General features: G+C 38.7%; 4 protein-coding genes across 5 annotated transcripts; 1 reads left to right on the plus strand and 3 right to left on the minus strand.

Moving 5' to 3' along the window:
• Window positions 1–350: 350 nt before the first annotated feature.
• Window positions 351–2,991, minus strand: LOC104611310 (two-component response regulator ARR9-like). The gene is made up of 5 exons (XM_010278312.3): window positions 2,459–2,991; window positions 2,202–2,302; window positions 2,039–2,116; window positions 1,838–1,908; window positions 351–1,653 (listed from the first exon to the last, which is right to left on the minus strand). Exons 1-5 carry the CDS (start codon window positions 2,559–2,561, stop codon window positions 1,380–1,382), a joined length of 627 nt encoding a protein of 208 aa, XP_010276614.1. The 5' UTR covers window positions 2,562–2,991; the 3' UTR covers window positions 351–1,379.
• A 28,079-nt stretch (window positions 2,992–31,070) lies between these two features.
• Window positions 31,071–32,955, plus strand: LOC104611311 (non-functional pseudokinase ZRK2-like). The gene has a single exon (XM_088890915.1). It carries the CDS (start codon window positions 31,582–31,584, stop codon window positions 32,410–32,412), a length of 831 nt encoding a protein of 276 aa, XP_088747041.1. The 5' UTR covers window positions 31,071–31,581; the 3' UTR covers window positions 32,413–32,955.
• A 640-nt stretch (window positions 32,956–33,595) lies between these two features.
• LOC104611312 (protein NRT1/ PTR FAMILY 5.4-like) lies at window positions 33,596–39,286 on the minus strand. 2 transcript variants are annotated; one of them, XM_088892195.1, is made up of 4 exons: window positions 38,875–39,286; window positions 38,565–38,782; window positions 37,918–38,456; window positions 33,596–34,590 (listed from the first exon to the last, which is right to left on the minus strand). In XM_088892195.1, exons 1-4 carry the CDS (start codon window positions 38,960–38,962, stop codon window positions 33,768–33,770), a joined length of 1,668 nt encoding a protein of 555 aa, XP_088748321.1. In that variant the 5' UTR covers window positions 38,963–39,286; the 3' UTR covers window positions 33,596–33,767. The 2 variants fall into 2 exon arrangements, with proteins under 2 accessions (XP_088748321.1, XP_010276617.1); XM_010278315.3 differs by having other exon boundaries at window positions 33,596–34,587; window positions 38,875–39,283.
• A 21,873-nt stretch (window positions 39,287–61,159) lies between these two features.
• LOC104611313 (protein NRT1/ PTR FAMILY 5.4-like) lies at window positions 61,160–64,308 on the minus strand. The gene is made up of 4 exons (XM_010278316.3): window positions 63,894–64,308; window positions 63,556–63,773; window positions 62,912–63,441; window positions 61,160–62,074 (listed from the first exon to the last, which is right to left on the minus strand). Exons 1-4 carry the CDS (start codon window positions 63,955–63,957, stop codon window positions 61,237–61,239), a joined length of 1,650 nt encoding a protein of 549 aa, XP_010276618.1. The 5' UTR covers window positions 63,958–64,308; the 3' UTR covers window positions 61,160–61,236.
• Between the last annotated feature and the right edge of the window lie 5,117 nt (window positions 64,309–69,425).

The following is a 69,425-nucleotide window of genomic DNA, read 5'->3' on the forward strand; positions in this document are numbered from 1 at the left end:
ACGTTTGTACTTTATTTGTTTGTAAAACCAAAAAAAATACTAATTACAACTGTTTATGACAATTAAACGCTATTAGGTTCCACATCAGCATAACAGTGACAAAAAGCCTAACAGTTTAAAAATTGACTTCCCCAAATGATAAACATGCACAAAAACTGAAATCCACTTTTACCATTCTCAATACATAAAAAAGAATAAATAACACCTATGTGGCATCGTTAATAATAAATGATTTGAATGGGCTAACTACCTCGTATAATAAAACAGCTTCTCTAATTCGATCTCTAAGTTGTTACCAAAAAATAAAAAAAAAGGATCTCTAAGACTGTTTTGTTGGGAAGAAAATAATAAGAGAAACAGAGAAAAAGATAAAACTTATTAAAGAATTTCACAAAATTTGTTGAGAACTTGAATTTCAATTCTCTCTTCTCTCTCTATCAAACCAAGCTTGAAACATATTATCTTTAAAAGGGACTGATACCTTGGCATCAATCAAGCCAAAATTTGTAAATTTTTATGAGGTAGGTCAACCTAACTGACCCAGAATGAGAAAACCATTTGAGTGAAATTCCGGTTTATCATCCAACCCGATTGATGGTGACCAAACAAACAGATATTACGGCAATTACCAGTTCCCCCGGGCAGAGCACGGTCCAACACAAACTCAAAAACCCAGTTCCAACTCAATGGGTCAACCCAAACCAATAAAAACCGGTTCATTCAAAGCCGACTTGCTGGCTTGACCCAATTCATGGTGTCTACTGTCTACGTCAGTTCTCTCGATTGAATCATTGATCTCCAACTTACTTCCCTGTTTCAGGCTTTCAGCTCGCTGGTTCGACGACAGCCGGTGATGGGTAATAGCGATGCTCCTCTTTTCATCCATGGTTGATGGTTCATGGCCTGTTTGAGACCTTTTCCTTCTTCCTCGTAGGCTTCGACTGAAGACTGAAGCTTGCATAGATCGGGGATATGCTGTTCAGATTTTTCCTCGGAGGTGGAAGAAAGGAAACGTTTTAAATTGTAACTAAAAGCAGACAAAGGGAAAAAGGTTGATCGAAACTCCAAAGGATCATTGACGAATGACGATATGGCTGCTGCTTTTTTATTTTCTTTCTTTGTTTCCCTCAACAGAACAAAATTTGAATGAGTTCTTTCTTTATATAAAAATGTATACAAGCGCCCCACAAATGATGATGGAACATCTCTCTCCTCATTCATCCCTCTCCCTCTCTCCCTCTCTCCTCTGAAGTTTGATCTACATGTTCCCATTATGCCTGTGTTCTCAATCATCAAGCAGTACTGGGAAACAGAAAAAGGAGGGGAAGAAGGTTATGGAATCAACTTGAGCTGATTAAAAAATATAGAACTACTATTGATCAGACCATTGCCAAGCCACTGTATCTTGGCCTTCTTCTTTCAGGTGACAGGCCTTCTTCAATGGCTTTTCTCTTGTTGCTCGGTGGCTGTGGTTGTAATTGTTGTTGTTGAACTGCTGGAGGTGGTGGTGGCGGTAAAGGCAGCAGTTGCTCTATTTGTAACTGCTCTTGCTGCTCCTTCAATTTCCCTTTCAACAAATGGGGTCGAAGTCTGTTTACATCAGATAGTTGCACTGGTTTCAGAAAGAATTCCTCTGCTCCTTCTTCTAAGCATCTGGCAAATACCCATATCAAACCATTTAAGGTTTCCAAGTTCCATCCTAAAAAATTCAAGAGTCATTTTTTTCTTTTTCTGTCCTGTTTTTTTTTTTTTTCTATTTTCAGGGAGGTGGGGGGAATTTATAAATTTGAATCAGATTAGAAGGGGTAAAAAGGAAATATGGGTCTTTATTTCTTACCTGCTAATCCTTGAAGGTACATTCTCAGAGGACATGATTACAACTGGTATGTCTTTCAGAGATGAAGATTCCTGTAAGTTTGCAGAATATCGTGGAAAATCTAGTGAGCTTCTTTCTGAGGTGGGAATGAATCCCAAAAAAAGAGAAACAAAAGCACAAGGAGAAAAGAGACAAAAGGATACACAAAGTTACAAACTATACCTTGATCTTTTTGAGCAGGTCATAGCCTGTCATTCCAGGCATACAGTAGTCTGTAATTATAAGATTCACTTCCATTTCCTGTAAAGCAAGAAACCAAAGATCAACCAACAAAACCCAGAAAAGAAAAGATTCAGACTTTCAGAAATCCAGGACAAAATCATACATGATGGTTTGAAGAAACAGAAGGTGGGTTTGGGTCTGTTTGGTCATCCTCACGCAAACCCAAAAACTCCAGGGCTTTGCTTCCAGAATCCACTGTAGTAACTGCTACGAGCAACAACAGAAAACCCCAAGCCAATAACAATTAAAACTCAATACATTCAAATCTGCAGACAATTCATGATAGAATGATCTTCTCATCTGTTTTTTTTTTCCTGCTTGTTTCCAAATCACAAAACTCAGATAGGATCATCAACATACCTTGGTAGGAAGAAGTCTTAAGGAGCCTCTCAATCAGTTTTCTGTCTATGAGGCTATCATCAACTGCCAAAACATGAAATTGGGCCTCTGCAGCCATACCCATTTCTCTGCTTGAATCTCCAATACCAAAGAGGAAGAATAGAGTGGGAAAAGAAGAAAACAGACAAAGAACCCAAAACGTATAGAGTAATTGTTGCCAACTCGCAGCTGCTGTGCTGGTGCTGGTGCTGCTGGTGATGGTGCACTGCTGCTGACGGTGAAGGGAGGAAGAAGAGGATTTCTAAGAAAGAAGAGACGAACCAGTTTGTGTTGAAATACTACCCACCAAAATCCCACAGCCTAGAAAGCAAGATCCGACCAGATTTCATACCGAATCTCCCGAATTTTCCAACTTGATTTTTGAATTAGAGAACAAGCAATGGACCCTCCTTTCTGCATATTTTTTTCCTCAATGAAAACAGAAAATACAATAACAAATCTTTGGGTCGCGATTCTCTTATACTTTTATTTAACAAAACCCCTTCAAATCTACAAGGATGTGAAGGTTTTGTTGGGCTTTTATTTGCAAAAAAGAAATCGAAATGTTTTGGACTGAAAGCAAAAGCTGAGGTGGGGGGTGATGTGGGTCCCACCAAAATCCCCCCAAGAGATACTGTGACGTCACCCCTGCTTCTTTTCCTTGGTGTGAAATCATGTGCCCTTACCATATCTTGAGCAGGTGGGGTGGTGCAAAGAGGGGGCAATTTTATTTGATTCCCCAAGATTTGCTTCCCATGGCCATTTAATGACAGCAATGTGTGCCTTTTGCAATGTACATCCACATCTACTACATAGTCTACATTCACCCCCCATCTCCACAGCGGCATTTTCTCAAACACCTATAAAACCAAACCAAGCAAAACAAAACAACCCCTCTTTATCAACTCACCTGTTATGTCCCCACTATCGTTCCTTCACCCTCTTTGTGTAAAATCAAAAGATTCAATATCCACTAATATCTTTTGATTATCTTTCTTAAGATAATCCATCCATTCTGATTCTCGGTTGCACATCCTTCATATCAGCTCACCCCAGAAAAGGAGAAGAGAAGATGAGAATCTCTAGGCTAACCAACTAAAGCTGACTATATATTACTTGAATTTTTTGTAGGACCCATCTTACAAAAATATCCCATTTTGATTGGCTGAGTGGTAGACTTTTTTTTGGATGCTTTTGATGATTCAACTTGAGTTAATTTTCTTTTGGGTTGGAAGATCTTGGAGCCAGTGGAAATGTTGTTACTGCCCTCTGGATTTGTGCACAACATGTGGTAGATCCAGTGTCAGAGATTCCAAACCAGAGGTTGACTTGGTCAAAAGTGATTTTTTGGTTGGACCGATTTGGTTTGATGTACATAGTAAACTCGGGTCAACCTGGGCCATTGAAGGCGACTGATGCAAGCAAAATCTGTTTTTTTCCTTCAATAGTTCAATCCTTTGACTTGGTTAATAAAATTAAAATGAAAAAATAGTTTCATATCCATGGGCAGCTCTTCATGGATCTTCTTCTTGTAGTTTTCTTGCAAACCAATTCGTCCTAAAAAAACAATTATAATTACTTTGGTTTTTGTTTGGAAAAATTCTTGCTTTTGAGCTTTGGGCTTTGGATATTGATATAAAAAGTGTCATTCATGAAATTGTTAAGCCAAACATCTACAAGCCCCCCAAAGTAGAAAGCTTAAGATTGGGATTTTGTGCTTTTGGACTTCAAAAGTAAAGATCCTGACGTTTATCCAAACGCAACCTTAATCATCATCAAATTGGATTGCATGTAGATTGGCCGCTTCATGGTTGAACCGGTTGAGGGTCCATGCATGGGTCAACAATCAGTTAAATTGATTGCTCTAAATTCTAACCCATCAGACGGATTGTTACATCCTTCTGATATCTGTGGGGTCCCCATGATTCAAATCTACTTTTCTAGAGATTTGCATTTATGGTCTTAGAATTTGAAAAGAGTGATGACTTGAAAAAGAGCGATGACCCATGACCCTCTAGAAGTCACATAACGTCTAGTTACGTGAATAAATCAGAACCCTTCAATCCATTTCTGAAAAACCTAATCAGAACCATGATGTGTGATCAAGATGGTGCTCCTCAAAACACCCTAGAGTATCTCTATAACCACGTTTAACTCTCAACGTTGAATGATTAGTGCACAAAAGGTGCTTTCCATCCCACTTTTTAATTTTAATTAATACTAAACTTCAAAATCCCATCAAACTAGTAGTGGGCCATGAAGAAAATGAACCGTCCAGATTGAGTATCACCACTAGTGAAAAAAATCAGAACCCTTCAATCTATTGTGAGAAAAGAAAAATAATCTAAACAATGATGTATTCAAAGCACTCCAGAGCATCTCTATGCCCATGTATAGCTCTCAAGGTTGGATGATTAGTTCACTAAAGGTGCTTTTCACCCCACTTTTCAACTTAATTAATTAAAACCCCCAAATTCCATCAAACTAGTAGTGGGCCATGCACAAAATAAACGGCCCAGATTGGATATCACAAATCTACATACAGCCCAACTAACCCTTTAACTGTTTAAAACTACCCTAGACAGACCTAGGAAAAATAAAAAATAAATCTTATTAAAGCAAGCCTTAATTTGATAAGGATGGGTAGTACATCAAAATCCCATCTAAAAGATTTTGATGATCCATCAAAGCCAAAGAGTTATTAATTAGTGAAATGAAATGCCATCTACAGAGCTTTGAACAGGTGAAGCAGCAGACACTATTGAAATTGTAATCTATTGCTTTGTACTGCGTTTTCTAGCAAAGATTCCCCGACACACTTTACTTTATTGTACTCCCGTGTCCACATAATCCGCACCGATGAGACCTTGGGAGCAGTAATTATTATGGCTTCATAACCTTTATTAACCGTAATCAAGGATTCCCTGCTTCTCACCCCCACCAAAAAGACCCAAAACGCTGACGATTTAGATGGTCCTTGCTCATTGATGAAATGATCAATTTGAGAGGGCCCGCAAAGGACTACTAATGACTCTCAAACCTCAAAAGCCGTGACCCTGACCCACATTCATCTTGGATTTGGTAATCCTTGTTATGGGCTTTTTGTGGAGTTGACCCCAGGATTTGTCAGCTTGATCTTTTGATCAGTGCAGATTATAGCCGTCCGATGGATTTCATCATATGACCATCCAAAAGAAGGAAAATCTTATATTCTTATATATCTACTAAAACAGGGTATACAGATCAAGCGGTTAAAAGAGTAAAATCAGCTTCAGGGATTGATTAGGGTTAAAGGGTGGAAACCCGGTAGACAAATGGGCAGCCACGCGGGTCAATAGTCGACCGTCCAGAGAGTGGGGGCCACCCAGACAGGTCACCCTTCCATGAACGGTCGTCGAGCCAAAAGTTTACAAAACTTTGGACGGCGAATCGACCAACAAATTAATCTCGGCGATCCTGTCTCCCCATAATTATCAACCCAAATCAGGCGTTGTTCCTTTGGACCAGGGATCCACGTCCAGTGACCTAGACCCGCTGCGGCAACCGCAGGATTGGAATCTTCCAGTTTAGGGTAGATTGAATTAGCCCCTAATCAAATAATTTATCTTTTAATCTCAAGGAACAAAATGAAGCTTAAAGCCTGGCTCTGGATGCAGGGTCAAATCCATGCATCGCTTCATGAGGCTGAGGTTTCAATTTGTCAAGTCTTGATTTCACATGGTTGGTAGTACATGATTTGATCAATGGAGGAAACTTCCAATGATCTTGGGCTTCAACGTCTGGTTATTCTCTGTTTTTTTCATCTAGGTTTTTTTTTAATTGCATAAAATTCAGCAATTTTTGGATATATATATATATATATATATATATATATAATTTTTTGAAATTCAATAGGTAATTCTCCTATTCGAATTTATTGAAGACATAGGTTATAATATAAATATTTAATTATATTTATTTTAAACACATATTTTTTTGTTTGTAAAATTTTCATTATTGCTATTTTTTAGAAAATTTCATATTTTGACTGAATTCTTTTTTATAAAATAAAACAAATTATTTCAGCTAAATTTGAAATTTTGGTTTGTTGCTCGGGCGATTTTGAACCTTTTGGATCGGACGGTTCACGTTACGTGCGGTTCGATATTTTCATAGGGAGATTAATGAAAAAATAAGTTCAGGGTCAGCTTAGTAATGGTGGTCCTTAGGGTGGGATTTATGATCTTCCAAGGCTGTAAGCAGGGAGAATGGTGGTCCTTGGGACCACAGTTAGGGAGGGTTTGCCTGGTAGTAACAGGTACAAAAATGATGCCACACAGAGACTAAGAAACGTGTTTCTTGGATTGTTTCATGAAAAAGATAAGGAGATATCTTTTCTCCATCACATGGCATGTCACGTATAATTTCACACATAAACTACTGTTTTAGGGACTCGTAGGGTCCCCTTTGTGTTTTCACGAGGAAGGTTCGGCCCACCTCATTTCTCTCCTCTTACAATTGGTTCATGGTCCCCCCAGCCCCAACCCTCTCTCTCTCTCTCAAAACAAAGAAAAGATTTCCTTTAGATTTTGTCAAATTCAAAAGAGGTTGCTCCATCTTCAATTGCTACTGTTGATCAACAAACAAGGGTCATCTCAATATCTCATTTGGCTTTGTTTTTGTCATCATCAATTTGAGTCTCAAAGCTCATCCTTCCGTTAGTGAGGCTTGACTTTGGTTCAAATGGTTGACATGCTACAATGCAATCCTTGGATCTTTCGGGAGAAGCAAAAGAATGGATAAGGATGTTCTAACTCAATGGATCAGAAGATAATTTAGCTCTTGACATTTGATATTGCACCTAATGGCCTTATAAAATGGCTCAATTCTCTATCAAAATTTTGATTAATTCTTGAATAAAAATTTGATTTGTTCAGTTCTATCAAAATATAGAAATGGGAGTTTTTTTTTTTTCTGTGGGGAGGGGCACAAGCATCCATTGATAGCTAAATCTGTACTGTCTGACCTACCAAAAGATTATAACTAAGTATTGTAATTTGTAATTAATTGCTTATTGGCTATCAGAGAATCATTAGTAGGTCAACCTCTAGGAATGACAAAGCAGATGTGTTTGCAATTTTTTTTTCAAAACACATGACAAAAATCTGGTGGGCCTGCAAATTTTCATGGCCATGGAACTTGTACCAACACCCTGATTTGGATAAACTAGCGGTTGTCTCAATCTTTTATCAAATAATTCAGGTAAGATTTCATCATCCAACTGATAATTACTTAACTAAATGCAAAGAACCTAACCCCAAACCTCAAATTTCTAACTGATCAACATCCACCATCATATACAATTCGAAAACTCAATTCAGCTCAACAAAGCCTTCTATCCCAACTATATATATATTTCAAAAATTATTAGGCTCAGTTTGGAAAGAGTACAAATACAAGTATATAGAGTATAAAACCTTGTATTTTATGCTATTTTGTATATATTTGTATTTGTACTCTTTTCAAATTGAGCCTTAGGCTGTGCTGGTTGCAGTGCAATTTTATTTGTATTAATACAAATGCATGGGAGTGCAAATGAAAAAAAAATGTACATTCTTATTTAATTTTGTTTTGGGTTTTACTTTGTTCTGCTTCATGTCTTAATTTATTATATTTGTAAAATAAGCTAAAATTTGAAACGGAAATAAGTCAGAATTACATACAGATCATTTGCACGGCCATGGTTTTGCATCAATGCAAATTTATTTGCTTTGAAACCAAACACAGTTTTAGTTTCAAATTTCTCAATTAAACCCTTACAATTAGATTATTTGATTGCAAATTTGAAATAACCCATTTGATATTTTAGCCATTAGATTGAAAGTCCACCAAATTTGTGTACTATAAAAAAAAGAAAAAAAAACTAATGCCCAAATTTTCTCAAATCATTACAGGTTTGAAATTCCATCTAAACTTTATTTATTTATTTATTTTTATCTTTAGCAAGATCCCATTTCATATTTTGGCAATTAGATAGAAAGTTCTTCAGCATATTTGTGTAGTCATAGAAAAAAATCAATGCCCAAATATCTCAAATCATTACAAGCTTGAAATTCCATCTATTTTTCCCTTTATCTTTGTTTGTGGGGTGTTGAGGGATGTGGGAGGATTTCAGGCAACCGAAGATATTCTTGAGATTTCAAAACTGAGCTGTTGAACAAATTCTTCTGCTGTGTTGGTACTTTATGCCCCCTAGTTTCTAAAACCTAGTAGTCTAGTGTGGAAGTTTGTCTACTTTGTTACATCAGAATCAACTCTGAGAGTAATCTTTCTGTGTCTCTGTGTCTGTGTGTGTGCAGAAAGTGTTTGATATGTATAATTTATGCCAAAGGAGTTGAAGATAAAAAAATAAGATAAGGACACAAAACCCAACAAATCAAGAGAGAAGGGGTGACATATTATGTGAGAATATGTTATTCCTCTTCAATTTCTTAATAGCTTTTTTCCTTTTAAATAACAAGTGGCCGGTGCAACCATCACATTCCATATTTATATGCTTTGGAACAGATACAAAGCACTCTCTACCAAAGATATCAGTTTTAAGAGATACACTTTGTACCGAAAATCTTGCTATATAATATTAAATTCAAGTGAGAATGTATTAGCTATTCCTTGGCCAGCCAAAACCAGTTGATATACATAATGGACAAATTATAGAACCAAAGAAGTGAATAAAATATTTCTGCATGAACCCTAATCCTAACCCTAACCCTCCCCCCTTTTCCCAAATTAGTAATTAACCAAAAAGATTCCCAAAAGTGACAATTGTTGGATTAGGGATCACCCTCAGGGAGATTATTTTATTGCAGTTAAAAAAATAATCTACACTTAAATCAAAGTTTCTCAAATCTTATAAATAAAGAAAAGGATTGAGTGTTCAACACTCACAAGGAACAGTATCACCATTTCCACACTTTTTTTTTATCCTATGGACCAAAAGTATGCATCAGAGAATATTTACATACAAAATTACCCAGAAAATGGGTCATATCGGGTTTTTTGAACCGAACCGGATCCTAATCAAACCTTAAAGGTTCAGCTTGATCAGTTTTGGGTTTGGCTGATGAAAACTGACTGATCAGTAGGTAGATGCATTATCCGAGGCCCAATTAGAAATGGGTCCAATCTGACCCACTCACATAGTTGACCCAGATGTGGGTTTAGCTGCATTAGATGGTTTCTTCCCACCTGAAAATAGTTTTATAGTCCAAAGAAGTCAAGAAACATAGACTAGTAATCTTACCCCACCAAATTGCAGTAATGACACAGTCAATTGGGAGGACCTCCAAAGCTCCAATCCCTACTTTGGGAAAGGGATTTTGGTCCTGCATTTGGAGCTTTCATATCTTGATTCTTGCCGGGTATTGTGGGTCATGGCCTTTGCTTTACCCTAAAGAACATGGGAGACTTTGTGGGGAGACCTTTTAAGCTGTCTGTGTCTTGTTGTATCAACAGAACCCCATCATATACACACCGGGAAAGGAATGGCTTAATGACTTATCTCTGCCCCTTGTATTGACTTGAACCTTTCCCTACCTTATTTAGGGAACCCATTAATTTCTGGATGAAATCTAAGCCATCCAAACAATACATGTGACTTCTGCTCAATGTGGGCACCACAAAACAATCAGGATCTTGTCTGATGGAGAGGATTGGCATCATTCATTAGTGGGCCTACACAGTACACACTATTCTCCCCCCCCCCCCCCCCCCCAAAAAAAAAGAAAAAAATCTTGTGGTTAGAAATAGCTCCATGGCCCACCTTTGAAAATTCTGTTAGCTTAGGGTTTCCACTTTCCAGGTAAGTGAACAACAGTTTTGGATTGTGAGAGTTTGTGACATCTCAGTTGATGTGCATTTTTAGGTATTGGATTTTATTCTGTTTTTTTAATATTTTAGTACATTTATTTAAATCAATAATTAATAACTCTGTTTCTTTGGTATTTCTTTCAGTACTTAGGCTGTAAATTCATGCCAATACAATATCATGTGTGCATGTCTCCATGAATACGTACGGGAACACTGTAGGGGTGTCTAAGTCCTCTCATGCTTAATAATCACCACCATGGAATATCTTTTTATTTTATTATTATTTTTTAAATAAATAGAAATTTTATATATGGGTTGAGTAACCAAACCCTTTAGGCTCTCTATTTTCCGCATACCAGAACAACCGCCCCACATGCAGATGGTGACTCCTAGGGTTGACAACATCTGACCCGACTCATCAACCCATCCGGGTTAACGGGTCTGGTTGGCGAATCTCTCCCGGTTTGAAAACATGGTTTGCTCTCGATTTAGCAACTCTTCAATTGAACCGATTTTTTTTCCATCTTTAATACAATCAAGCCATTTTTTCGGCTGACGATGGATCAAACCCGGTTCAAGTCCTTGCCGGGCTATACTTGGACCTTCCCCTAACCCGATTTAGATATGATGCTAACCAACCGACCCATGAGGCCATGACTATACTTCAAAATAAAATAAAAAGGAAAATCTTACAAGGAATCCTTGACCTTCCCTAAACCAACTAGGATATGATGCTAACCAAACCCATTCATGGCCAACTATAGTTTAAAATGGAATAACTTAAAGGCAAGATCTTACAGGGGATCCGTGTCCAATAATGGAAGATGAGGCTTCACCCTTTTGCAAGCCAATTGCGTAAGGCTTCAAGCAATGGATCTGAGCTTTTCATTCCATCTAGGCAAATGCAGCTATTGCATAGCTAGGTTGTGAATAATAAAATTTCATCAGTTCAAATGACTCTATTGTTCCTTGCATTGCTTCCATAGCTTCCTATTCTAAGCAAAAAAATTCTACAAAACCCAAGAATCTTTCTAGGGCAACTGAAGTAGCTGCCGAAAGGCCTCCCCCATGTGTTTCTAACTTGAACCTCTTATTGGCTCTTGCCAGGTGGAAAGAAAAAAAAATATATATATGTATATATATATATATATATATAGGGAAAGGGCCCAAGGCTTGGTGGACTGGAGTAAGTGAAATGGATGGGAGGGAGAGAATTCTGAATTGAATACATAGTCCAGACCAAAGGGCCCTGTCTTGTCTTTGATTCATCATCATCTCTATTGGCCATATTTTCATTGAATAGAGCTGAAATATTAGAGATTCCCTGGAGAAGTAAGTGACCCATCTTGAAGATCTTCTCCATATGAAAGCCAGACTCAACCCAGCTCTTACTTAACACAATGACCCATGTAACCCACCGGGCTTAACCCCTGGTTAGGGCCATCCAGCTGTTTCCAGTCCAGTCCAAATCCAAGTTGGGTTTGGTTTGGTAGTTTTCCGACCAAGATAAGCCCATCCCTACTCCAATGTTGGGGACCTGGGGTGGCACCATTTGACAATTAGGACAGACATGAGTGATTCATTAACACATGTATAGTTGGCTTTGAGCCATTTTCTATACATCAAATCAATCGAGAACTAATCTCTCCGACCAAGGATTAGCTGGAGGGATTGGAGTGGTATCAATGAACAGACATTGGAATTCGGTGGAATTAATTCTTTCTGTTTGTTTGTAGTGTAAATCTATACCAAATACAAATTAATTTTTCACTTGGTTTAATTTTGCATCTATTCACTCATAACTATGATTGCACTCATACAAAATTTGAATATTTTGTTTAATTTGTACTTATTAGTAGTGCAAATTTTGCATTATAAAAACTGATGCAAAATTTGTACCACCGTCCAACATCAATTCTCTCTCGTATAATGTAGATACAACATCAAATCCCTTTCATATGAAGTGGAGGCCATATTATTTGACTTTTCACAAACAAGTAAGACAAAATCAAATATGAATCGGAAGCAAACCACAATTTACATTAATCTATTTGCACCCTCATGCATTTAATTTACACTGCAAACAAACTGAGTCTAAGCTAAAAATCACAGTCACAGCAGAAAAGCATTGGGTTTTATGAAAAAACTGTTTATTGCCACAAAAAGCAACATGTATTGTCATTTCAATATCCTTATTCAATGTAGTTTTGATGAAAGAAAAGATTCTACTAAAGATTCAAATAATGTACTAATAATGTGGTTAAAAGTCATCTAGTAATGTTGATTTTCTTTTCCTGTAGAGTTCTCTTAGATTGCAACCATCCATGGTTTTGGATCCCCAGTTTTGGCACGTAGAACACGTGAAAGTTAAGAAGGAGCACCTCAGAGCTCTACCATGAAAGCAGCTTACTTGCAGTTGCAGGTCATCTGAATCTATCTGGGCCACCTTACTGGCTTCAATCAAGGAATTTGGCCGTTAGGAGACCAGGTTTGGAACAACTTAGCTTGTTTCCGAGCTTGGACCCCAACCTCTAAGCAATAGCCTAAGTCCTGGCTGTAAATGGGCCTAAATAGTTATGGTCTGCCAATCAAACTCTGTCCACCCAAACTTGGTCCAAGGGCTCAATTGTACAAGTTTGCAAAATGTGCAAGAATGTAGAGCCCCTGGAACCAACCATTGAACGGTGGTCCCCGGAATGCAGAATGTCTCACATGGATGTTCACGGATTCATTGGCAGAGGTACTCAATCTAGGGGTGCAAATTAGGTATCCGATTTTAAGATTTTATACCGTCACGACTCGAGCTTTTGGGTCGGGACCATTCAAATTTTGACAAATGTTCAACCCGAGAATACCTAAGATACACCCCTATCCCTACTCAATTCGCCTCTGGCACATCATAGTAATCAGGATGGGCGATATATAACTCAATAAGCCTATTAGGCTGCATTTGGCTCCAAGAAAATTATTAAAATTGGGAAAGTTGTGGGAAAGTATTTTAAGGCATTTTATGACATTTTTTTTTTCACTCCCATACGGTTATAAATGGATAGAATTTAGAACAATCTTCGTTTTGCCCCACCTTATAAATTTTTACTACTTGTTTTTTGGTTTTATTTTCCAAAACTACCACCTATGATATAATACCCCTTGCATTGCAATAGATTTTCCCGTTTGCCATTGTGTCTAACTATACAAACAATAAAAATTTATGAGGTGGGAGAATCTGAAAAATTGTCTAAGATTTAGTCTAATTTGAATTTATTTGTTTAAGTGAGACCTGAATATTCTTTTAGCAAATTAAATATAGAGAGGTTCATGTTAGTTATATATGAATTTACTGGTGTTTAAATCAAATTGGATTCAAATCAATATACAGACATGAAGAATCATATTTGAATCCATATTTACATCGTCAAATTTGTATCTCTTGGATTCTTATTGGATCAAATTTGGATATAGCCCTAGCTGAATTGGATCAAATTTGGATATTGCCATACAGTTTTAGGTGGCATTTGATAAATATGAAATCTGAAAAGTTAAAAAGATATTATTAGTGTCTGAAATCTGAAAAGATGCATGAATGGTTTTCTACTTTTTAGAGGCTCTAGATAGATAAAGTTATTTGTATTGGATCAACTTTTCAACACCTAAGAATCCACAAATTACTATTTTACCCCTAAAATAGACTATGTGATGATTTTGAGTTCAATTTTTATTATTTCATATAAATAATTTATTAAATTCAAAATAATATTAAGAATATGAGTAAATTATAAAAAATACAAATAAAATTGAAAAATACATATAAATTTATACTAAAAACAAATTATTATGAGTTAAAATAATAATGAAAATAGTAATAAAGTCCATGAAACAATGAAAAAATATTTAATAATTATCAAATTATTAAATTAAAACTACTAAAATATTTATAAAAAATTAAAATAATTAATAATTAATACAAAATAAAAACATTAATATTTAATAAATTTATAAGTTATAATTCAGCTTCTCTCTACCACTCTCGAAACCATCCCTCTCATGAACTCCACAGACACAACCATCGAACTAGACTCAGAACCCGAGCCATTCAAATCTCCGTCAATTCCCTAGTGTTATCTGACTCTCTGCCGGAAAAGAGCATAGGAGCTGTCATTGTTGGAGCTGGGTTTCAGATCTTCATTACTGCCTGGATCGAAGGTTTCCTTCAAACAGACGTTGTCGACGGATTTATCCTAGATCGAGGGTTTCAGATCTTCATTACTGCCTACCTCGAACAACACCACCGCTGGCCGACTCAGAACAACGATAGTGGCGGCCGACAGGAAGACGAGGGGAGAGAGAGAGGGAGGGAGGGAAATCGAACAGGACCACTGCCAACTGACTGAAAACAGAGACAATGGCGATTGGCGGGAGGGCAGGGAAGAGAGAACGTGAGAAAGAGGGAGGGAGGGAGGGAGAGGGAAATCAAACAGGACTGCTAACTGAGAACGCCACTGCTAAGAAATTGAACAGGACCGCTGCCGGCTGACTAAGAAGAACAGCAGTGGCGGATGGCGAATATAGTGCTTCTTCGAGTTCTCTGTCGCCGTCTCCCTTTGAGCCTTGTCCCCGAGTCACTGATGGTTAAGAGTCGAATGAAAAAAAAAAATTGGTTTAAAAAGGGATGTCCATTTCAATATTATGAGGGGTATTTAAGACTTTAAAATACATCTGAAACTAGTCTGAGCGCGTTCAGTGATGGCCCATTATCTAAACATTTCATATCTAAAAGTGAATTTCAGATCAATTTTAAGATGCATACCCAAAGACTTTTGAAGTCTGAAAAGTAATGTTTTCAGACTTCAGACCTCTTAAAATCGTTATCAAACGTGGCCTTAGTGTTCAATCAACAAACTATTGACAAACAATGCTTTTTCTATTATAGAATAGAAGCTATACTACTGTTGGCATTTCACATTAAAACACTACTATCAGTCTAGAGCTGCCACTCAGACATTTATTTGACAAACATGCCAATACAACCTTTGCATTTTAGGTTTCTATTTCTTCCCTTCTCTTGGAGGAAGTCCACTAGAATCCATACTTTGATAATCTTGAAAAGGCCACAAGCTTTTAACTTTAAAGGACTATTGAAAGAAATATTTTATGGTCAATAAGCAGGAACTTCTAAAGCCTCGTTCTCTTAAAAAAATCTGACTTCCAATTTGACAAAGGTAATTAAAGTCTATTTAGAGACCTCATTTAACAGCATGAGCTTTTAGGTTGAACAATTCTTTGATATGGTATTAGTGGTATTAGTGTCTGTGTGACCAAGTGTTCTGGTGTTTGACACTCATACCTGATTATAATTAATTGAGTTTCAGCCCAATGGGTCTTTGTGTAAGGGGTTATTTTAAAGAATAGAGACCTAATCTCACCGCTTAAGCTTTTAGGGTTAACGGTTATAACGCAAAGAACAATTTGAAATTTAAAGTTTAAGTTTCGAAACGACTCTGTTGCTTTGTGATTCTTGGAGCAAGTGGATTAGTCATTGCAAAAGAATTATCAATTCAATGGGATTATGTGCTTTGCATGATCCATAAAGCCATGCGGATACACTTTTGTGGGCCTCTAAATTCTATTTTACTTCTTACTTAAATAAATATTTTCAATTAATTAGTTTTTCAATTTTCAAATAAAAAATTCATATATGGTTTGAATAAGTAAACCCTTAAAGCTGCCTATTTTCCGCGTACAAGAATAATTTAGATGGTGACAGGCTGAGAGCTAGGGTTGCTAATTCTTGCCCTGGCCCACCAAAATTTTACAAAGTTTATTGAGAGTGAATAAATTTGAAATTAAGGCTCAGTTTGGAAGGAGTACAGATCATGAAAATCACAATATTTATATTGGCACTACATTTTTGTATTTACACACTTCCCCAAATAGAGCCTAAATTAGTGAACTTGGGGCTAAAAAAGTTATGCAGAAAGCTTCACAAATTTAATAAAATAAATCAATATATATATGAATAATTGGGTGAGCATTTTGGTTCATTGAATAATGCATTCTAAAATTTTAATGAATAAAATATCCAAAATTTTCATTTTTGTTCAACTGCAACGAAAAACCAAAATGCATTATTCTGAAGCGTAGGACTCACATGGAGTAAAGAATTTAATACATGGCCAATTCAAACGCTACCACTTACACTCAGCCTATTTGCATTCCTATGCATTTAAATTTGTATCAGTACAAATTTCAATTGCACTGCATTTGACTTTATAAAACACTGATTATTGTCAAAAAAATGTATTGTCATTTCATCAGTCCTTTTTATTGTGATGAAAGAAAAGATTCCACTAAAGCTCCAAAATAAGGTAATAATAATGTGGTTAAAACTCGTTTAATAATGTTGATTTCTTTCTTTCTTTTCTTTTTTTTTCTTTTTTTTTTCTTTCTTTAGGACCTCTCCTCATATTTCAACCCTAATTTGGTGGGTCCCCATCCTTGGCACGTGGAACACCTGAAGGTTAAGAAGAGCACCTCAGAGTCCCAGACTGGAGCTGTAACCATGAGAGCATCCTCCCTGCAGCAGTGCAGCTCATCTGAAGCTATCTGGGCCACCTTACTAGGCTTCAATCAAGGTGTTTGGCTGTGTTACTAGACCGGGTTTGGAACAACTTAGTTTCTATCTGAGCTTGGACCCCAACCTCTAAGACATAAACAAAGTCCTGGCTGTAAATGGGCCTAAATGGTGATGGTCTGCCAAGAGAATCTGTCTCCACCCAAACATGGTCCTAGGGCTCACTTGTATAAGTTTGCAAAATGTGCAGGATGTGGAGCCTTTTGAACCAACCACTGAACAGTGGTCCCCTGATTAAAGAATGTCTCACATGGATGTTCATAGATTCATGGCATCATGTACTCAATCCTTAGGATTGAGTGCAAGTTGGAGTTTCTAATAATGCCTCATTCTCTTAAAAAATCTGGCTTCCAGGTCAACGAAGAACATTATGAAATTTAATTTTATAAACATTTTTAGGTATTTTATTCTATTTCAATAAATTAATAATAATAACAATAATAATAATAAAGAAAAAGAAGAAGAAGAAAACTATATTATTTAAACAAACGATTCTATTGCTTTGTGATTCGTGGGTCTCTAAATTCTATTATGCTTCATATTCTATGGCCTGAACATATATATTTTTTCAGCAATTGAATTAATTTTTAGATTTTTGAATAGAAAATTTGTGTATGGTTTGAACAAGTAAACTCTAATCAGAGCTGTCCATTTTCCGCGTACGAGAACAGTCTCCACATTTAGATGGTGACGCCTGACAGCTAGGGTTGCCAATTCTTGCCCTGGCCCACCAACCCATCGGGTTCGTGGTTCGGGTTGGTAAATATAAGAACTTAGCCTGCTTAAAATTCAGTTGGGGATCCATTTTTTTAATCCAATGGGGAATTAATCCATTTTTCTTTCTTAGAAATTTCACAAAATTTTGCAAAGTTTTTTTTGGGAGAGAACAAATTTGAAATTAAATTAGTGAACTTGGGGCTAAAATGTTATGGGAAAATAGTGTTTTTAAACCATCATTGACCCAGACGATCAGACCATTTGGCCCAGGAATTGTTGAGGCAATCGGTTCTGGTTCATCCTTAATCCGTTCCTTGGCCCAAAACCATTAACTTGGTAAGTGATCCATTCACCTAGGCAGTTGAACTGTTGACTTATTTGATCCAGGCATTGGTTTTTGACCATTTGCTATTTTAATTTTTTTAATTTTTTATCTTTTAAATTAGAACGAGACATCCATTCGAACTGGACAATCAAACCACTGGCCTGGAAATTAAAACCGGTGGCCAAAGCAGTTCTGGTTCTTGATCGGTGTTTAAAACATTGGAAAAACTAGGAACCGGTCACCTGATCAGTTCCATTTCACCTAGAACCATCTTTTGGCCAAAAACCGTTGTTCTGGACAGTGAACCGCTGACCTAAGCGGTCAAACCGTCGACCTGGACACTAGTTATTGACCATTTTTTATTTTTTTGTCAGAATGGGCTTTCCATTCGGTTCAAATCGTCGGACCATTCGACCCAGGAACCAAACCCCTGAGTGGTTCATCATCCAGTCCGGTTTTAAAAACCTTAAAAAAAACTTCAAAAATTCAAGAAACCCATTTGAAAAATCCTCAAGATGTGGCTTTTTTTGATAGATTTTCTTCAAAATGTTGCTTAAGCAGGTCTTTGAAGAAGAAATTTGAGAAACCCATTTGGAAAATCTACTCCATTTAAACTAATCGAACTTTTTTTTCTGCTGCGTTTTTACTTGTAGATATTTCTTGTCTCTCCAGATAAAAGCCAGATCCACCCTCCAAAGAATTACTAATTGAAGAATGAGTTTTGGGCCAAAAATTATTTTTTCCTAAAGTTAAATCTTTGCCTCAAAAGCAAAAATTCTTAGGTTGTCTAAAAACATGCCAAACGCAGCTTTAGGAATCAACTGCTTCCACTTCAATCAAAAATAAATATTGTTGGGTTTGCTTAGGTAGTCTTCCGACCAAACAAGACCCATGTCTACTCCTTTATTGGGTGGCGTTATTGGACAACTGCTCGAGTACAGAAGCAGGATTTAATGCTGTGTCCACCAGGGATTAGTTGGAAAGATTATATTGGAGAGAAGCACTTTCAGCGAAAAAAATGAATATCTCTGTATAGCATTAGAATGTGGATTCAGCTAAAAATCACGGATGATCCTACATCGGTATACGTCAAATCTACAATTTTACAGACAAAAATGCAAAGTCACAATCAATAGATGGCTAGAAGAGCTTCTAGCCTTGATAGAGAAGCAATAACAACAATGGTCACGGATTATCAAATTGTTTAGAAATAATGGAGGAATCAGTACCGGAGAATGGAGATGATTCAGCAACTGTTTGTCAATTGAGACAGGATCATGAACACACAAGAACAGTTGCTGCGACTCTAATGAAAAATGAACACGTCAGCGGTGGAAATAAATTCAAAACATCACATAAATTGCTTTTTTTTTATATATATTTCCATCACATCACTGATGTGTGCATGTTTACATGGTTCAAAGTATTTCGGCCTTTCATATGAATTAAAACATTTTTTCCACTCATATTTCCGTAGGAGGCATTTTAATCGAGGTTTGTAAAACTGGACCGGACAGGAACTGTTCTGGGTCCGGTTCCCGGGTTGAATAGTCTCATCGTTTAGTTCAAACAGATGGCCCATTTTGATAAAAAATAAAAAAAAAATAAAACAGAAAAACAAAAAACAGTAAAAAATCGTTGTTTGAGTTGACGGTTCGATCACTCGAGTCAGCGATTTACTGACCAAAGCAACGATTTTTTTTTGCCAAAAAGCAATTTTAGAGTAAAACATAACCGGTCAAGTGACTAGATTCTGGTTTTTATGGTCCAATCTGGTTTTGAAAACACTGATTTTAATATTATTTAACATTAAAAAAGAGTTTAAAAAAGCCTTAGAATAGGCGTACCATGCAGCTGCCGGGCGATACAATATGGGATTGAAATTTTGAACCTTTGAGTGCTTCAATGGGGTTGCAATGGAGTGCAGCAGCAGATGTGTTCTATGCAGCCATGCTTGACCAAGGAGAACTCTTAATGAGGGTGTTCATACCGACCGATAGGGGTATAAATGGTATCCAAAAATCTGATTTTGAATTCAAGATTTTGAAGTTAATTAAATACACCTTCTGAAATATAAACCATTTAAAAGTAGGTCATGTAACATCTTTAATGTGGTTGATGAAAATTTTGATTTAATATATAATAAATAATAATGAATGCATTATGGTTGGAATTCACAAATATACATTTTGCCAATACCAGCCTGTGACATATGATTCCAGATCTCTCCATGGGAATTCTGCCCACCTTTACCTATAATATACTACTCCCGTGAATTGAGAATATCTCCCCCTGCAAAAATATTATGCAGAAAATGAGATGTTCTCCATATATGACTATGATAAACGTTGGCAAAATTTGTTTGGGCTGAAGATCCGAACTCTTGACATATAACTAGTCTTAACAAAGAGGATTCAGTCAGATTCAGTCCCAACCCTGGTTGAATACATAGGCCAGTCCAAATGTACTATTGGTGATGGATCATCTAAATGGGCCACATTCTTATTGAATAAAGCTGAAATATTAGAGATTCCCTAAATAAATGAGTGACCCATCTTGATCTTCTAGTCAAGCTGTTTCTAGCTATCATTCCATGTGCTACTTTCCTTACAAAAGCCAGACTTAACCCCAGCTCTTCACATAACGACCCATCTGACCCACCCGGCTTATCTCTAGCTCGGGGCCGTCCAATTGTCTCTAGTCCAGTCCAGTCCAAATCCAAGTTGTGTTTGGTTTGGCTGTTTTCCGACCAAACAGAACCTATTCCCACTATAAGGATTGGGGTGGCGCCATTTGACAATAGGACATGCATGGGCAATTCATTATTCATTAAACATATATTTAGGTGTGTGTGTGAGAGAGAGAGAACGATCAAGGATTAGTTGGAGATATTGGCATGTCCAGAAGCAAATTCAATGCACAGACAATGAAATTCAATGGGATTTACATGTGGGTCTTCTTGCATGGATGACCAATGAACTTGGTCCAAGGGCTCACTTGGACAAGATTTTCAAAATCTGCAAGATGTGGAGCCTTTGGAACCAATGAACTTGCCAAGTTCAATGAATTTGTACTAATGCAAAATCATGACAGTGCAATTGATTTGAGTATAAATTCTGACCTTTTTTGTTTCAATTTTTTTGCTTATTTTATTTGATTGCAGTACAAATGAAATAAAATAAATTAAGACATTAGTCAGAATAAAGTAAAACCCAAAATAAAATTAAACGAGAATGTGTATTTTTTTTATTTGCACTTCCATAAATTTGTAATAGTGCAAATAAAATTGCATTACAACCAAACACAGCCTAAATAAACCCTCCTCCTCCTCCTCCTCCTCCTCCTCCTCCTCCTCTTCTTCTTCTTCTTCTTCTTCTTCTTATTTTTTAAAATACATTAATATTTTGAATAGAAGATGTAATAATGTTGAAATTCCATCAATTAATTTGTTTTTCCTCAAGGTCCTATTACTAGCCAAGAATTGCCACACAATTATTTGTTTGACAAAAATGTCAATACAAACACAGCCTTTGTATGTTCGACTGTGTTTGGAAACGATGCAAATGAAGTATAAATCCTGGTCCAGGGTAAATTTGTATTATGATTCACTTTTGCCTGTGTTTGCCAACATTACATTTATGCATTGACAAATGACAGACCAATGCATATTTATATTGACAACAAGATATAAAAGTATATCAATAAAAAAGAAGTAAATTTGCATTCAAGTGAACTTTTAATAAAAAAAAAAGCATATGCTTTACTGGAATTCGTATTTGCATCCATTACATCTAAAAGTCTATTTGGTAAGAAAATGAAATTGTCAATGCAAAACTAATCCAACTTTACAATTTATATAGACTGTTTTACACTATAGATTTTGCATTCACACTTATTTGCATCATTTCTAAACACAGCCTTATAGCTTCTCTTTTCTTTTTTCTCCCATCTTTTTTGTTATAAAAGTCCAGAAAAGAAAGGTTCAAAGTATAAATACACATCATAAAAATGATAAATACTGAGAATTAGGAAATTCAAATGTTAATGCCCATCCTAACATACCTATAAAAAAAAAAAGGAAAAGTCATCACTTGTTGAAAACTCACAATACAAGAATATTGCTATTTTGAAATTTGCACTAGAGTCTAACAATTTGGTAACCTTGCAATGTCCACAAGTTTTTTAGAAACAGACAGAAATCCTTGTATGGATTGTATGAGAGAGAAGACTTTGATTGGGGTCTAAATTGGTGTCCACAGGGACTCCTCAGTCCTGAAGGAAGATTCTATGGCCAGTAAGCAGGAATTTATTAAACCCTCATCCCCTAAAAAAAATCTGGTTTACAGGTCAACGTAGAAGATTTTGAAATTACTATAGTTTGTAGACATTTTTAGGTATTAGATTTTATTTCAATAAATTAATTGTATATTATATTATATTGAAATAACAACAATGAGAAAGCTGTCTTTTTTGTTTAAACAAACGACTTTGTTGCTTTGTGATTCTTGGAGCAAAGTGGATTGCAAGAGAATACCAATTTTTCAATTGGATCATGTCCTTTGGATGATCCATGAAGACATGTGCCCATGTCTCTAAGTTATACTGTAGAGACATTTTTTTGTGGGTCTTTAACTTCATTTTGCTTTATATTCTATGGTCTGGAATATAATTTTTTATTGATTTCAGGATTTTCAAATAGAGAGCTTGTATATGGTGTAAGTAGACCATTAGGGCTGTCTGTTTGCCGCGTACGAGAATAGTCTCCACATTTAAGTGGTTTGGGGTTGACAATTCTTGTACTGACCCACCAGCCCAGCGGGTTTGTGGGTTTGGGTTGATTTACACAACCGGGTTGAACACAAATGGGGATCCATTTCTTACCATCCAAGTAGTATAACCACCCATTAATTGTTTTATTTGAAGATGATATCCTTTTTTAATCAAGTGGAATGAAAACGCCAAAAGCTAATGTAGCTAAGGCCACATTTGGGAGTCACTAACTGACTATTAGCTTAAATGGGCTTTTGAAAAAGCAACTTTTCCGAAATGGGATTTTTGAAAAAAAAAACACTTTTTTAGTGTTTGGCTGGTAAAAAATTGATGGTTTTTTTTTTCTTTTTTCCTGCCTTTTCGGACGGAATAAGGCTACTGAAAAACACTCCCAAACGCAGCCTAAGAGGTTAATCTAAGAAGAAGAGCTTCTCATAATGTACGTGCATTAACTTAAGGAGGATATAACTAATGAATGAGCATCACTTCAATGATTCTAATGTTCTCATTCTATTATCTAAAGGGAAAAAATGATTATTTCCATTCTAGCAAAGGATCTAGACAGGCTAAAATGGCAAAACATCTCCAGATGGTGCAAGTTTTAATTGGACAATTCTTGCCATGTGGCAAGACAACCATTTTTGGGCTTCATACCAACTAAAATGTAAACTTTTTCAAATGATAGTATTACTTGGAAATGGCTGAAATGAATTCATGGCCACTCCAAAGTGTCCAGCTTCTGATGGGTTTTTGAATTGATCACGTTTTCCTTGAAATTGAAGTAGAAATTCAAAGTCTCTAATGAAGAAATTTAGACTGCATTTTGTATACTTCCAGATAATTAATTCCGATTAACTTTGTGGTTCTAATTCTAAGAATTGGCGTTAAATCTGGATGTATGAAAATTGGTGGAACTAAAGCGTTTTTTTAAGCGTCGCACTCATTCTAAGAACTGATTTCTTAAGCCATAAGAAAAAAGAATTGATTTCTTCTAGTTAAAAAAAATAGCTTTAAAAAGAATCAATTTTGCTCAAAACTCACACTTCAAATAGTGATCCTTTGGAACAGAATAAACTAAACATGAACTTAGGCTCAGTTTGGAAGGAATATAAATACAAATATGTATAGTACAAAAAGCTCTATTTGGAAGTGATGATGTGCAATCCGGCCACACCTATCTGGAAGTGATTGAGCTCTTAACTGGCGACGGGCAAGAGATACCTGCGTGAAGAGAGATGAAGGAGCCTGGGGTTGCTCACCCGGCGGGAGCACTCCGATGCTTAAGTTAGTACTCGATTGCGAGCTGGAAGAGAATGAATTTGCAAGAAGATGAGAAAGCTCGAGAGTGGTGAATATGCAATACCTTGGCCCCTAGGGGGTTGAAGTCTTTATATACTGGCATCCTGACAGGTTTGGTGGGATTGATCCCGAATCTCTACTGCGGCGATCTGTTGTCAGGTAACGTTTCGGAGTGACCGGTTGTTATCGTCAGGACTGGGAGCAGGTGGGCTAATGTGACCATTGTAGGGTACGGTCCCGCCAGGCAGGAGACAACCTCCGGGGTTGGCAGGCACGACGCCACCAGGCAAGAGACATGAGTGCAATCCTCAGAGTTGGCTGATACTGCGCTGCCAGACAAGGGACGCGGGTGCAGTCTTCAGGATTGGCAGGTATGGTCCTGTCAGGCAGGAAGCTTCTCGCGAGACGTCGGGCTACCTGACAACGAGCAACCCTGTAGCGAGCTACTTTGTGGCAAGCTACCCGTGACGAGCTGCTGGTGGCGTGCGAAGGTGATTCTGCCCGAGTCAAGTCGTCTTCGAGGTGGCCCACTTGCTTGAGTTCGGACTGCTGAGAACTTGGTGTTGTTGTTTTAGTTCACGAACTGGGATGGACTCAACCCGAAGTATCTTCAGCTCGGGACATTAGTGTCCACGAGCTCGTTCTGTAGCGAGCTGATGCTTGCTGAGTTGTCACCTGCGTTGAGCCAAGTCCACGTGCCAATCTGCTCATGTCGAGTTGTCGTTTATGTCGAGTCACGTACACGTGTCACCCAATTATGAGGTCGGGCCAAATCACCCCTTATCAGAAACAAATACAAATACAAATATGTATAGAGCAAAATTTTGTATTTTATATTATTTTATATGTATTTGTACTATACTTATTTGTATTTATACTTAAGAAAATCCTCTCCATTTACACTAACTGAATTTTTTTTTCTCTATTGTGTTAAACTTGTAAATGTTTCTTATCCCTCCAGATAAAAGCCAGTTCTACCCCAGTTCGTTAGATACAGACATGAGCGGAGACAAGTATTTTGGTGGGGTGGGGGTCCTGCCTTTCGTCCCCCAACCTTTTATTAAAACCATTATTATATATGCAATTAAAAAAAATTATAATAGACCCAACTCAGGCCATTTTCCCTCAAACCCTACTTCCTGGCCCCGCCTCTGGATATAGAGCTGGCTGACTTGATTATTCCACCAAGTCCGCCAGTTTGGTGCCAACTGTTCTCAGTTCAATCCAAATGCATGTTGGGTTTGGTTTGGCAGTTCTCCGACCAAATAAAACCCATTCCAACTGTTCTCAGTTCAATCCAAATGCATGTTGGGTTTGGGTTGGGGTGGCATTATCAGACAGTTTTAGACCACCCATGAAGGGTTTAATGCTCATATGTCTAACCCTTTGAGATCTGACAGCCTAAAAATGAAATGGACTGAGATACAAAACCAACCAAATAATAGCTAGAAGCATTGCTTTGTCCATTAACGTTAAAAAGCTAACACTTACCATGGATAAATAACGAATATATGTAAATCCGCATTGACATGACCCCATCGGGTTAAGATCATTTCGCCTTGATTGGAGTTCGGTTGAGGTAGGTATAGCCTAGGTTGAGCATAGGAGTACAACTTTTGAGGCAGCTTGGATCAAGTTTGATATGACGGTATTTCATTTCATTTATTGGGCTATGATTAATGCATCCTTGGGCGGGTTGGTTTGGATCGGGCCAAGTCCAGTTCATTCATTGGTCGTCATCATTATCAAAGTTTTATCCCAACCACATGGGATCGGTTATATAAATCATGTTTCACCATTTTTTTTATTTAATGTCATATTCATTGTTAAATTATTAGCACTTGAATCATTTCTTCTTATTTTGACCTATGTTTATTTTGGTCTATTCCTATCCCTTATAGCCCTTTCAATTTGCAACTGATTATCTTCTTGCTAGTGTTGTCAAATAGTCTTTCATGTTGATTAAATCATCTTAGTCTATTTTCTCTCATTTGATATTAAATCCAATCTATTGACATCCCTAAATGCCTATAAGCAACGTTGCTTTATTTTTTACTTTTAATTTGTTTTAATGAGTTGGGGAGCTGGGGTTGGGGCCATAGTAGTCGTAAATCATGGCTGTGTTAATTGAGCTAAAAATCGAGGATGAACTTGCAACAGTGAAGTCAAATCTGCAATTCTGCAGACAAGAATACATAGTCACAATCAATTGAGGGCTGGATAAGTATTGGATTTCATTAGCCTTTAATAGAAAAACAATAAACTAAGATCACGGATTATCCAATTGTGTTTTAAAAAATGGAGAAGTCAGTGGAGAATGGAGATGATTCAGTAGGTGCATTTAGACTACACTAGTAGGGTCGCAGTAGGCGTATAAGACTATAAGAGGATTAGGTTTAGTTCCTGAAATTGAGTTATAATATATTGAGGAAAGATAGAATAATGGGTTTCAGTCGTGACTCCATTAATTGCAGAAATGACAAAACTTAGATAGTGGCTTATACCAATAATTAGGGTTCAGGGGTATTAACACTTTGAGTAGGTGTCGTCTGTCAAATCTTTTTTACAAAGATCTTTCAACAGTCAAAAAATGTATTAAGATTTTGGGGTCTTGTATTTAAAGGTCAAGACTGTTTAGTAAGGGGTTCGCTCTATCAGACTTTCAAAAATATATTTAAAGGTTATTTATCACACAAAATGACAGAGAAATTTCATTTGTAGCTTATCAAAATTTACTGACTTCAGTCTTCAGGCCTTTTTGGACATGTGTTTTCTGGTTTTCCCAGCATTCTGTTACTAAATGAGAAAACCAATTTTCGGTTTTTCAAGCTTGCCGAACCCCAGATAACTGCACAGAAAGACTTGCCAAAACAAATGATATAAGTTTTGGCCTTACTGTGCTTGTTGGTGTTCTTTTCCCCTTGCTCAGATTTTTTTATTCTTTCCTCTACTTTTTTTTTCTTGTGATTCAATTCCGGCCATAACCAAATCTGGGCTCAAAATAGGACAACCAAGCCCACAGCAGCCCATTTACATACATATATTAGGCCCAGGTATAGCCTTCTGGCGGTCCAACTCATCTTGAGTTGGGCACATGCCTGGCTCCAACAACAAGCTAGTCCAAGTGTTCATTTAGCAGTTGATTTGGAAAAGTCTGAAAAATGTCAAGCTTATGGGTTCAACCCATTTGATGTAAAGATTGCATAAGCTGCTTATTAGGCAAGGTAGTACAAACAGAACAACTTCAGTTCAAGATGGGCTTTTACCTAGACTGGGCCAGTATTCACCTCTTATTATAAGCCAAGTTCTTTGTGATCCATTACAATTGTCCGTTTGATAAGATGGGCTTAGAGGAAATGAAAAGTGTGATACAATGGGTTATTAAACAACCAAACAAGTAACATTTGGGGCCTTAATTGAAAGTCCAACTATAAAGTAGTGCCTTGTGATTAAGGGTGTCAATGGACCGGTTTTGGATTGGACCTCGTCCCAGCCAAAATCAATTTGGATGAATTAGGGAATATATCGACACACCTATGGTTGCCAGGGCTTTCCTGGCAGACCAAGGTATATGTCATCGCACCTGGGGTTGCCAGGACCTTCCTGGCAGATGAGGGTATATGTCATTGCTCCTGGGGTTGACTTGTGATGAGCATAAAACACCTCTTGGGACCCACAGTGAACAATGGGCGTTGACTCGTAATAACATCGCTAGTCAGATCTTGTCCTTTAACACGTTGTCTCTAGGAAACTCGTAAGGGAATGTACCATGCACGTGCCATGTGAGAATACTTAAGAGAAATGAATATTTGCCTTTGGAGGTTCTCACTAGACACATAGCAAAACCCCCCATTGTACTCCCTTAATAAATGACATAAAGATCTTCTTTCCTAATAGGAAATGTCTCATTTTAAATCCTTCTCCTTATAGCCTTGGTTCCTCTTTATATAAAGGGGAATAACTCTCTCCACAAAAAACAAAATATATACCCTTGACCTAAGGCTTCTTAGAAGGGGACTCTCCCTTCTCTCCTTTCTTCCCCATGTTCTCTCTATTTCCCATCACCTTCTCCGAACCTTCAAAGATTTGACCAACCTCCATAACCTTACCATCGCACTAACAATAAATATAGGCATGTTTGTGATTTGTCTACGATCCACTTGGCCAATACTTCCACAACCATCTCAAATCCATATTTGGAACAGAACTCAGTTGCTTCATTTCTTGTTTGTTGAACTAATTAAGTGCATCAGTTGTCATTCCAGTGGCCATTAATCCAAGATACTTGGTAATGGAAAAAAGGTCTAATCCAAAAGCTTAAGCTTGTCCGGGACTTTCTTTTGTGTGGCAATGCATACTAAATCCTTTTCTCGAACACCAATCGGGGTAAACCCGAAAGCCTTTACAGCCTTAAAAGCATACTTGAACAACACGACCTTCAAGGGAGAAGATCATTATATGACAGTCATAACCTGCTCCTACGGCTCATGGTTGAGTTCCTTGATTTGTTGTTAGACTTAGGGCTTTGCGCTTTTCTCTGATAGAAATTAGTAGGGGAGTGGAATAAAAAAAAAAACTTTCTATGCAAGAACGAAAAATAGAGAAACTTTCAAAAATTAAAGTTGATTTCTTACATCTCTGTTAATGAAAACAGAGAAAGAATATGTAAGTAGAAGATAATGAACAATATTCTCTTTTGAAGGATAGCTTTGACATTTTCAAATATTTTAAGTTACACATGTCATCATGTGATCAGATAATTGATATTGAAACATTTGAAAGTTTGGGTATTGCACTGACATGTTTAAAAATTCGGATGCTGCAATGACACGTTTAAAAGTTCAAGTACTAACTTAACACTACCCCCAAAGTTCAGGATAGTGTTAGTTGACCTAGATGGTTTTCTTGTTTTATAGGCTCCATTTGGAAAGTGTACAAATACAAATATCATGTAGAGTTCAAAACCTTATATTTTGTATTACGTTGTATGTATTTATACTGTACATATTTGTGTGTATTTGTACTCCTTCCAAACTGAGCCATAGGGCAACACAACTCCAAACCCATAATCCCTCCAACCCCTATGACAAAGGGATTTGATCTCAATTGTTTAAAAGTTGTAAGGTAGCAAACAGTCGTAGATGGAAATTAATTTTCAAAATTTTCATCCTTGGAAGAAATGCAGAAACCAGTTTTCACCTTTTGGAGAGATTCTCTCTCCTTCAGACCAAAATTGGTACTTGAACCGATTGGTCTTAGATCCAACAAAATAAAATTAAACAAGGGTTACCTGGTTTGCAAATCCAACCACTAGTGGAGTTAGTCACTATGGGGTTCACGCCTCCAACTACCACGTCTCTCTTGTTCTTGACAAGCTGTTGCGAGTCTCGCGTCGATGGATGTCCTCAATCAATTGACAGACAAAGATCAACTAATGTAGAGATCAAACCGGAAAGGATGGTGATTTCACAAATTCCAATAGTTCAATCAACTAAGCTGAAAACAATGGAGACTAATTCCCCCTTCTAAAATAATGGAACATAAATTTTAAAAAAATATTTTCCTTTATATTATTTCTCTGCAATATTAGACCCTAGGCTTAAACAAAGTGGTCTAGAAATTTTATTTGATTCTTACCATGAAAATATGGAAATTTATGTTGGATAAAAAAAGAAAGAAATTAATTCTTTATTATTATAAGTGTATAGTTTATATGAGTCACAATCACAAAATTTAAAAAAAAAAAAACTTATATATTACCATCATTTGAAACTACTAGTAGTAGTACATCAAATAAAATTTGATTATTATTAATTAAAATTAGGGAACAATCAATAACCCTTTTTTATCAAATTCATTTAGTGAACTTAATTTTTATTTGTATAGTAATATTACAAATTTCTTCTCATATGATGAATTAGATAATTTTAATATATTTAACTTGGTGGAAAGGACATTAACAAAATTATCATATCCTTGCCAATATGCACATGATCTACAAACCCCTCTAGTATCCATAGCATCAGAGTTTTATTTTAGTAAAATTAATAGGGTATCATATGAAAAGAAAAATTCGCATCACAAATAGAAATCTATAATGTACATATGCCTCATAGACTACAAAATCAAGAATGACATAACAATTCATATCATGAATCACTGGAAGATGTAGATCAAGTATAGGTGGTGGAAATTGAAATTAAAAGAGAAATCCTGCCCAATCTTCCTCTTGCAGCCACCACTAGGTTTTAAAGAGAAACCCCTGGTACATCTAGCGGTGTTAATTGGACTGGATTTGGTCCAATCTGGTCTATTCCAATGTAAGTCCATTACAAATGGACCAGGTCCAATCCAATCCCATGAATAATTTTTGGACCATTTTGAACCAATCCAATTCAATGTCTAGGCCGTCTAATCTGTTCAAATTTGTTGTAATTTAGATTAATTCTAACCCAAACATAGTCCATTGATACCTATACTCTTATCTTCTATCAATTGACCAGATATGAGTTCAAATCAGCTCCTCACAACAGAGCGCCCCACAATGTTCCACAGCACATCTCCACTGTGTATTGAGAACATCTCCCGATGATACCAGAAATGAAGCATCACCAGGAAATATTCTCAATGTACACAGCGGGGATGTGCTGTGGGATGGTCAGTTCAAATCCACCCCACAACGTCCCACAGCACATCCCAGATCCCAGCTGTGTATTGAGAAAATTCTCCGGATGATGGTTCATCATTTCATGTAATTTCGAATAAACGGTTGGGATGATGGTTCATTATTGGTGGCTCTGTCTCTGTCATCCTAGTTGTTAATTTAATTCATCCACCCAATTGGAGATCACATCTCTGCCTCACAACACCCACAGCACATCCTCGCCGTGTATTGAAAATATCTGGTAGATGTGCTGTGGGGCGGCCCCTTGTGAGGCAGAGATGTGAACTCACCCAATTGGGGTTGTGATAGATGCAGTAACAAGACCTTATTTGGCTTGACAGAATTCCTCCCAATTAGGGGGAAAGTTCACAAAATTTCACTCAGAAGTCAGAACTCTCATGTTTCTCTTATTTTTCTGTCAAACTAAACATGTCTGAAAGAAAGCAGCAGCCGCTAGAGTTGACTTGGCTCGTTGACTAGGCAGCAAGAAACCCCATCGCCAAACCAGCTATTGATTCCAAATTTTCAATGGGTGCCATAGAAGAGCATCAGCATGTGATTGAATGATGATTGACTAAGTTGAATCTCTCCTGGAGTCCAGAGAAAGGAGGTAAGCGACCTTAATCAGACGCAGAGCTTTATTATTTTATTTCATCAATCGTTGATCTTGGGTTCGTGGTTGGTCTTTGTGTCACCCAGTTCGTTTTATCGTTCGTTCAACCCTAAATTGGACAAGAAGATCAGAAGAATGGAGTTGTCTTACTTTAAAGGACGATCTTCCAAGAAAGAAAAACAAAGATTCTTCGTGGAGAATGGAGGTTGGGTGCTGGAACAGATAATAGTGGACTTCAATGAAGTATCGTCCCTTCTCACTTCTCAGATGCTTCTCTTACCAAGAAATCAAGAGGGCTACCAACAACTTCGCTCCTGATGCCATTTTCAAGGATTTGAGATTCTATAAGATGTACAGAGGAATGCACGACGGTCGTGCTATTGCCGTTAAGAAGTTTGCAGAGAGGATGGAGAAGTCTGATCAGACGGAGGAGATTGCTCTCGACATCTGCGTCAGTGAGGTGGCGGTGGCATCCCAAGTGTTCAAGCACAAGAACTTCTTAAAGCTCCTGGGCTACTGCTTGGAATCCCCAATCCCCATCCTCGTCTATGAATCTTCTTGCAGCAATGGAATTCTCAGAGATAACATCTTTCGTAAATTTACTTCGGCAACTGGGAGAGACGTAATATCATGGGGACAGAGGTTGAGGATCGCAACCCAGATAGCTAACGCGGTTGCCTTTCTCCAAACCGCCTTTCCCCGGCCCATCATCCATCCATTTCTGCATTCTAATTTTGTTCACTTAGACCAGAACTTCGTTCCCAAGCTATCTGATACTGGATTCACATTCTTGATCCCCAGAGATAAAACATACGTTGAGACTGGATCGAACGAGGATTTGGAACATTTAATTGCTCCGGAGTGCTTGTCATCTCGTCATTTGACGGAAAAGAGCGGTGTTTATGGATTTGGTGGTGTTTTGCTTGAGATTTTGACCGGAAAGATGGCTATTGCTAGCAAGGAGGTTTTCGGTGCTCTCAGATGTCTCAGATATAATCCCGATCAGAGACCCACAATGACAGAAGTTGCAAAGGAGATCAGACGAATTCAAAGCTTACAACCCTCATAGTCTCGTCATCTTCTTTTGATTGGTTCCCTACTTTCATTATTCATCTGTTTCACCGTTCTTCATCTTTGAAGGCCATCTCTGATGCGCTTGAAAGTTGAAACCTTGAATGATTTGCCATGATTCAAAGCTAAATGTTAAGCGATAGACGATAGTTGCAGACATCAAGCGATAGTAAGATGGGCCGGGTCCATTTGGGTTCAAATATCTAAACCACTACAACCCATCATTTGACTAGGCTTAAACAAAACTCTGCACACTTACCACTAGGGATATCAGTAGGTTGGGTTAAGTGGTAAACCCTCACCGACCAACCCTGTCGGGTTAGGATCTGGTCGGGCTTGTTCGGCTTGAAGTAGGCCCGTACTGGACCCAACCGGTTGAGGGTTCGGTAATCTCTAATCTCTCTCTATTTAGTTGGATCGAGTCAGGTTCAGGTTGACACGAGACGAGATTGTCTCAACCCGAACCCGACCCGCTTGGCATCCTTGTTTATTCTTTTGGTAGAATGCGAATCATAAATTCAGTAGATCGAGAGCAGTTTAAACTTTAAAGAGCTCTTCTATTAATTAAACACATTGACATCCCTCACCGACCCTTTAATATGCAAAGCATATGAATGCGATTCGTTCTTGTTAAGATCTGCATTGAACTAAGTAGACCTGTTCATGGGCCGGGGCCGGCCGGGCTCGGGCCGGGCTTTTACTGTGTATTAACAAATTTTTTTAAGGCCTGAGCCCGAGCCCGGCCCTCATAAAAAACCCGAAGCCCGAGCCTGGGCCCGGGCCCGGGCCCAAAATTTAGCCTATATTATTATTATTATTAATGTTGAAGCAGCTGAATAAAGAGAGAGATAGATTGAAATTATAAAGAAAAGTATAAAATATATGTATATATATATATTAAATTATAAATATATATTTTAATAAATATTATATTATTTATATATTTTATATAATATATAAAATATATAATACTGAGTTGGGCCGGGCCGGGCTTTTTTGACAAATCCCGAGCCCGGCCCAAAACACAGTCGGGCTTACTGTGTTAAGCCCGAGGTCAGGCCCGCGGGCCTAATTATATGACCAAGCCCGGCCGGGGTGCAGGCCGGGCCGGGCCGTCGGGCTACCCGGCCCATGAACAGGTCTAGAACTAAGTTAGGCATTGGACTTGGCCCACAAGTACATGACATAAAACACTTCTAACACTATTTTATTTACAAGAGCCCATTATACACTTCTAATCCTGGGCCATTTATTTACCAACCCTACAAAGTGCACTACTCTTCCGGGTGGAATGGGCCACAATGGGCCGTGAAGAAACAGTTTCATCAAATCCATTTTGGAACAGCGCCACCATCAATTTTTCTTGTAAACAAAGAATTTAGCCAGGCCTACATACATGACAAGCCAGAGGCTGCTCAGCCCTGCTAGTAACCAGTAATAGTAGTCAAGGTGGGCTTTGTTGAGATTGTTGTCCAGCCATTTATCCCCAAACCTTGAGCTCATTGACTGCACAATAGATATAACAGAACTGCTCAGTAAGCTGCCTGTGCCAAACATGCTAAGGAAAACTGCAGAGCCAATGCTGCGCATGTCCTCCGGCATCTGATCGTAGAAGAGTTCCGTCAAGCCGATGACGGCGAAAACATCCGAGATTCCCCAAATCATGTACTGTGGAAGCAACCACCACACACTCATAGGCACAGTTATCTTTGGTTGTTCCAACAGCCCATGCTCTTTACTGATGAGAATCCTTCTACTCTCTACTAGAGCTGCTATCACCATTCCGATCGTCGAAATGAACAGGCCGATTCCGATCCTTTGAAGCATTGTTACCCCATAAGGGATTCCGGTTAGTCTTCTCGTTACCGGAACAAAAATCCGGTCATATATGGGCACTGCAAAGATAACCACTAGGGGAATGGAGACTTGAAGTGATGCAGGTGGTATTTGAAACTTGGATCCGATCCTTCTGTCCATGGTTCTGCCTTGCTTGGTGAAGAGGGTGTTGGTCTGGGCAAACACCACAGCATACATCAAGCCACTGAACCAAATGGGAACCAAACGAAGGAGAAGCTTCACTTCTTCTACTTGAGTCACTGTGCAAAGCCTCCAGTTGTTCTTGTTGTTGCTGGACAAATCAATATTGTCTACAACAGTCGCTTTGTCCAGAAACCTGCTTTTTTTGTTAAGACTGTTAGATGAATGTTTCAAGGCTAGACATGTAGACAAGAATTGAAGGGGGTGAGAACACAATCCACACGATGGGCCTGAAATGGGCCGCTTCAATATGTCATTTGTCCCGGGTTAGCCATGTCTAATCTGGTCCGGATACTAACCCAATTTTGTTTCTGAATCGAGGAGGATCCAGGTTGGACCTTGGTTATGAACCGGCCCATGTTGATGATGCATAGCATAAAACAGGGCTGTGGTTTGTGGGTAATTGGAGATCGAAATGCAACCAATTGATCATCATGGGTTGGGCCTATTTGGATATTAAATCAAATATGGATCCTAATAACGGATCCAAACCGCGCCCCAAAACTAGTCAAGATGAAAAATATGGGTCCATCTTCTAATTATTCTAAAGGGTTTGTTTAATATGGGTTGAAGTGGTTGAACTGAATTAGCATATTACTTTGTCTTCATGATGATAATAATAATAATAATAATTCAATGTTGGTCTCGTGCAAGTAAAGTACCTAATTTGAAGAATTTGTACTCTTTTGGGAGCCAAATCCATTAAAGTTTTGACAATTTTCAAACATAAGCCCACCCAAGTTGCACCCTTAATCTGGATATGGATCTAGCCTTTACTGTTCTCAAAGACTCAAACTAAGAGGAGCCTTTTGATAATAGCTGAAGTGGCTGAACTGAATAACTTATTGCCTTGTCTTTTAATGGATAAAATAATATAATAATACCATATTCGAGAATATAGCAATCAATCCAACTTCACTAAAAGACAAAACAACAAGTGGTGTTCTTAAGCTACTTCATCTGTTATCAAACGGCCGCTAAGAAAGCGTACATTGACAACATATGGTAGAAATGTGTCCTATCAATCAATCTACTTCTGATTCTCTTTGGATGAAATGGAAGATATCATAAAGTGTTTCTTGATTATTAACATGCTACAAATTACACTTTGCATGATTATGATTTTCTTACCGATAGACTGTAACTTTTTATTTTTCTGTTTTATGTTTTTATTTTCTTCCTTTGTTCATCAGTCAGACTAATTCCTTCAAAATGTTAAATCATCCTATTACACCCTGTCATTTGGCTTAGGATTTTAGCTAGCAGCAACATTGTATATCTTCTTCGATAAGGTTGTGAAAGATTTACCAGCATATCTCCAGAAGGGACTTAATAGAACAGATGCTTTTATATGATTCCTGTCATGAGTCAGTACATTGTGACTTCTCTTTAAGACTTGAGCACATTTTGTTAAGCTTTTGGGGGTCAAGATTTTGGAGAGTACATATGTTCTTCTACCTTATCTTGGTTTAGAGGCTTTAGCGAGGCCACATTTTGTGGAATCTAGTTCCATTTTCTGTCTTGTTGGTGCATCATGAAGGAAATTATCAGTAGAATACCTGAAAGGGAAATCAGTGTGCTGAACCCTATCAACTATGATAAAGAAAGTGGAGGAATATATTGCTTCACATCAAATCTTCTTAATTGATTGATTGATCCATTGATTGTGCATTTTCGTGATGTTCTGTGTAGAGGGGATTTTCTTTAGCTCTTCTAATAAAGTTCCCTTTCTATGAGTTCATTTAATAATTTCTTTTGTGGATAAAAATATAATTGATCTTCCTCCTTCTTGTTTATATATGATGGTGATGGATTCCAATTCAGGATCACTATAATGGTAGAGGCGTGGGTAGGGTTCTTGTGGGTATGAGATCCAAACCAGATGGATTCTATTGTACGAAATGGTTTTCCTATTATTCTGAGATTCTGGAATGAGGTCAGTTCAGTCATGGGAGAGGTTTAGACTTGCATTTGGATACATGTTTAGTTTTTTTAATCAAGGGATAGTTTATTTGCATTGCAATTTCATTTCCACTGGTAGAAATGTATGGGAGTATTGCAAATGAACAAATTTTAATTCAAATTTTGCAATGTGGACCAAGTAAAATAAAACTCAAAGCAAAATTCAACCAAAATTTGCAATTTTCTCATATGCTATATGCTGCCTATGAATATACACTGATGCAAATGAAAGTGGAGTGCAAACAAATAGAGCTAAAGAACACATCCCAAATGGAACGCCAGTATCCAGCTTGAATGGAAATCTAACAATTTAAGCTCAGTTGACCAGAGTGCCAGACCACCATTAATTTCTTCCAAAATTTGATCATACAATTATACCCTCCTCCATGTTATGTTATGGGGGTGTTTCACTTTAACTACCTAAACTTTATTTTCTGCTAAAATGCCCCCTGAACTATCACAAATTAAACAAATAAACACCTCCATTAGGAAACGAATTTGCTTTTCAGTGTCTCACACCGACCTCACAGTACATCACAGCCATGCATTGAGAACATCTTCTCATGAATGATAACATCAAGTACGGGTCAGGACTCAGGAGATATTCTCAATGCATGGCTAAAAGTGATGTAAGATTGGTGTGAGGCATAATCTGTGAGGAGCAAATTCGGACTCCTCTATTAGCATTCCATCGGAAAAATTGGTAGTGTAAACATTTAAAAATGTCTAATGTTTCACATGATGCATATATAGACCTTTTCCTTTAGGCTATATTTAGTTTGAAGTAAAAAGTAGGGAAAGGAAGGAAAATGTAGAAAAACCTTTACCAATCTTGTATAGGTTTTCTTATCTTTTCCTGACAAGATGCCAATAGATTGCAATAGTTTAAGAGGGAACACAAAATTAAGTTTTAAGTACTTAAATTAATTACCTTTTCCATCCTAACTCCCTGGATTGGATTGTAAACCAAAAATTATAGCCTTTCTTTTTTATCTTTATTCCGTATGTCAAAAACCAATTTCAAAACGTGCAATAAACACTTCTATATATGTCACGTGAGAAAAAAAAAAGTTTTGCTACAACTCGCTACATGGATAGAAGATGGTGTGTTGTGAGTCCTGAACTCCTGATCTCCTGCACTTTTCTTTCTACACTTCCATACTCCAGTATGTGACAAGGGGTATTTATCCACGTGTATGGGTACACTTGTCACAGACTGAACAGAAGTGCAGGAAAAAAAATGCAGAGGATCCAAACCCGGATGATGCATGGCTTACCTAACCATAATTCCCTGATGAACTTCGGTAGTTCACTTCAAGTGGGTCTTTGCTGTGGACCAAAGACATGCTGATCAGGCAGAGTTTGGGGCTTTGGGCTTGTAGGTTATTAATAAAGCACTAAGCAACTTAGGTCTAAGGTATGCTTTATCACCCCATTTCAATTTTCAAGCCAAGAACTCATCAATTGATGATGCCCATAATTCTGAAGAGTAAAGAGTGCTTACCTGAACTGATGGGTAGGAGCCAGGGGCCGAGTGGTGGACAGAAAGTGAACGCCCATGTTCAAACCAGCTTTTCCTTCTTCAATATTTCCTCCGTGATCATCCTTAGACACAGACAAGCGCCACTTACGGCCAGCTGCAACCAAAACCTGCGCCACTCGAGTCAGTGGACTGCTGCCTTTAGCTGCCTGCAGCCTATATCTTCTCCGCCCAAGCAAGAACAGCACAAGCGCCATGGCCATTGCAGCAGCTGGGATTCCAAAGCCAACGGCCCACCCCACATTGTCCTGGACGTATATTACGATCAACATGGCCGTCATGGCGCCACCACTCGTCCCAAAGTACCACCAGTTGAAGAATGAGCTCTTGGCCTTCCTCTCCTCTGGCTTCTCTTCGTTGAACTGATCTGCCCCGAACGCTTGCACACACGGCTTGTGCCCGGCTTCCCCGATTGAGACGATGTAGAGAGAGAAGAAAAACAGCTGCCCTCGAAACTCTGGTGGGATTGCTTTTGTGGTTGATACAGTCAACATAACCAGTCCCTGTGGTTGAATAACAGAACATATTCCATGATCAAGCTCATGAGCTTGAAATAAGTGTGTTGAGAGTTGAGATGGAAGCAATTTATTATAAAAATTACATCAACCCACCATCAGATAGATCAAGGATGAGAAGAAGATGGCCTTGAAACGGCCTAAGTAGGAATCAGCGATGACAGCTCCCAGCAGTGGAAGGAGAGTCGTTATCCCAAACCAGATATTGACGTTCTTGGCCGCTGTTGCAGTGGACTCTCCAAGGACGTCGGTGAGATACGTCATGAGGTTCCCAAACATGCCGTAATAAGCGAATCGTTCAGCTATTTCAACACCTGTTGCATCAGATATTGAGCAAAGAAGTTGGTTTCAGTTAAGACCCAGAAAAATTAATGCAGTGAGCAGATGTCTAGTGAGGCTTAATTACCAATGATGTATATTGCAGAGATCCATCCTCCATGAGATGGTTCTTGTTGCAGAGAGACCTCCATGGGTTCTATTGACTTCTGAGTCATCAAGACAAAATTCAACAATGAAGATACACTGGACCTGTCCCAATAGAGCACAAACAGTAGATAGAGAGTTCTAGTACATTAATGGAGGCTGATGAAATTGAAGATTCACGAGAAGGGTGTTGAATCAACATAATAAATAGTGGATGACTCCCGCCTGTACTTAGAGAGGGCGTTACTATTCAAGGTTTGAAAACTAAGGCAGTAGTTTGTACAGGAAAAAAAAGAAAAAAAAAAAAGAAATTAAGGCAGCAGCTGAATTCAGGCCCCCATAATAAGCTATACTGAGCAGACAACTCATAATACTTGTCTAACTTGATAACTTAAAAGTCAGCTTCAGGCATCTACTCAACCTCCTCTTTGTTGTGTGATACATGGAGAAGGCTAACAGCCCACGTGGATTTGGAATGCATCAGGGCCATTCCGATGTTGTTAGACTCGGATTAGGTCACCGTCTTGTGGGTCAAATCCGATTCAATTGATCAGTCAAACAAAAAATTAAAAAAAAAAAAGCAAATAGTTTCAAACTTTTTTTAAAGCTATTTTATATCAAAATAATAGAACATGTATTTGAGATACGATTGATCAAAAGCAAAGTTTGTTAAGATTTGGGCAGCCCAAAAACCGTTTTGGGTGCAGGTTCCAGGTTCTGATGGTTGGACCATCCTATCTGGTCCGAGTGTGACAACACTAAAGAGTAAAGACCAGGAGACAATCACATGAATGGTATTTAGGAGACTATTGAATCTTGATATATAGACCGAAGGACCCAATTAGTATATAGTACTTTGATCTTGCACTCAATCCCCTAGATCTTTGTTCCCAATTGACTAGAGTTTTAAGAGTTAAACCACTGGTTGGGAACCCATATAAAATCTGGGGATTGATAGGGGTTGTAGCGCCTATGAACCGACACAGAAGATTCCTACTTGGTTTTCAAACAGGGCTCTATATAGGATGTGATGTCTAATCCATCCCATAAAAACTCCAACTTTGGACCTTAATGTGCCCTACCAATCTTAGAAGAACAAACCTTACCGTCCTCTAAGTGGAGTTTTATGACAAGATCTCTTTATCTTTTTTGTTTTAGGTAAAAAAAGTTTGTCCACCATTATGTGTCTCCACTCTCCACCATTCCATGTGCAAAAAGTGGTGTTGAGTCAAGGGTTGTGAGTCTGGTTATTGTTTAATGTTTGGCAGAAATGCTCCCAAAATGGTTTTTTATATATATATTATGAGTATCACTTTCTTGAAAGCATGTTGAATTGTTGAAGCATTTCATCAAAGACCTGAGACTTGCTTTTCCTTTATTCCATAAAGATAATGTTAATCAGTACTCTGGGGTAGTAACATGAGTACTGATCTTGAAACAAAAGGTTCTGTTTATCCCATGGAGAGATCCTTTGACTTCCTGCAAACAGAAGGAGAAGGAGAAATGAGAAAGCACTTAATTTTCCAGAGGATCAGAGCATCTGTTTCTTGGTTTACAGGAGGGTTTGTTTTGTATGTTTTAGAACTCTTAAGAGATTTGAATAAAATTTTGTGGCTTTCGATGCACTTGTAGATATATAAATTTGGGTTCCCCTCAAAAGGGAAATTGTTTTTAACTTTTGTTATGTGTGGTCACTACTTTCTCAGATGTCTCCCTAGCTAGTCCCTTTTCCGAGCTGAAAAGAATGAATGACTTCAAGGGAATAAAGGTTTAGGCTGGCAGATAGAGAGAGATAGAACTATACGAACTGGCTGGGCTTTGGATGTTCTAAAACTACACATCCACCGATTCCAAAATGGTTGGACGAAATTCATTATATGTGGCCTGTAAATTCTGGTTCACGAAAACAAATAGGAAAGTGTTTGGCCTTGAGAAGTCAATATTAGCTGTACCCAATTTTAGGGCTTTCTTGAGAAGAAAATTGTGGTTTGTGGATTGAATTTGAATGTGGACAATTGAAAGGATGTCTATGGTTCTATTAATTTTTAGGGGAAATTCTTTTTTTGGATTTTGAGAGGGGGGAAAGTAGGTCAAGGGGATTTTGGTTCTCATTGACCAAGAATCATATGTTCTTTTTCCAGATTAATGTGGGGACCAGGGAAAGTTTATTTTCTTAGGGTAAGTGATACCCATCTTCTAGGTGGGTAAATAACTTTCCCACCAGGGGAAAAGTTTCCAACACTTGAATGGGACAAAAATACCCCTTTTAATAATGGATTTTTATGGTTAAAATGGTCATTTCCCTTTTTTTATTTGGAAAATAAAAGAACATGGGTAAATACACTTAACTGGGTAAGTGCTTCCCAAGTAAAACTTATCCAGGTAATCGTATTTACCTGAATAAATAACTTACCGAAAAGTGAACAGGGCCTTAGTGTTTCTCTTAAAGTTGCTTATTTGCCCTTGTGCATTTCTGTAAGTTGCTTCTATATATTTAGTGTATTAATTTTTTAGACTCTATATTCTGGCAGATCTAGATTCCAGACCATATATCAGATAAAATTTCACTTTAGCATGGAAGGAGAAGAGGATCATTGGCAGTTGGAAAAAACCACCATGTAACCCCTATTGCCAGGTGATGTTTGAACTGAAAGACTTAATGCTTTAGGTGGTTGTCACTCCTTAGTCGATGAAACCGAAGTTGGGTTGATTACTCAACCCTTAAATATTTTGTCACTTAAAAACGTATTCGCTAAAAGATAAAGCAATAAGTCATTAAGTTCAGAAACTTCAGCCTTTATATCAAATGGCACTAAGCTTCTTTCTAACATGAGCATTGTCACTTTGTTAGATCTACCATTCAAACGCGCCTTTCCTCCTTCCATGATGGAAGCGAAAGAAACCTTTTTTCAAAACCTCAACAATTATTATTTGATGGTAGCCCTTGAAAACCTCAACAATTTTGGTTAGAAAACCATTATAGACTCAAGTACTGTTTGTGTTCATTATAATGTTGGCACCTTTTTTTCATATTTCTTTTGATGTTTATTACCTAACTAACAATATTCCATTATTTAATAATGAAAACTGTGTATAACAAAAACACTGTATGATATGCCATTTGATAACAAAGACTATCAATGTTGCACCCCATGTTCCCAAGATGGCCTAAACTGTGCAGAGTGACCTTGATGAAGTGCAGCATTAATTGTAGAATAAAGCACTTTTCCAGTATTAATACCACAAGACATGTTTCTGTTCCATAGAATTGTTCATAAAATGTTAGAACATTAGTGGCCAAAAGTAATAAAATAAGACACAAGCTCAACAATATAGCATCATAATTAATATGCTTTTGTTAACAATTTGGAACAAAACATTGTGAAAACAATGCTATCATGTGTGGCAAAAGATTCTCCTCTTTCTTAGACATTTTCCAGTGGAAGTTGAAAATTTGAAGCTTCAGTGGTTAGGATCTCCATTGACAAAAAGCTCACTGTAAAATATGGATGACAAAATGTCATCTCCAAAAGTCAAACACTTAAAAGTATTTTTTTTTAAAAGTCAAATACTTACTTTGGCTTCTATTCTTCATTTGATTCCCTTGATTTAGCTAAAAGGAAACTCAAGATTAATGACCCTGTGTGTAAGATTACCTTGAAGATGGTGGCACACTTTTGTGGATTTCATTTTGGCTAAGCAAGTTTGGTTAATAAGAACCAGATCAGAACTGTCAAGAATAAAGGGTTGAGGATTAGTTAATCATTCAAAGGATAGAATCTTATGCTCTAAAAATCACAAGATTGGAGGAGATTAGAAGAAAACTAATGCTTTAATTTCTTCGATTCCCTCCTCTAGGCTAGATTATACTTTAGAAATAATCAGAACAACCCAATCACAACAACCCAATCACAATTGTCAACTAGCTAGCCAACATTCTGTATATAGAGGGCCTCGACATGTTGAACACCATTTCTACCAACAAGGCCAAGGTCAATAAAACCCTAAATCAGGATTAAAGGAATTCGATGTTGGCCGACTAAGTTCAATTTTGATGGTAAGATGGATAACATTCTTTAAGCATACAGTTCATCAGTAGTACAAGAATCACTTACTGAAGCACGTTTCTAAGTTACCAAAAATTAACAAAATTTCATCAGATGTTGATTTTTCATTTTAGGTGAACAAATCAAAATTAACAATTCTTTGTTTAGAACTTTTCAATCAGAAGTTAAAATGTTTCCTTGAAACTTCGTTGTCCATCTGGTGAAAATTAAGTTTGGCTAGAATTAATGAAATAAATACCATATCAGTATATATAAACAAAATGTAGAAAATGCAAAATTTCAGGAAAAAAAAAATGGTTCATTCAATTAAGGGCCTTAAACAGAAATTGTGAAACCACAGGAAAAAAAAAATAGTAAATTTTCCTAATTAGATGATACTTCCCAACCAACTTGAAAATGCTTTGAAAGACCACAAAAGGGGAAAATAAAATAATATTATTTTTCTAAGAATTGCGGACTTGACTAAAAAAAACTTAACTTTTCACCTCCCAAATGGCTATACTTTTTCTTCACTTTGTTCAATTGCCTGACGGATTTGATCCCACTAAGTAGTTGCACTAACAAGTTGGTACCTCCTGGATCAAAGCTTGGTGGTCCATTGAGGTTTCCCCTCTTTTCATGGCCTCTCTTGATTAGACTTCCTCTGGCATTAGTGCTCCATAAATTGTCCTGCAAATTATTCACCGCGCTAAGTGGCTAAAATGGAGGGGTCAATCATATAATGATCCACCTAGAAAATTTTTCTCAGATCTATAAACAGTTCTTTTTTACTTGACATGATCCACAGAGAATTCCCTTCACCAACTGATCTATTGAAAATGTTGGATCTCAAAATAGTATTCACACTCTATTAAATATGTAATGATGGAGTGTAACTAAGGTTGCAGGCAGACCAGGATCAAATCATTGAATGAAACTAGATCCAAAGTTTGCCCATTAATTTTCAGATTTGAATCAAATCTTATCCATTTGATTCCAATGATCATACATACTTGGACCCAGTTCAGATATTGCAAAGAATTATTTAATTAAATTAAAATTATCCGATTCCAATAAGAATACCTCATATGAGACTTGAACCTATGACTCCAACTTTGCCAATAAATACATATATTAATCATATCTAGATCTAGGAACTTTGCTAATTTGATGATATTCAGTCGGATAAGATTCAGGTAGAGCCATATTTATATCCAATTATAAATGGGGTTGAATTTGAATTATATTGCCTTAATCAGATTTAGAAATTCAGACAAATAGATACCATTTGCAGTCAACTATAATCTTCTTTTGTTATCAGATTTTGGCAAAGGGACTGTCTACCAGTGTTAATTTATCCAAAGTTTATGTACATGTGTGAAGAGTACAGTTTCATTGATTTCAAATTTCTTGTCTTAGGAATCACACCACCCGTCTGACTATGAGTTAACATTAACACAATGTACAAACCCTTGCATTTCACATTCATTTTCCTCACAATCAATACATGCATAGGGTTCTCTTAAACCTGTAGGCTTACTTTGGTTCGATTCAATGGTGGAAATGGATCAGACATGGTGTAAGAATTCAACAATGTATCATACCCTAAGGCTGTTTTTGGTTTGATAGAAAAAAAATAGAGAAAAAGAGAGTTTTAGGCAAAGTTCTTAATTATTCAAATTCCTTAACAACTTTCCCTCAACTCTCTGTTTATTATATTCTATCATACCCTATACCCTATGGCCTATGTTAGGGCTAGCTGCAACTTGTGTTGGGTTAGCCCGAATCCAATCCAAAAACGTCAGATTGGGTTGGGTTGGGCTGAAGTTCGGGTTAGGGTCAGGTTTGAAAAGCATGAACCTGATTTAATTTTGGGCTGGGCTAGGGTAGTGGTTTTGGCCAACCCAACCCAATCCAAACCCAACTTAGCTTCATATAAACATTTAAAAGGCATTTATTTATATAAGTATTTATGTATATATTTATGTATGCTTGTAGCATATATGTGTACGTGCAATTATGCATCTATTAGTATCTATCTTATATGATGTATGCATGTATAATGTATATATGTATGTCCACAATTTTAAGTTTTTAGATTAAATTTTTCAAAAGCATAATAAATATATAATGCTAATACTAATTGATCAAAATCCTTGAATATAGGAAATAAGAACATTTGACAAAAATTGGGCCAACCCAATAATTTTGAGTTGGATTAGGGTTAGGGTTGCCCTCAACCTGAGGTAACCCAACCAGAGACTTAGCCACCTTGTTATGTACAATGTTGCAGTCAATGTTTGTATAGAGTTTTATCAACGAGAAGCTGGTCCAGCCCAGTTCCATGTATACCCCAAATTCAGGCCTTTACCATATGCATCGATCGTAACCTTGAACATTAAAAGAAGCGGCAGTTGTGTATCTTGAAACTGATTACTTGTTTATTAAGAAAAAACAGTAAAAGAAGAAAACTTATTACTAATTTCCTTTTATAAATTTCAGTATATTCATGCGTTCCCATGTTTAACTATTAAGTAGCACAGAAGTATCTCCCGAAGTGAGACCCAATATTCAAATTCAAAGGGTCTTAAATTTTTTTGATCCAAATTAGATCCGTTTCAAGATATATCAAATGTTTGTGGATGAGAAGACACTCATGAGGGCAATTATATATAGGGTTCGACTATGATATGGAAAAGAAATGTTATCAGAAAACAACCGGTTAATAAATTGGAATCATAAACGTGGTAGCGAAGCAGATGTCATTTACCAAAATTCATAAGATTTCTTTTATTTACTGGTTATTTGACATAAATAAACGATTAATCCACAAAATTGTATCCATCTTTTGCATCAAAGATCAGGAATATATAACTAATAAAGACAACATTCTTTAAATCTATAGGCTGCGTTTGGAAACGATGCAAATGGAGTGTAAATCCTGGTTCAAGATAAAATTGCACTCTGGTTCATTTTTGCTTGTATTTGGCAACATTACATTTATGCATTGGCAAATGACAGAAAACACATCTTACAATGCATATTTACATTGATAATAAGATGTAAAAGTACATCAATAAAAAAAAGAAGTAAATTTGCATTCAACTGGGCTTTTGATAAAAAAAAAAGGCATATGCTTTAGAGATCACATCTCCGCCCCACAGCACATCTCTTCCATGTATTGGAAACATCTCCTGATGATGATATCATCGGTTCCCAATACATCTCCTGGGAACATCTCCCGAAATGTTCCCTATACACGGCAGAGATGTGTTGTGGCCTGTGGGGCATTGTGGGGCAGCCCTTTGTGAGGTGAAGATGTGAATTCTATGCTTTACTGGAATTCGTATTTGCATCCATTACAGCTAAAAAGTCTATTTAAAAAGAAGGTAAATTTGTTAATGCAAATCTAACCCAATTTTGAAAACCATGACCGAGAGGAGTGCAAACATTTGAAAACCATCCATAGTCTATGTTAAGGCTGCTTTTGGTGATCGAGAGGAGTGTGGATATACTACCAACATTAGCTTCCAACATGATTTATGGCTATACATCTCAAACATGATTACCATCTCCATGCATAGTATGACCCCATCAATGGCAACATACAAGAATTAAACATGTCTGAGATGTACAGACATAAATCATGTTAAAAGCAATGTTGCTACCAACATGTTGGTAGCATATCTGGACTCACATGAGAGAATTATTGAAATTGGGAAAGTTGTAAAAAGTCCTCTAGAAATCTAATAAGCTGATCTCTCCTAAAACTATTTTCAATTACGCAAAATACTGACATGAGTAACTAAACTTTGTCTCTGAGCGCTTAATCAAGCTCATAGATATAGGCATCAGTTCAAATTAATTAGATGATCGGAAGGCATTGCAGACTATTAAAGAAAGTATCGTCCTCCAGATGATGAATGGCCTAATTGGAGATGAATCGTCCTAATTGGAGAGTACTATTAAAGAAAGTATCGTCCTAATAGTGTCTCTAAGGCACAATACACATTCAGATGATGAATGGCCTAATTGGAGAGTACTACTAAAGAAAGTATCGTCCTCCACGCAAATCATAAATCTGCATTTGGTTTCAGTTGACAAAGGAAATTTGCACTGGTGTGAATGCATTGGAGTGCAAATAGGCTGAGAATACATTCTGATTCACCTTTGTTTCATATTTGACCTTGTCTTGTTTATTTGTAAAAATAAAATAGAAAGTAAAATGATGTGATCCCACCCAGTATACAACAGAATGGAGGTAGGAGGGTTATTTGTTTGGGAGTGAGGTAGAAAGCAAGATAACGTGGGGGTCTCTACTTTATATGAGAGAGAATTTAGGTAAGAGAAAGGTGGTGCAAATTTTGCATCAGTTTTTGAGAAGCAAACCTTACACTGTTAGTGAGTGCAAACAAAACAAAAAGTACAAATTTTGCTTCAAATAGGATGAAAATCATAATTACAAACAACTGTTTTCAAAACCGGATCGGACGGGATGGTCAGACCGGAAAAACCGGGAACCGGTCACTTGATCGGTTCCGTTTTCCTTCAAAACCGTTTTTTCCTCCAAAACCGTTGATTTTGGTCAGCAAACCACTGAACCGGCCTGTTAACTATTCGAACGGTTTTGACCGTTCTCCAATTTTTTAAATTTTTTAATTTTTTTTGTCAAAACAGGCCGATCATTCAGGTTGAACGGTCGGACCGTTCGAATCAATAATCGAACCCCTGACCGATTTGGTCACCGGTTCATTTTTAAAAATCATATTACAAACAAATAAATGCAAAACTGAATCAGGTGCAAATAATTTAGATTTTGCAACTTAAACAATCAGAAAGAACAATGGAAGGGGTTTTGGCAAGTGGGAAGAGAGGACAAAATGGATTAAAAAATATATTTGGATATAATTAATTTTTGGAAGGTTCCACTCCATCTACTGATCTACCTTTTTCATGCAAAGGTGGGGGACTCATGTAATGGGACAAGTATTTCTTCATAAATGGAAGAATAAGAAGAAAGGTAGGTAGGGAGTGGGAACCCAAAATTGCAACCTAATGATCAGTTCAATGAATCATTCAGGAGAGGTATTAATTCGGTACCACAGTGTGGTACAGTTGATATTACACCACTACTATTGCCTGGATAGAAAATAATTGTGATATTTTGCAGTTTTGATACATGCCACACCCACCGCATTTCAACCACTCTTACTTTTGAACATTTTTCTGTACTTCTAATCACAGCCTCACATATCAGTGTGGCATGGTTGAGACTAAAGATATGATGTCGAGAGATTGTTCATTTGATAGTTTTTTAATTTTATTTTTTAAATTAAAAATACAAGAAGGATCTTCCACCAAAGAAACCAACAACAAACAGAGGAGAAAAAAAAAGAGGCTTCATTGGTTGCTTTATTGTGGTGGAGAGAAGCATAAACAGAAAAATAAAAAAAATAAAAATAAAAATAAAAAACAAATAAGACTTGGGTGATGAAGAGGAAATATGAGAACTTTAGGCTGCATTTGGAAACAATGCAAATAAGTGTGAATGCAAATATGTAGAGAGTAAAACGGTTCATATAAATTGCAAAATTGGGTTTGTTTTGCATTGACAAATTTACCCTCTTACCAAACAGATATTTAGTTGTAATGGATGCAAACATGAATTCCAATAAAGCATATGTTTTTTTTTTATCGAAAGCCCACTTAAATGCAAATTTACTTCTTTTTTATTAATGTACTTTTACATCTTATTATCAATGTAAATATGCATTGGTATGTCATTTGTCAATGTATAAATATAATGTTGCTAAACACAAGCAAAAGTGAACCAGAGTGCAAATTTATCCTAAACCAGGATTTACACTCCATTTGCACGTTTCCAAACGCAACCTTAGTGATATTAGGTTCCTTCATTTGGAACCTTGACCAAGAAAACCAATGCTTTTTTCTCCCACCAAATCCATTAGTTCGCACTTGTTTTAGGTTGTTAGGATAGAAGACTTCATTGGAGAAATCAGAAGAATCATAGATATGTCAAGAACAAGAGAATGAATTGAAGAATATTGTTCGGTGGTTATCTTAAGCACCAACCGTATTATATTTATATTGAGAATAGTTACATGCAAGGTAGAGTTCTACACGGTGTGGGAATGTACAGATAAGAGAGAGTTTACAGATAATCACAACTAAGATAAACTGATATGAAGTACATCCTAAGTGGTAGATACGTGATGAGCTGAGTCATGTATCCTTCCAGTATCGTTATCCTCAATATGCCCCCTCAAAAGAAAACGGAAGACATGTAGCTTGGGTCAAAGATTAAGGAATTGTGGAGTTGGTAAGGCCTTTGTCAAAATATCAACTATTTGATCTTTAGATGAGATGAACTTTACCATTAGCTTCCTTTTGAGAATTGAATCACGTAAGAAGTGAAAGTCAACTTCTACGTATTTGGTGCATGCCTGGAACACCGGATGAGCAGCCAAATGGGTGGCGCCAACATTGTCACACCATGCAACCGGGGGCACCTTAGACAGAAAGCCTAGATCAGTCAAAAAAGATTGAATCCACAACAGTTTCGTCACGGAGTTGGCTAGTGCTTTGAATTCAGCTTTTGTGCTAATGTGGGCTACAGTAGCTTTTTTTTTTTTTTTGCACTCCATGCTATGAGATTGGATCCTACACAATACCTATCAGTAGATTTACGATCATCTGGACACCCAACCTAGTCAGCATCACTATAGGCATGCAACTGAAGAGATGAAGACGAAGTAAAGTGAAGACCAACATCTAATGTGCCTTAGAGATGGTGAAGAATCCGTTTCACTGAGACCAGTGAGCATCAATGGGAGCATGGAGAGATCTACAAACCTTGTTGATGGAGAAGGCAATATCATGCCGGGTTATTGTAACATATTGTAGTGCCCCTACGATTCCCCTATATTCTGATGGATCCAGAAGAGCAACACCTTGAAGTTATGACAACTTGCAAGACGGTGACATAGGGGAAGATATGGGTTTGGCGTCAGCCAGCTCACTTCGCCATAGAAGATCTAGAATGTAATGGTGCTGAGATAACATCAGTCCACTAGATGTATGATAAGCTTCTATGCCCAGAAATAAGTGGAGTTGGCCCAAATCTTTTAATGCAAAGATAAGAGAGAGAGAGAGAGAATAAAGAACTTGGCAAACAACTTGAAAGGAGGATCCGGTGACTAAGAGCATTAACCAAAATGAATATGGTTACCTGGTCACGTTGGTATATAAACAAGCAGGGGTCAGCCTGAGAGCACCGAAAACCAAGGCTGATGAGTGCAATACTTAGTCGAGAAAACCAGGTCCGTGGAGCTTGGCGTAGGCCATACAATGCCTTGCGCAGTTTACATACATAAGTGGGCTTAGATGAATCCTCAAACCCTCTGAGTTGTTTAACATAGATATTCTCATCCACAAGATCATTTAAAAACGCATTGATATTAAGTTGTCATATAGCCCATCCTTGTGAGATTGCTAATGCAATGATTATACGCACCATTACTGGTTTTACCACAGGACTAAATGTATCAGAAAGATGATACGGAACAAGTTGCCAAGTGTTGTTATCAATAAGAGCACAATATTCTTATTGCATAGCATGCTGCCATAGAGGATTCTTAGCCACAACAGAGTATGTGGTGGGTTCACATTGATCCTGACTGATGTCGGCAGTGAGGGCAATAGGAATAGGATACCAGGAAGTGACTTTTACAAGAGAGGTTGCATAACTCATCAATCTCATTACCATGGTGTGAGGTCATCTGGAAACAGGGGCTGGAACAGCTGGAGTTGAGTTGAGTAACTCCTGAACTAGTTGAGTTCATTGTGGGGGATCTGAAGTAGATGAGGACCTGGAGGTGGAGTCGGCAGCAATCGGAGTAGTGGAGTTGACTGGTACAGCTGGAGTTGAGTCGAGTAACTCCTGAACCAGTCGAAATTGTTGTGGGGGGTCTGAAGTGGATGAGGGCCCGGAAGTGAAGTCAGCAGCAGTGGGAGTAGTGGAGTTGATTGGGGAGCTTAATGGTGACGTTGATTCATGTGAGTGCGTAGCTATAGTAGAGTCAGCTAGAGAGGGAGAATTGACGTCGTTCATTGTTGGAGAGACATTAGGCTTTGTTGGATTGGACCAAGTTAAGGATGGCCCTGTAAATGGGCCAGCTACTCCACCTATGGAAGAAGATATACCATCAGCATTTTCATGAGAATTAGATGAATGTGGGATACCAAGAAAGTATTTAGCCTGTGAATTGCGTTTTCCTCGTCTAGGGCTAAGTTGCGTTTCTTCTGTGTAATGGGCCTAATTACAGGATCAGTATTTAGCCTGTGAGTTATGATGTTAGGGTCTATGCCGGGCATCTCTGCCGCAGACTATGCAAAAACATCTAAATTTCGAAGTAAAAAACTTACCAGTTGAGATCGCAAAGGCTCCTGGACTGAAGCGCCGACCTGGAGTGTCCGAGCTGGGTCCTCCATCGAAGTGGGCACAAGAACAGTCTCTTCTGTAGGTGCATCTCGTTCTTCGCATTGCTCTGCAAGTCGCTCCATCTCGAGGTCATCGGCCACCTTGGCTTTTCCTTTGAGGGCGGCGACGTAGCACTTGCGAGACTCGAGCTGATCACCTCGCGCTACCCCAACTCCGAAGTCTGTGGGGAACTTCATCGCCAAATAATAGGTGGAGACCACCACACGAAGAGCATGGGTGATGGGCCGACCTATTATGGCGTTGTACGGGGAGGGAGTTGCGACCACCAAGAAGTCGTGGTTAAGCCTCACTATGCTAGGCCAAGTGCCGACCTCCACAGGAACTATGATTCTCCCCAAGGGCCTGACTTCCTCTCCGCTGAAGCCTACTAAGGGAGTACTTGCGGGCTTGAGGTCGCTCTCCTGGAGTTGAAGCTTGTCGAATGCTGCCTTGAAAAGAATATCTGCAGAGATGTCGGAGTCGATGAGGACGCGCTTGACTTCGAAGTCATTAATCCTAATCTTTACGACGAGCGCGTCATCATGGGGGTAGTGGACCCCGTGCGCGTCGTCCTCAGTGAAGAAGATTGGGTCTTCTGTCCTTGGCCGCTTTGGGGGGTTCTGCTCCTCCCTTCCGACCTCTCGAGCTGAAATCCGAGTTGCATCCGAAGTGCAGCCCGCGACGATCGAACCTCCGACGATCACATGAATAATCCCTCAACTAGTCTCTCTTCAGGGGGCTGCTCTGCTTGCCTGCTGCTGGGCTCGGGAGCATCTCTACCATGCTCCCCTTTCCGATCTGTCTTATTATTATTATTATTTGTACAAAATTTCTTAAGTATCCGCGACGGATGAGCTCTTCTATCTCGTCGCAGAGGTTCTTACAATTCTTGGTACTATGATCGTGATCTTTATGAAAACTATAGTACAAGTTCTTATTTCTTACATTGGGGTCCCCTTTCAACCGGGGTGGCCACTTCACATACGGGGCATCTTTGATCGCCATAAGGATCTCAGCCCGCTTCGCATTCAGGGGTGTGTAGTCAGTCCTTTCTGCTAGAGGAGCAGCTCGGAAAGGTTGTACTGGCCTTGCCCCCCGAGCTGGGTCTTTTTTCTTCTTGTTGTCCCCTAGGATTGAGGACTCACCTTCCCTTTTCCTTTTCTCGAGCACACTTTCATTTTTATGGCCGATCTCCTCCTCCGTCCCTATGAACTGGTCCGCGAGCTTGAGGAACTCAGTTACAGTCTTGGGCCGATTGACCACCACGTGCCACTTGAACTCTTTGTGCGTGATGCCTCTCTTGGCTGCTATGAGCCGCACTGCAGGGTCCAAGTCGGGTATCTGTAAACAAGCGTCATTGAACCGCTTGATGTAACTCTGAATGGACTCTCCTTCCCTCTAGACTATGCCGAGGAGACTCTCATGGGTTCTCGGGCACCGCTTGCTGGTGACAAAATGAGAGGTGAAGACTTGTACGAACTGCGCCCAGCTCCTTATTGATCCGGGTGCGAGGTTCCTGTACCACGTGCGGGCTACTCCTTTGAAAGTGGTGGAGAAGGCCACGCACATACAGGACTCACTGTCCCTTGCCAAGTGCATCTGCGACTGAAGGCGTCGACATGGTCATTCGGATCGAACGATCTGTCATACTTGTCCAAGGAAGGAAGCTTGAAGTCCTTTGGCATAGGGACGACTAGAAGTTCTGGAGACAGGGGGGACGGTACTGAGAGGAGCGGAGTGGCTTTCACTTCGCTCGAGCTTACTTCTTCCTTACCCTTGAGCTCGGGCAGGTTGTGAGTGGCAGTTCAGCAAGCTCGGCGGCGTCTCCGCTGCTTCGTTGGCCCGGCATTAATACTGCTTGCTTCTGTGTTGCCGAGCTCAATGGGCCCAGGAAGGGGCTCGGATTGCTGCTGATGGCTGTGAACTGAAGGGCCCTGCCTATAATTCGCAACCAGGACTTCAAGCTCGTTCTCAACGAGCGGGATCTTGAACTGCGAAGGCCGAGGCAGTGCAGGCCTGGTTGGCTGAGAGTCTCCCAACCTGACCACATGTTGTGAGGTGGGGGGGAGTGGCTTGCCTTTCCCTTCCGCGGGATGAGACCTAACTCCCAAGAGGGTTCGGACTTCGGGAGGTCTCTCCCCAGCGAGGGGTTTGCTCACTGCGACAGCGGGGCTTGGCCTGGTGTGCAATGGGGTGTCGAGGAGGGACTTGTTGCTGGTTCTAGGGCAGTGGTGGAAATTGCTGTTGATACTGGTGCTGATAGACTTGGTGCAACACTTGCTACTGATACAGCTGAAACTGTTGAAACTGTTGAAACTGTTGCATTTGGGCATGCATAGCTCGCATGCAGTGTACCAGGTCTTCAAGCTAGTTTTGGGATCTTGAACTGCGAAGGCCGAGGCGATGCAGGCCTGGTTAGTTGAGAGTCTCCCGACTTGACCACATGCTGCGAGGTGGGGGGAGTGGCTTGCCTTTCCCTTCCGCGGGATGAGACCTGACTCCCAAGAGGGTTCGGACTTCGGGAGGCCTCTCCCCGGCGAGGGGTTTGCTCGCTGCGACGACGGGGCTTGGCCTGCTGCGCAGTGGGGTGTCGAGGAGGGACTTGTTGTTGGTTCTGGGGCAGTGGTGGAAACTGCTGTTGATACTGGTGCTGATAGACTCGGTGCAACACTTGCTGCTGATACAGCTGAAACTGTTGAAACTGTTGCATTCGGGCCTGCATAGCTCGCATGCAGTGTACCAAGTCTTCAAGCTGGTTTTGGCCGGTCACCGGAGGGATAGAAGGTTCGGCGAAGGTTGCTCCTACCGTGGAGGGAAGTGGAGTGTTCACGGGTGCCATTATCTGATGCACGTTCAGAGTAGGAACTTCGTCTGCAGAGAGGGGGATAGTGAACTGTCCAATGCACACCGCTGGGACCTGGAGTTGCTCTCCGGCGGTGTTCACTTCTGCACTGTGTCCGGCGTTGCTGGAGGAAGCCATGAAAACTAAAGTCTGTAAGTTTAGTGGAAGAAGGCTTTTTGAAGCGTTTCCCACAGACGGCGCCAAGTGATGGCGCGCAATCTGGTCACTCCTATCTGGCAAGGGGCTACACTCCAAGCTGGTGACGGACAGTACCTGAGAAGAAGAAGAGAATGAAGGATTCCCGGGGAGCTCTCCCGGCGGGAACACTTCGATGCTTAAGTTAGAACTCTAAGAGAGAAAATTGTAAAGAAGATGAAGGAAGATAGAGTGCAGATAGTGCAAATGCAATTACCTTTGCTCTTTGGGGGTAGGAGCTCTTATATTACGGTGCTCTGTCAAATTTGACATAACCGCTTCTGATTCTTTGTCGCAGCCGTTACTTGCCAGGGCTGCACAGGTCACTGTTGCAGGGTACAGCTCTGTCAAGTGGGGGACACCCCTCAGGTTTGGCAGGCACGACGCCGCCTGGCGAGAGACGTGGATGCAGGGCTCCAGGTTTGGCAGGTACGATTGTCAGGGGAGATCTTCCTGTGATACACCGAGTTGTCTTCCTGCAAGCTACCTTGCACCGAGCTACCCTATGCCGAGCTGCAGGTGCCATACTGAGGTGATTCTACCCGAGGCGGCCTACTTAGGTCAGCCGGAATAAATTTATTAGGAGGCTCCCGAGCTCACCCCGAAGTGCCTTGAGCTCGGGAGATCCCTGTCTTGCAGTACCTTGGCTTGGGATGCCTGTGGAAGAATCTTAGCTCGGGGTGTTCCCTTCTTGAGGAGGAGCTCAGGGGCTCCTTTACTTGGGAGGAGCCCGGGATAATCTCAGTCATCTGGTGCCGAGCTGCCACGCTAGACCTTGGCGGACTGGTCGCGCTGAGCTGTCACTTATGCCGAGTCACGCCCACGTGTTCCCCTATGATGAGGTCAAGGCATTATGGACGGACCAGGTCCAATATTGGCTCAATCCAATATAAATTCATTATGGACGGACCAGGTCCAATCCAATATGTCATATTGGTTCGTCCAATCTGTCAAAATTCAATATGTCTTATTGGTCTATCCAATCTATCCAAATGGATTTTGATTTGGACGGAGTCCAACCCAAAACCGGTCCATTGACACCCCTAATTGGGATTGGTCCCCATACATCTGAGTAAATGAGATCTAACGGTTATGCTTAACAAAAAGAAGAAGCTGGAAGATGTTGCATATGACTCTTGCCCATTGACACGACTAACGACTCACTAACATGACTCACACACGGGCAAACCATACTTAAAAATAACTTGACTCATTAATTTGAATGCAGCATGACCCAGTCATTGATGCCATCCGGACAGGGTTGTGTGCTCTCCATCAAAGGCAACCACTTTATTGTTGACTTGTATTCCTCCTGGAAAGTAGCAATGACCATCTCTACTAGTTCCTCTGACTAGGACTCTCCCCGTATAATCCTTCACAAGAAAGAAGTCACGATGAAATTCAAAATAAATGTCATTGTCCTTGGTGAATTTGCTTACATAAATCAGATTCTTTGTAATTTAAGGCACATGATAAATTTTGTGTAAAGCAAAAATATGATGATTATGTTGCAAGGATGATGACCCAAAACGTAAAATCCTCAAACCTGATCTTTTACCAACTGTAACTTGATCCTGACCCGTGTAGTCTGATCAGGTCTACAAATTCTCTATGTTTGGAGTGAGATGATGTGTGGCACCTAAGTCCGAATACCATGTGGGGTCAAGTTCAGTCCCCATACTCATGTGATATGTTGTTGGGCCTAAAGTTTTCTGTTGCTCTCCTTGATAGGCTAGATCGTATTGCCTTATGCAAGTAAGTGCTTCATGTCCAAGCTTGCTGCAGACTTGGCATATGATAGATGAAGAGTTTCCTCTACCTCGTCCACCATTGTTTCCTCTGCTATTGGTGGGATGATTTTGATAACCCCCTAGGTTGCGACCACCATGACCCCTACCATTGGATGGAGGGAAGCCACCACGATTTGTGTTTTTGCGGTTCCAATTATTTATTTCCCCTGTACAGCCAGATTTGCTAAAGGAGGATTATCATAAATAGGTTGGTTGTGTTGTTCCAACCAGGCCTCATGATTTTTTAACAGTCCCATTACATCATTAATAGTGAGATTATCAAAATCATGTCTATTAGTAATCACAGTAACTATAGATTCATACTCAAATCCAAGTCCATAAATAATATAAAGAATAAGATCATCCTTGCCTATGGGTTTAGAGATTGCAGCCAAATTGTCAACCATTACCTTGACTTTCTTTACATATTTTGTTATGAATTGAGAGCCCTTCTTGATGTTCTGCAGTTGGCGTTTCAGGTGGAGTACTCTCGACCTAGATATAGTGGAATAAGTTGCAGACAAGGCTTACCATACCTCGGCTGAAGTGGCTAGGCCAATTATTTCTGTTACCACTAATAGCTATAAATATAACCCTAGCAAGTGCACTAGTTATTAAATAGTATAAAAATATCGTTCCCACGGGGATTTAACAAAATAAGTATTAGAACTACAGCCTTCCCTAATTATTTGGACAATCGAATTTCAGATTTAAGAGTAAGAACTATTGAAAATAGAAAATAGAGAAAGAAAATAAAAACAAGGGCAATCAATAATCGAATATGCAGTGATTGAGTGAAATTGCTAGGACCATTGGTCCACCTAACCATTCTAATGAATATTAATGGATGCGATTAACCAAGATCATTTGTCATTCCCATAAGCTGAAGTTTTTCCCAATTTTATTTAATATTCTTTCCCAAGATATATTAAACATATTTCTATCAAGTAACCCATCGATCCCTCGACTAGAGTTCTCAATGATAAAAATGCATTAAGTGCAAGAAAAACTCATATATTCAGATGAATCATGTGTATATATCCCTATATACCATTCAATTCACACCATGAATTATGTAGTCGAATATATAAATTCCTCTCCCAATTCATTCATATAAACCTAATCAATTAAGAGATGGCCACTCCTAATCGCATTAAGCAAATAACTCATAGACTATATGGAAATCACGATCTTGGATAAATCATAATGATAAAAATATAGTCATTATCATGGTTAGGCTTTCCACGGCCCTAGTTATAAATAAATCAGTTCATACTAGAGGAAATAAAGCAAACAAGAGGAAAGAAAGAACTCATGGTGTCACCCTTGGAGCTGAGATTTCCTCTTCTCCTTGCCGCCACCTCCTTCTTGCAGTCTTCTTGCTTGATAGATTGGTTGCTCCTCTGCTTCTTCATGCCTCTCTAGTCCGCCCCCCATCACTTTATATAGCTTAAAGGGGAAGGGGTGGTCTCCAACTCCTTCTTGGAGTTTATCTTTCGAAAATAGAAAGTCCTAGTCTAATCCTACTCTTATCTTTTTATCTAGTGAACTCAATCTCTTTATCTTTTTAGGATTACATCACAAATTTAAATCTGGTAGGACTCTTCTCAGTTTCTTGTTCTTGCATTCGTATTAGGCTTCCTCTGCGAATTGAGCTGCTGCAAGGCTTTTCTACAAGTTGGGCTTCAGCTGCGAATTGGGCCTTCCTACGAATTTGTCCCGACTTCGGACCCAGATTTGACTTTGATGCAGGCCGAATCTGCGAAAGCCCAAAACATGAAAGTTGTAGCTTTTTCTCTTATCTTTCAAGTAAATCTTGAATCATCACAATCGGATCTCTGATACGAGAGTTAGGCCCAGATTACTGAACGGTGTCAAAACTATGAAAAATCATCCGATTTGCCTTGCTTTTCTCCTGATGCCTTTTTTCATGCCCTGAACCGAAATACAAGAAATATGAATCCAAATAAGTAGTAATTCAATATAAAAGACTTAATATTTTAGGATAAAAATATGATAAATTTTATTCTCATCAACCACACTTCCAGTGAGTGAAGAGATGATTCATTCAAGTACTAGTTGATCAAGTTGCACCTAGTTTTCATAGTCTGGATTCACCACTCTTCTCTCGTTTGGTCCATCAACTTCAGTTGGTGGTGCCTGCACTGTGCCTTCCACAAGTCCCAGTAACTTGTGTGTTCTGAGGACAAGAATCATATGTGCCTTCTAAGAAAGATAATTCTCATGGTTTAGTTTGATTGGGAGTGAGTCAGAGATGTTGGGGATGTTAGAGACTACCGATCCCAAAACAGAGCTCACTAGAGGGTTTGGTCCACTCGTGTTCGAGTTTCTTACAGAGCTGATGCCGTTGAGAGCCATGGCTCTGATTCCAAATCAGAGATATGCCAAGAACAAGAAGAACAAGAGAATGAATTGAAGAATATTGTTCGGTGGTTATCTTAAGCACCAACCGTATTATATTTATATTGAGAACAGTTACATGCATGGCAGAGTTCTACATGGTGTGGGAATGTACAGATAAGAGAGAGTTTACAGATAATCACAACTAAGATAAACTGATATGATGTACATCCTAAGTGCGAGATACCTGATGAGTTGATGGGAAACAGGAATTATTGGTTTTGATCTTTTGCAGTTTTTTCATAAGGTTTGATAAAAGTTTTAGTACCAACTACCAACTTGACGCAATCCTCGACCTTTATTCGGACTTGGGACCTGTGCCTAGCGGTGTAAGACAAACTTATACTTGGACCTAATTTGAAAAATGTTTTGCCAATTAAACCTCAAGAATATGGATCTTTTGGGGTTTTTTCACCTAGTGTGGAATGGAAGGGTTTGAATGTAAAAGCCTAAAATAGTATTGTCATGGACATAATTACAAGGAAACAAATGTTTATTGAAATAAGAAGCAAACAAAATGCTTGGAAGGTGAGGAGAAAACAAAGAGAAAATTGTTATTTGGTGTTCTCATTTCCCCATATAATCACTCTAAACGGATGTGTTCAACTTACCCGCGAATCAAATTATTTGTTTGGAAATTCTGAAGGGATGTACTCCTTCAATCCTACAAAAGAAAGATTGTGACAGGCGCGTCGAGTAGGAAGTTTTAGGGTTGTTTTGGGTGTGAGTACTGTACGGAATCGACCAATCACCACCTTCTTTAGTACCCATGATCTTTTACCAACAAAACATTTTCCAACCCTCTAACAACATGATCTAACACCGCACATCTCACTATGAGATTGTAATCCATCATGTATGAGATAGGTGAGATCATGTTGGTAGAGGGTTAGAATGTACTTTGTTAATAGGAGATCTAGAACATCTCATACATGGTGGGTCCCACTTTTATGAGACGCTCCGGTCTCATAGTAAGATGTACAGTGTCAAATCATGTTAGGTAGGGTGTTGGAACATGTAATTCTATAATTCATGACTTATACGCAACATGGGTGTTCTTTGATTAGACCCCAAACGTGTGAAGCTGTAACTGGAAGTGCATTTAATCTGCCAAGTAAAGGGTCTAACGCTATGTTTGGTTTGAAGGAAAGAGTAGGGAAAGGAAGGGAAATGCAGGAAAATCTATACAAGATTTGGAAAAATTTCCCTTCCTTTCCCTACTTTTTCCTTCAAACCAAACACAGCCTAAAAGGAATGTAAAATGGAATGTAACATTTTTGAGAACTGGACAATCAACAAATTTTCCAACACATGTGGCAACTTCTTTTTTTCTTCCAAGATAGGTCTATAATTTTGTCTTTATATCCATAAGAAACATTTCAGCTTAGAACCCTAATTCCAGTCCACATTTGCAACAATATGGTTTTAGTACTAAATTAAACCATGAAATACAATGGGGGCCACAGTATAGCTAGCCATTGTTTCACAGTTTTAGCCCAGGATTAGATAATCCAGGTAGGATCTGCTACAAACACATGCATGTAAAATTAGCTACGTAACCAATCATGAGGAAACACGTCAGTGCTCTATACTCATGATTGGTACGTAGCTCGTTTTTTGCATGTATGTGTTAGCAGCAAACCCAAAGTGGACTACAGTAAAACCACATAGAAATGGATTGTCCTAATTCCTATAATGTCAAAATATTAAGTGCTTAGTCAGTTTGCTCACAAGGGTGTGCCTACTAGATCATATCCAATCTTCAAGATAATTAGGCTATTCTTTGGATTTCACTATTGAACCTTTGAACGGCTACTATCACTATGGAAAAATATGCAATAAAAGGAAGGGGTTAGGGTTAATGTGGACCTTCCAAATGAACACTTTGGACCTATCCCGTAGGGGTCAGTTCCAGACTTTTAGGTTTTTGGAACGAAAACCTATCCTACGAAGAAGGGTTCTAGGGTCGGTTCTGGCCTGTTCCAAGGTCTACCTATGGAGTTTGTCCTTTCTTTATCCCCCAAAGAAAATGGACCATGTTCTTTAAAAACTATAATATAGTTAAAACTTGTATTGCCTCATTGATCAAATTGATTAGATTGGGTAATTTAAGATGTAGATCATAATATATTAATATATAATTCAAAACTTATCTTTATAATTTAAATTTTGTAAATATTACCTTCTATATTGCTTATTATACACATTTAAACCTTGGCATCTTCAAAATATTTTTGAGATTTATTTCAAGTCAAGTTCGGTTTTAAGTTCAGTTACGTTCCACCAAGATTGGTTGAGGTAGGGTAAATCCCTATACCTAGAACCCATTTAGGTGGGGGTTGGTTCTAACTTTTAAGAATTTGAAACCAGACCCTAAAATTGATTCAAGGCCAGTTTGAGGTCGGTTCCAGGTAGAACCTACCCATTTATTAAGACATCCATATAGCCATGACCACCACAACAAGCACTCATCATGTACTAATTTCTATCCTTGAACCATTAATTTGTTACCAACTCTAGAGCTACTTCTCATCTGGATGGATTTGAATGGTCAAGCAGCAACACCACCACCAACCTTCTTGTAAACAAATGACTTAGCCAAGCCTATATACATAGCAAGCCATAGGCTACTCAGCCCTGCTAGCACCCAGTAGTAGTACTCAAGGTGAGCTAGGTTGAGGTTGTCACCCAACCATTCATCACCAAACCTTGAGCTAATCGACTGCACAACAGATATAATGACGCTGCTGAGCAAGCTCCCGACCCCATACACACTAAGGAAGGCCGCAGACCCAATACTACGCATCCCATCTGGCATCTGATCGTAGAACAGCTCCTGCAACCCAATCGCTGCAAACACATCACAGACTCCTGAGCTCATGTACTGTGGAAGCAACCACCACACACTCATGGGCACAGTTGCATTTGTTTGTTCAACGAGACCATGCTGTTTTGCAATCCGATTCCTTTGGCCCTCTACTAGAGCTGCTTCGACCATGGTGATTATCGAAATGGACAAGCCGACTCCGATCCTTTGTAGCATTGTTATACCAGATGGGATTCCAGTGAAGCTTCTCGCCAATGGAACAAGAACTCGATCGTATATGGTCACAGAGAAGATTACTACTAGGGTAGTAGACATCTGAAGAGATGCAGCTGGTACATGGAAGTTGGATCCGATCCTTCTGTCCATTGTGCTACCTTGCTTTGTGTAGAAGGTGCTGAGCTGCGCAAACACCACCGTGTACATCAGGCAACTGAACCAGATCGGAACCAAGCGGAGGAGAAGCTTCACTTCTTCAACTTGAGTCACAGTGCAGAGCCTCCACTTGTTTCTGCTGGTGCTTGACATATCAACATCGTCTATGATCGTCGCTTTGTCCAGAAACCTGTAGCTTTGTTTCTTGTTAATTTGTAAGTTGATGGGAATGGGAAGGCTAGACATATGCATATGATTGGGTTTGAATTGACAACTTCCTACCTGCTAGATGTGTTTGTGACAGATCTTAGTCTGATTATATGATTAGTAAGGACTCGGATTTGGCCCTGCTTAATTCAACTGTCATTTACAACATGATTTGTGAAACTGCAGCTAATGTTTGATTCATGGTCTTCCAAGCATGGATCCCAATTGAACCCAATTAAGTGCCAATCAACATGAACGGAGTCTGGATTTGATCCGTTTCATCGTCTATATTATGATATTTAGTTAGTTTAATGGCTAAGGGTACGTCCTTACAGTATCTGTCTCGGGGCACAGGACCCATAGATGATTTTGATTTTTGAGGCCCCATTATATGTTTGACTGGGTGACAATCCAAAGCAGTCCCTAAAGCTGAACTTGTAGAGAAGGCTAAAACTGAATGACTTATTGCTGTTTATTGTCATATAGTTAATAAAATATTTTGGGGCCGGGTATAGTAATTAATTAACCAATTAAACATGCTGTTCAGCCATTAAGCTAGAAACCATTTATTCATCACTAAAAGACAAAGCACTAAGTCATTCAGTTCAGCCACTCCAGCTGTTATCAAACAGCCCCTTTAATCTTAATAGATAGACTAAATTAAAGATGATATAGTTTATAACATTTTAATTTTGAGTACGTTTCAGCCTAATTAATTATAATCAAAGGCTGTACTTCTTCAGTTTTCCATATATAGTAAGCATTAAATTAATGATATATATATATATATAGGATCGATGAAACTTTGGTGAAACATTACCTAAACTGATCAGTAGGAGCCAGGGTCCTACTGGGCTGAACCTCCATGGCTAAACCATCTCTCCTATCTTCAGCACATTCTCCATAGCCACCACCCTTTGAGTCAGGCAAGTGCCACTTACGAGCAGCAGCCACAAACACCTGAGCCACCCGGGTTAATGGGCTTCCAACCGATGCTTGTCGCCTATATGATCTCCAACCCAACAAAAACAACACAAGCGCAACTGTCATTGCAATGACCAGGATTCCGAAACCAACACCCCACCCCACATTGTCCTGAACGTAAATTGCTATCAGCATGGCTGCCGAGGCACCACAGCTCATCCCAAAGTTCCACCAATTAAAGAATGAGCTCTTGGCTTTCCTCTCCTCCGGCTTATCTTCACTGAACTGATCCGCTCCAAATGTCTGTACGCACGGCTTATGCCCACCTTCCCCTACTGCCACCATGTAGATAGACAGAAAGAACAGCTCTCGTCGAAAGCTTTCAGGCACCACCGTCGACACCGATAATGTTAACATCACTAGTCCCTGTGGTTCAATATTAAATTATATTGATTAAAGCATCCATGATCAAGGCCAGACTTAACTATATATATCTAGAATATTTCCACAACCCCAGAACTCAATAATCAATTAACCCACCATGAGAAAGATCAAGGACGAGAACAAGATGGTTTTAAAACGACCCAAGTAGGAGTCAGCAATGAGTGCTCCAAACAAAGGGAGGAGGGTAGCTACGCCAAACCAAAGGTTCACGTTCTTGGCTGCTGTTGCAGTAGTCTCGTGCAGGGCATCTGTTAGATATGTGATGAGGTTCCCCAGGAGGCCATAATAAGCGAATCGCTGTGCTGCTCCAATGCCTGTTTTGCAGGATATATTCAGAATTAAGAAAACAGTAGTCAAAACCTCAACAACCTATAGTTTCATGTTACGTAACTACAATTGATGAAAGATGATGTAGTCTTCAAAGCGAGTCTTACCAATGATGTATGTCGCTGATTTCCATCCCCCTTTAGGTGAGTCTTGTTGCAGAGGGGCCTCCATATCTTCTTAATCATCAATGTTTAAGAAAGAAGATTATAACAGAAAAGTCCTCCTACTATATAAGCACTAAACAGTGTATATGGAGAATAGATGGGGACTGGCCGTGTAGTTCACCACTGCACTGTTCGTGGTGGCGTAGCAGCAGCACAGCGCATGATTCCAGCCCATGATTCATTGTAATTTCCAGTTGATTGCCATCACAAAGGCAAGAGAGGATTCAGGAGATGTGGCCAGCAATGTGGTTTTCATTCATGGATGATGGTTGGATGCATGCATGATCTTGTATTTGGAGCCTAATGTATCTGGCCAATCCCTTTGAGCTTAGAACGACAACCCATGTCGTCCATGGCTAGCTCTAGCTCCTCATTATTGAGCTTTCTGAGGTAAAAGTTGTCTATACCTTTCCATGTGCCAAGCTGCGGTATTGGGGTTTGTGGGTCAGCTTGGCCATTGTTTATCCAAGTCCCTGAGTGCTCCTAAAAGAGAGTTGATGTGATAAGTCTCATTCTTTATAAAGAAAAAGTTTGGTTCAGTCCTTTTGAAGGGTTTCCACATATCCCATATACACCAAGGCCGTGTTTTGATCGTGGGAGTGGATTTGGATTTGAATCCAAGTCCCAAGTTGATTCCTACAAGTGAAATGACTACCCCTTCTATCATGTCCTCTTGAATTCCCCTAAAAAGCAGAATTTGAAGAATCCAAAGTTTTTGATCAATGTGTCCTGTCTCAGAAATTCTGGCAGAAGTCCAATTCCATCTCCATCCTCGTCCGTTATTTAGAGTGAAGGGGTGATGGGCTGGTCTTACTAAGCACAACTGCACAACACTGGACAATGGGCTGAAAGTGGTGTTGGACCAAGCCGGCATTCAAATTTATTCAGAAGCTCTGTTCCAGGCCCAATGAAAAGTCATGCAATTTCAGGGTGGCATACCTGAGTGACTGACTCCTCTCTCCCTCTCAAGGCTGGGGTCCATATTTAGAGTCGGTCTTCGATTAGACCTTAACCTGATCCAATCCATCTAATTTATACCTATACTTAAGTTATTAAAGAGAGTCAAAAAAGATTGAGAGATCTAAGAGGAAAGGAAGAAGTTAATGAGTTAGGGGAGATGTTAGCATGTTAGAAGCATTGACTACAGAATTTTAAGAATGATCTTATGGGCTTTATTAGAGACAATTAAATACCTAAGAGAGTCTTTATTTTAACTATTTATATTTTTAATAATTAATTCAAAAATAAGTAACTATAGGAGAATAATGAGGGAATTTGGATTAATTGAATGCATTAGCTGTGTAGCAGGCTGTGTGACAGTGATAAAATACATGAGGCCCACAGTGACGGGTTCTATGATTGTGGATCCCATTGCAATAGAGCATTATTATTGATTCCACAGCCTGTTGAACAGCAATTGCATTCAGTTAAATGTCATGTCACGAAAGAAGACATTATCTTCAGTGTTGGCCCATTGGATCCTAATTTACAGGTCATCCCATATTCAAAGGATTCATATCTAAGTGGGTCCATTATGGATCAAAAGTCAGCTCAGACTATGAGTGCAGTTGTGTATTTTGCAGCATAGAACGAAAGTTGATGAAAAGCTTTATCAGAACTATAGAAATAAATAATCAATTGAACAGTTAAAGGTCATAATCTTTAGTAGAAGGAAGCTTCCAGTCTTCCACCAAGTGTGTGGAGGAATAAATTAAAGATTTGCATAAATTTGATGTGTACTAGCTAGGCACTTCTCTGAAAATAAAAAATACAGCCAGTCTCTTATGTTGGGACCCATGTGATGTGGGCCCTGACCTCCATAGAGAAAGTACAGCCGTATGGCCTAAGACCCAAGACAAACAGTAGTAGCCTTCAAAGATTTTTTTTTTCTCCCTCCATATGGAATTAAGAGTGCCCAATTTTAGACAGTTTTTAGTGGTATAGCTTCAGTAGCTAGGAGGATGAGAATTTCTAAAATGGGGGAAGAGCGTTCAACATCCAATGATGCAAAGATGCAAATAGCTCAAATGGACCAACAGCACTGAAGATATGGCCATTGTAGATCTAGAAGTATTATCCACCACCCATGGAATGGACACTGAACTTATCTGTAATCCTTCAGTTGTGGCTGAAAGAGAGTGTGTACAAGGAAGATTTGTGATTATCCACCTGGAGAAACTATACCCATTGAATTGAATGATGGATCTGGAAATGGTAGACAGCCCAACTGACTGGAAATGGCACTGAACAGAATGGAATGGCAGAACAGGATTCATGTATCCGACCTTATATAGAGTTGGGTCAAGGCTGATGATGATGATATTGGTATGGCTGATTGGGCATATTGAATTTAAGCACATGTTTGGTTATGTCGTCTGTTCGAGGTGTGATGTGTTTGAATCCATTGGACCCACTGTAGTGTGATTCAAACCACATGCATGGTTTGAACCACACCACATTTTATAAGTTATTGTGTAATGTGATGTGAATGTGATAGCAAAATTTCAAACAAGATACTTCAGTCAAAACAATAATCATTCAATTTATTGTGGCATGAATAGAAGAACTACAAGATTTTATCATAGAAAGAAATAGGTGATGCTTCCTGAAGCAGAACCATCATCTATAAATGATTTCAGAAAACACCCCACCCTAAGGGTGTGTTTGGTTTGAAAGAAAAGGTAGGGAAAGGTAGGGAAGCTTATGCAGTATATAGGTTTTTCTACCTTTCCTTACCTTTTCTTTCAAACCAAACACAACCTAAAGCAGGCCTAATGGGTGTGATGTATTCTGGAACCAGTTGATCTACAGAATATCCACTACAGAACACTCTTAGTCATAGACTTGCCCTTGTGGTGTGAATTGAACCACAAGATTTTATCAGGGAAAGAAATAGGCCACGCATGTTGAAACAGAACTATCATCGTCTACCAACGATTTCAGAAAATGCTAGACCAAAGTATACCTAATGGGTGCGATATGTACTGAAACCAATTGATCCACGGGATATCCACACTACAGATCATACATAGATATGCTCCGAATACTGTTTCAATTTTGTGCTGATCTTGGCACTGATACTACTTTTCTGGTAATTCACCTTCGCTCTACTGCCCTTTATTGCAGTTGGAATATATTGAAAAAAAATGGGGAACGAGATTTAAGCAAGAGTTTGTTAACCGCTAAAATATGTGCTGAAATGAATTATAGAAGAGATTCCAAACTTAAAAATGAATTAATAAATGGGTATAATTAAGTTGGTATTTAACCATTTATATGATAAAATTCTTAGGCTGTGTTTGGTTGCACTACAAATCTTGCCTGGGTGCAAAATTTGTACTTGGTTCAGTTTTTCTTTTGCTTGTTTATAATTATAGTTTGCATTCTTACCTGATACAAAATTTGTCTTTTTTTTTATTCTTTTAGACTTACTGGCAATGCAAATTTTGTGTCACCACCTTGCTCCTACCTTATTCCTGCCACTCCAGATCTCCTACCCAAAATTTCTTCCCACAAGACATTACAGGCATGTATTGAAAACATCTCTCCATGAATGACAAGGGAGATATTCCCAATGCAAGATTGTAGTTCTATGGGTAGCGATGTCCTCCTAGCTCAATTTTCTATCATTTATAGTGGTAACTTCATTTTATTTTTCAAAACAAATAAAACAAAGTCAAATTTAAAGCAAAAAATAAATTAGAATTTAAATCTTCTGCAGCCACATGCATGTATTTACACCAGTGCAAATGAAATTGGTACTGCAACCAAAGCCGTCAGTGTAAAACAATAACCAAAAAAATAAGAGAAAAATATTATTGTGTTCAATGTTGTGCAGAGAGAAGATCCAGACCAATGTTTTTTAAACCGACCCAATAATGCACTTTCCTTCCTAGGTGGTTTGTCAGTGGTTTAACCATTTGGATCAAATAGTTCAACCCATCATATTATAAATTACATGATAAAATATAAAAAAAATAATTAAATGCAGAAAAATATAAAAAAAATTACAGAAAATTGCGAAAGATTTTAACACATCTCTAATATTATTCATCATATTATAATGTGATTTTTGTTAATGATGAAAATGGCTAAAAGTATCAAAAAAATGCAACTAAAATGTCTAACCTATGACCCACTTTTTTTTGGTAAAACACCTATGACCCACTTTTTTTTGGTAAAACACCTATGACCACTAACCAGTTCAAACAATCTAACGGTTCAACTAGTTAGGTCACCAGGTCATTGAGAAAGTAAATGGTTTTTGGAGTATTAGTGTAAAGACACTTGCTATGCATATGAGTAAGGGTGTCAATGGACTGGTTTTGGACCGGACCCGTCCAGTCCAAAATCAATTTGGACGGATTGGACGGACCAAGAAGACATTGGACTAGACCAATCCGATCCAAAATATTTATTAGATTGGACTGGACCTGGTCCGTCTGTATGGATTCAGTTAAATTAAGCCAATATCTGGTCCATTGATCTAAGATAAGAATATAGGTGTCAATGGACCAGGTTTGGTTGAAACAATTTAAATTAAAACGAATTTGAATAGATTGAACGATCCAAACATTGAACTAGATCGGTCCAAAATATTCATTGGATTGAATTGGAACTCGTCCATTTGTAATGGACTCACATTGGACTGAATCGGATTGGACCAAGTCCAGTCCAGTTGACACCCCTACATATGAGCAAGTAAATGTAAAGATATAAATCATATAATATTGATCTTATATGATATGATACTCATTTAACCTTTATAACATAGCAAATATCAGCATTATATAGAATTATAGATAAACACCTTGGGAGTAAAACGAACCCAAAAATATGCCTATCCGACCATGGGTTGCAAGCATGGTTTTCAGAACCAGACCAGACCAAACAGTCGGAGTGAAAAAACCGAAAACCAATCATCTGACAGGTTCCGTTTTTTCCTAAAACCATTGATTTTGGTCAGCAAACCGCTGAACCGGCCAATTAACCATTCGAACGGCTTCGACCGTTTTTCAATTTTTTAAATTTTTTTTTTTGTCAGACGACCCAGTAACCGGATCCCTGACCGGTTCAGTCACCGGGTCAGTTTTAAAAACCATGGTTGCAAGCACCGACCCAGATCGATCCAAAACCATCTAATAAAAGCAAATAGCCCAAATCTCTACATTTTAAAACATCCGAGTAAATAAGAATGAAAAGCTCCAAAGGAACCCGCCTGATGATTACAGTCAATGGACAAGGGCAAGCTCTATACCCTCTGCTTAACCTTCACATAGGCTAGAGTTTAATGGTGTCAATAGATAATTTGAGAAGCTGCGATATTAACAGAAAATGCTTACAACAGATCAGAATTCCACCCCTTGCGGCCAGAACCAAGATTTGGATAGATATTTATGATCGAAAAATATAAAGCCAATTTAATTTCGGGTTGGGCTAGGGTTGATGCCTTGGTCAATCCGACCCAAATAGTAT

The sequence above is a fragment of the Nelumbo nucifera genome, chromosome 7, assembly GCF_055504915.1.
Source record: "Nelumbo nucifera cultivar China Antique chromosome 7, China Antique-T2T, whole genome shotgun sequence".
NCBI classification, from domain to species: Eukaryota; Viridiplantae; Streptophyta; class Magnoliopsida; order Proteales; family Nelumbonaceae; genus Nelumbo; species Nelumbo nucifera.

Excerpts from the sequence above, each read along its gene's own strand:
- LOC104611310 (XM_010278312.3), bottom strand. The coding sequence starts at position 2,561 with ATGGGTATGGCTGCAGAGGCCCAATTTCATGTTTTGGCAGTTGATGAT. Across the intron at positions 2,117-2,201 it reads CTGTTTCTTCAAACCATCAT|GAAATGGAAGTGAATCTTAT; the intron begins GTATGATTTTGT and ends CTTGCTTTACAG. Across the intron at positions 1,909-2,038 it reads ACCTGCTCAAAAAGATCAAG|GAATCTTCATCTCTGAAAGA; the intron begins GTATAGTTTGTA and ends GCAAACTTACAG.
- LOC104611312 (XM_088892195.1), bottom strand. The coding sequence starts at position 38,962 with ATGACTCAGAAGTCAATAGAACCCATGGAGGTCTCTCTGCAACAAGAA. Across the intron at positions 38,783-38,874 it reads CTCTGCAATATACATCATTG|GTGTTGAAATAGCTGAACGA; the intron begins GTAATTAAGCCT and ends CTGATGCAACAG. Across the intron at positions 34,591-37,917 it reads GCTCCTACCCATCAGTTCAG|CAGGTTTCTGGACAAAGCGA; the intron begins GTAAGCACTCTT and ends TAACAAAAAAAG.
- LOC104611311 (XM_088890915.1), top strand. The coding sequence starts at position 31,582 with ATGAAGTATCGTCCCTTCTCACTTCTCAGATGCTTCTCTTACCAAGAA.
- LOC104611313 (XM_010278316.3), bottom strand. The coding sequence starts at position 63,957 with ATGGAGGCCCCTCTGCAACAAGACTCACCTAAAGGGGGATGGAAATCA. Across the intron at positions 63,442-63,555 it reads CGTCCTTGATCTTTCTCATG|GGACTAGTGATGTTAACATT; the intron begins GTGGGTTAATTG and ends ATTGAACCACAG. Across the intron at positions 62,075-62,911 it reads GCTCCTACTGATCAGTTTAG|GTTTCTGGACAAAGCGACGA; the intron begins GTAATGTTTCAC and ends ACAAAGCTACAG.